General features: G+C 44.7%; 1 protein-coding gene and 1 long non-coding RNA gene across 4 annotated transcripts; one reads left to right on the forward strand and one right to left on the reverse strand.

Moving 5' to 3' along the window:
* Positions 1-22,902: 22,902 nt before the first annotated feature.
* Positions 22,903-27,486, reverse strand: LOC150008343 (uncharacterized). 2 transcript variants are annotated; one of them, XR_016511111.1, is made up of 5 exons: positions 26,965-27,485; positions 26,000-26,125; positions 25,731-25,838; positions 25,465-25,562; positions 22,903-23,293 (listed from the first exon to the last, which is right to left on the reverse strand). It is a non-coding gene; the product is annotated as an uncharacterized LOC150008343 (long non-coding RNA). The 2 variants fall into 2 exon arrangements; XR_016511110.1 differs by having other exon boundaries at positions 25,731-26,125; positions 26,965-27,486.
* IRX2 (iroquois homeobox 2) lies at positions 26,538-31,483 on the forward strand. 2 transcript variants are annotated; one of them, XM_090276244.1, is made up of 5 exons: positions 26,538-27,069; positions 28,474-28,876; positions 29,176-29,916; positions 30,687-30,762; positions 31,417-31,483. In XM_090276244.1, the coding sequence occupies exons 1-4, from the start codon at positions 26,821-26,823 to the stop codon at positions 30,737-30,739; spliced, it is 1,446 nt and encodes a 481-aa protein (XP_090132370.1). In that variant the 5' UTR covers positions 26,538-26,820; the 3' UTR covers positions 30,740-30,762; positions 31,417-31,483. The 2 variants fall into 2 exon arrangements, with proteins under 2 accessions (XP_090132370.1, XP_090132371.1); XM_090276245.1 differs by having other exon boundaries at positions 26,540-27,069; positions 29,197-29,916.
* Positions 31,484-71,850: the final 40,367 nt, after the last annotated feature.

The raw sequence follows: 71,850 nt of genomic DNA on the forward strand, positions 1-71,850 counted from the left end.
CTTCTCCTGACAATTAATGAAAGCCAGAAGACAATGGAAAAAATCTATAAAGTGCTCAGATGGGAAAAAGAGTTGACCAATTTCTGTGTCCAGAGAAATATTTTTCAAAAGTAAGGTTAAAATAAAGATTTTGCCAGATAAATACAAGCTAAAGCAATTTATCATCAGTAGATATTTACCACAAGCAATGTTAGTTAAAAATCTTCTTCAGGTTGCGGTTAAACAACAATAAGTGGGAACCTGGATCTACAAAAAGAAATAAAAATACCCAGAAACTGTAAATATGTAGACATACATTAAGGTACATTTTTTCAATTTTAAAATATTTAAAGGAAAAGTGATTGTTCAAAGCAAAAATGTAACGATGTGTTATGAAATTTATAGCATATATTTAAATAAAATGTATGACATTGGAAATGGAAGCACATGCTTATATGGGTCCTACTTTATGTATGTAGAGATATAATATTTAAAGGTATGTTTTATTGAATTAAAGTTGCATATTGCAAATGTTAAAAAGCACTAAAATATGTAATTAAAAGAGGTATAATGAATAAGCCAATAATAGAGATAAAATGAAAAACATTTTCAAATGATTCTCAATCTAAAAAAGGCAGAAAAATATAAACAAAGAAATAAAAAAGGGGGGGCAACTAGCAATATGATAGACTTAGTCAAACCATAACAATATTTATAGTGTATATAAAAGATCTAAAATCATCAGTTAAAAGGCAGAGATTGTTGCCCCTGATATAAAAAGCAAGATCTAACTATATACTGCTTGTAAGAAACAAGCTTCAAATATAAAAACAGAGCTGGGTTAAAATAAAAGAGTGGAAAAGGGTATAAAGCACAAACACTAACATAAGAAAGGTGAAATGACTTAGTATCAGACTATGTAGACTTTAGGACTAGAAATATCACTAAATATATAGAAAGATAATTCATAATAATATATTTGTCTATTGATCAATAACATATAACAATCATAAATTTGTATGCTCTTAATAATAGGTAGTGAATTATGTAAAGCAAAATATCTGACATGGTGGTATTAAATTGGAAATAAACAGTAAGAATACATGTATGATTTTCCCAAGTATTTGGAATGTATGAAAAATATGCTTAAATAATCCAATGAGTTAAAGAAGAAGAAATAAAAACATAGAAAAAATTGAAATATTTTAAACAAAATAAAATACAGTATATAAAATTTTACAGACTACAGCAAAAACAGTGCTTAGAAGAAAATTTAAAACATTAAATGCCTGTGTTGGGAAGGAAGAAAAGTCTAAAAATCAATAGTTTAAGACTCTACTCTTAAAAGCATAAAAAAAGTAATGGAATATCAAAGCAAACCCAAAATAAGGGAAGGAAGAAAATAATTAAGATCAGAACTGAAGTCAATTGTAAGGTGGAAGGGTGAGCCTAACAATAGGGAAAATGAATAAATCCAAATGCTCATTTTTTAAAATAACAAAATTTATGAATATTTAGTTAACTGAACAAGAAAAAAGAGAAGAATAAATTGCCAATATCAAGAATGAAAGAGGGAACATTATTACAGATTCCATGGACATTAAAATATATGATAAGGAAGTATTATAAAAAGCATTATGTCAACATATTCAACCACTTAGATAAAATGAGACATTTCTCAAAATGTATAAAACAAAAGAAAGATTTAAAATTTTGAATAGGCCTGTATCTGTCTAAAAATTAAATTTTAATTTATATTTTTCCCACAAAGAAAATTCCAGGCTCATATGACATTAGTTAAAAATTTTATCAACATTTTGAGAAATTAATAATAATAAAATAATGCAATGATAATACACAAAACCTGTCAGAAAATAGAGAAAGAAAATGGTATGCAATTCATTTTATGAGACCAGAATTACCTTGATATCAAGATACCAAAACCAGACAAAAACATCATAAGAAAATTACCAAAATTCATCATAAAAATGAATGCAAATTTCCTTACAAAATACCAGCAAATTAAATTCAGCAAAAAAAAAAAAAAAGAAAGAAAGAAAGAAAGAAAGAAAATATAGTGACCAAATGGCGTTCATTTCAAAAATTCAAGATTAAGGTAACATTTGAAAATTAATCAACATATTATCAAAATGAAGAAAAAGCACATAATTATCTCAATAGATGGAGAAAAGCATTTGACAAAATTCAACACCCATTCTTGACTAATACTCTCAACAAACTAAAGGAAGCAGGGAACATTCCCAAACTAATAAAGACCATCTGCAGTTAACCTACAATTACATCATATTTAATGGGGAAGGACTGCATGTTTTTCCCTGGAGATCAGGAACAGGCTAGGATGTCTGTTTTCACCACTTCTAGTCCGCATTGTACAAGAAGTTCTATCTAAGGCAATACAGAAAGAAAAAAAAGCAACCCCAATACAGATTGGAAGAGAATAAGTACAATATTCTTTATTTGTGGATAACATAATCTTGTATGTAGTAAATCCTAAGGAATCTACAAAAGTTTCTAGAATTAAAGAAATGAATTTAGCAAGGTCATATAATGAAAAGCCAATATACAACTAATAATTAATTACATTTATATATGTTAGCAATAAGCCAATGAAATATGAGATCTTTACAATATCCATTATCAATAGCTTCAGAAACATTATGTAGGAATAGAAATATAAAAATACATGGAAAAGTACAGAATATTGTTGAGGAAAATTAAAGAAACCTAAATAAATGGCAAGATATATTCATTGATTGGAATACTTGATATTATTACAGTAGCAATTTACCTCCAATTATTTGATACATTTATTGCAATATAAATGAGAATTCCAACTTCCCTTTTGGTGGAAAATTACAGGCTGATTCTAAAACTTATATGAAATTGTAAAGGACCTGAAATAGCCAAAACTGTTTTAAAATAGAGCAGAGATGGAGGACTTAGTCGTATCTTGAAGCTTGTTACAATAATAAAGTCCATTTGGTATCAGCATTAAAATAGACACATAGATCAATGAAACAAAATAAATAATATAGAAGTAGATGCACACTCAAGTGGTCAATTGATTTCTTACAGAGATGATAAGCCAAGTTAATGGGGAAATGACAGTATTTTTAATAAGTAATCCTAGGACAACCGGACATCAATTTTTAAAAACCACACATACATGCTAAACACAAAAATTAACTTGAAATGGATTACAGGCTTACATATAAAACCATAAAACTTATCAAAGAAATAATAGAAAATCTTTGTAACATTGAGGCAGGAAAATATTTCTTAAAATGCAAAGCATAAACCCCATAAAATAAAAGCTGATAAATTGAATTTCAACACTAAAAACTTCTGGTCTTGTAAAGATATCAAAAATTGAAAAGGCATGTCATAGACTGGGAAAAATATTCAAATATTTATATCATAATTATAGAAAGAATTCTTATAACTCTGGTCCACACACACTGAGAGGGAGGAGGGAAAATGGGGCTGAGGTAGTGATTTGCAGTGGGTTGAATGGTAGCCCCCTGGAAGATATGCTCATGTCCTAACCCCAGATCCTGTGAATGGAACCCTATTTGTAAAAAAAAAAAAAAGGTTGAGGGGTGGGTCTTTGCAGATGTAATTAAGTGAAAGATCTCTAAATGAAGTCTTCCTGGATTATCTGTGTGGGCCCTAAATCTAATTACAGCTGTCCCCTGAGAGACAGAAGAGATGACACACAAAGCGTAATGGTCATGTAAAGATGGAGGCCAATGATGGTTATATAAAGATGGAGGCTAAAAGTGGGGAATCACAGCCACAAGCTAAGGAGGCCTTAGACTGCAAGAAAACACCAGACAGAAGGCAAAAGAGGAGGCTGAAACAGATCCTCCCCTGGAGCCTCCAGAGGGAGCATGGACCTGCTTGCACCTTGATCTGATATTTCCAGCCTCCAGAACTGTTGTGTTAAACTGCCCATTTGGTAGTAATTTGTTACGGAAGCCACAGGCATCTTAACTTTACCAATAATCTTACTTGTTAATAGAAACATGTATTCATGGGTGTAAACAAAATATGAAGTCCCACTTGTTTTAGTTTGGATTTGGTTCATCTGATAAAGTCAGAAAACCAAAGCAGCAGCAGCTGAAGGTAAGTCAGGATGTGTTTCAGTCCACCCCAGCAGGTACAAGGGTCTCATGGGCCCTTTCCTGGTACTTTCAGCTGTGAGCACAGGGTCTCCTCAGCTCCAGCCAGGAGAAAGGGACAAGGGATCGAAGAGGGTATGCCTTCCATCTCTAAAACCTGCTGGAAGTCAACACTTCTCTTCTGCTTACATCCATTTGGCCTGTACTTGGTCATGTGACCATACTTAACTGCAGCTGGGAAATGTAGTCCTTATTCCAGGTGACCATATACTTAGCTAAAAGCCAGGGTTTATTAATATAAAACAGTATTTCAGATTTCCATTCAAGATGGAGGCGTAAGTGACGCAATTCGCCTCCTCACACAACCATCTCAAAACTAATAACATCCAGAACCATCAGAAAATTGAGCTGTATGAAAGTCCGACAACCAAGGATTTAAAGAAGACACATTCATCCAGACAGGTAGGAGGGGTGAATTCGCAGAGATGGGCAGAGAGGTGGCGTGTCACAAAAAGACTGCGATGTCAACAGTGGTGACAAAACTGATGGGAGAGATACCTTGGGGGTGAGTGATCCCATCCTCAGGCCACACTGCACAGCCCAGGGTTCCAGCACTGGTAAGAAAGACCCCATTATCTCTGGCTGTAGAAACCAGTGGGGGTAAGGCAAGTGGAAGAAACTGCTGGGTTTTACTGCTTAAAGGGCCAGCATAGTCTTAGAATGTACGCAAACCCACCCATTCCTGGATTCACCACTGAGGCAGCAGTTGGAAGGGCACCAGTCACACAAGGGAAGGAGATGAAATGACCGGAAATGGAGTGAGCATGGGGCAAAATGCCGGAAGCCAGGCAACAGCATTGTCCCCTCTCTGAGCCCTCCCCACATAGCTGCAAAGCAGAAAAGTGAGTTGCCCTGCTTTGGCATTACCTAAGGCTCCACCCCACACAATGTACAAGTGCCTTTTCTACAGAAGCCACACTACGTAGACAGGGAGTAAAAGCAGCTCTACCTAATACATAGAAATAAACACAGAGAGGCTGCTAAATTGAGGAGACAAGGATATATGGTCCAAATGAAAGAACAGAACAGAACCCCAGAAAAAGAACTAAGCAAAATAGAGATAGCCAACCTGTCAGATGCAGTTTAAAAAACTGGTTATCAGGGTGCTCAGAAAACTCCTTGAGTACAGCAAAAAAATAAAGGAAGAAATAAAAGTTACACTAAGTGAAATAAAAAATAATCCACAGGAAACCTACAGAGAAGGGAAAGAAGCTGGGGTTCAGACCAATGAGTTGGAACATAAGGAAGAAATAAACATTCAATCAGAACAAAAAAAGAAACAAGAATTCAAAAAACGAGGTTAGTCTTAGTAACCTCTAGGACATCTCCAAATGTGCCAACGTTCGAATCATAGAGATGCCAGAAGGAAAGGGGGAAAAGCAAGAAATTGAAAACTTATTTGAAAAAATAATGAAAGAAAACTTTCCTAATTTGGCAAAGGAAAGCACAGAGCCACCCAAAGAAGGTGGATCCAAAGAGGACCACACCAATACACATCATAATTAAAATGCCAAAGGTTAAAGATAAAGAGAGAATCTTAAAAGCAGCAAAAGGAAAGCAAAGAGTTACCTACAAAGGAGTTCCCATAAGACTACCAGTGGATTTTTCAAAAGAAATTTCGCAGGCAAGAAGGGACTACCAAGAAGGATTCAAAGTGATGAAAAGCAAGGACCTACAACCTAGACTACTTTACCCAACAAAGCTATCATTTAGAATGGAAGGGCACATAAAGTGCTTCCTAGACAAGGTAAAGCCAAAGGAACTCATCACCACCAAGCCATTATTTCAGGAAGTGTTAAAGGGATTTAAGAAAAGGAAGATCAAAACCATGAACATTAAAAAGGCAACAAATTCACAACTATCTACAATGGAATCTAAAACAAACAAACAAACAAACAAAGCACACAACCAAAACAAGAGCAGAATCATAGATATGGAGATCATTTGGAGGGTTATCAGCTGGGAGGGGAAAGGAAGAGAATGGGGAAATGGTGCAGGGATTAAGAAGTATAATTGGTAGGAACAAAATAGACAGGGGGATGTTAAGAATAATGTAGGAAATAGAAAAGCCAAAGAACTTATACGCACATTCCCATGGACATGAACTAAGGGAGGATTGCTGGAGGAAAGGGGGTACCAGGCAGAAGGGGGCAAAGGGAGAAAAACTGGGACAATTGTAATAGCGTAATCAATAAAATGTGCTTAAAAAAGAAAAATACTTAAAAATAAAACAAAAAAACTATTTCTACGGTGGGGGTGATTTCTTGTGCAGAAGGGCTTTGAGCTATACAGTTTTCCAGTCATGACAACTCAAAGTCATCTCCTGCTCTAAAAGAAGCAGGAAATAACTAATGAGAGACAAAAAGTTTTTACCAGATCAGTCCGAAGCAGTCCATTATTGAAATCATTCAATTAATCCACAAATAATCAAGAAGGTCTCCCATACCTACTTACAACTAAGTAAAAGAAGCAGTTGTCATTTTATTTCCCATGGTTTTACTACTACATATATGTGCAAGTCACACTTGCCTTATCAAACATATAACCTAACCAGTTGTACTGACCAACTTTCCATTTCATTACTCATATCTCTCGCCCTGGCTGGTTTAGCTCAGTGGATTGAGCGTCGGCCTGCGAGCTAAGTGTCGCTGGTTCGATCTTCCAGTCAGGGTACATCAGAGAAGGAAAACTCTGACTCCAAAAAACCTCCGCTGCCTTGCGGCATACCTCTTCAGGGGAAAGGCTAAGGGAGTAAACCCCGACAGAAAATCCGGAGCCGGAGTCCCTAAGGCGGTTTGACGTTGTAGTCAACACCGGCAACTCCTGCGGCGCACCTGAAGCCAAGCTGTATTGACTCCGTCTTTCCCTTGGACCCTTCAGCTGCGAAGAGAGGGGGGGTCTGCTGCATGGGCAACAGCAGACCCTCCATATTACCCTGCCCAGGCTCTGTAGCTTCAGCATCATCACAAGATGTCCATTCAACACGGGAGGAGACAGATACCATGTCACTCCCGAGTTGGACTGCACAGCCATTCTCGGCGGTGCAGATAGACTCTTAAGAAGCTACACCATCGTCTCTCGAGACGGACGGCTGCCGACGACGACTCATATCTCTGCTTCATTCTTTTTTAGTGTCTACTTAATATTCCAGTCCATGAATGTATCCTAATTGATTTGACTGCATCATAATCTATTCTTTGTTTTCTCATTTTTTTAACTGTAAAAAGCTACATATTTATGTTAAAAATTAAAACAGTATGAAATTACCAAATACACATACTTATTTAGGTCTCTTTATTCTATTTGTCAGAAGTGAAACACTTTTAATAATGGAATGTGAATCTTAACAAATATTTCAGTGTGTTGTATAACCTGTATGAAATGCTGATTTTAAGAGCTGCTGGATACTCTATTCATTGATGTACCATTACTTATTGAACCTCTTTTCCAGTGGACATCTGTTTCCGATTTTAGACTATTACAAATGTGCAATAATAAATGCCCTCATACAGGGGCCTTTCCATAGTTTAAATTTTTAGAAAAAATGATATAGCAAAGATTACAAACATTTTAAATTTTGATAAATGTTTAAAAATAGTCTTTAAAAAACCTTAATTTGCACCAAAAATCTGATTTCTGTTTCCTTTCCACCTTCATGAATACATTCTCACATTCACTTGTCAAATAGTCTGAGGTTTTTGTCATTGGTGTTGATAATCTGTTTAATTTCTAAGTAGGTGTTTTTGGAGGTGGTGGTCATTTTGTTGTTAATTTGTAGTATTAATGTTACCTGGGTATTTTTTTTATTTTTGGAATTATGAAAGATTTTGCAACCTAAAACATGCATCTTTTTTATGAACGTTCTGGGTACTTTATAAACATTCATTTTTCTTTGTTGAAAATTTGCCTACTTATTACATATATTCACATAAAATACATTGACAGCTGGTACAAAAATTCCTACTAGAAAACTATGTTTGTTAGCACTACCCTTTCTTAAGAAACAAGATTGACACTTCGGCTGTTGGCAGAAGCCCATTCATAAAAATCAGGGCTACGCTGCTGCTTTTATCAGGCAGAACCAGCGATCACGTGTTTCCTCTGCTGGGAAAGGGCAGTTCATAAGGGCAGGTTTGGGACAGAGGTGCAGGAGTATGAAGGGAGGCACCTCTGGGAAACCTGGCTGGACAGGGAGTGAGGGTATCCCAGGAGAGCAGGTGTGGAGCTGCCCCCCACACGCTGCATCTGCTACCTCTGCACAAGGCTGCATGTGGGACTAGAATACAGGACCTGGGCGGGGCTCAGGAACAGCTGGTTGCTGGAATGGCTGAGGTTCCATCCTGTGCAGAGTCTGGTCTGGAAACAGTTGTACTCCCAGAGCCTCTCACTTGCATCTGAGGTGTGTGGGACTGGAGGACACATTTCAGCAACATTAGAGGCGGGGTGGGGGTGATGCATGAAGAGAAGTCACAGCCAGTGGACCACCTAGGTCAGCACATCAGGCAGAAGCAACCCAAACACACCAAAAGTGTGCCCTACTGTAGATGTCAGTACAGCCCTCTAGAAATGACTGAAGGGACACGTTCCACCCTCCTGCCAGCTGGGCCATGCCTGTGGGCCAGGACACTGGGAAGAGGGAGAGAGAAGGAGCATTTCCTCAGCTGGAGGCATAGTGAGGGCAGGGCCATGAGAGGTGAGGTTTGAGTCTGGCAGCCACAGGACATCATGGGGACCCTTGGAAGAGAAGGTGGGAGAATAAGATCACCAGAGATCTGAGAAAAGTAAATATTGGGAAGTCAGAGAGGACCACAGACCAGTATGCCTGGTGGCCAAGTGCCCCTCCCAGCAGTACTCCCTGCCCTGTCCCTTGAGAGAATAAACTGCTTTGCTCTTGGTGTGAATGTCTGGTCCCAGATGTTCCACCTGAGTCTACCTGCCTGGGGGCAGCAGCTCTCCCCAATTTTGGAAAGCAGCCAAATAACTATTTTCTTCTAGGGTGGCATATTAATTCTGCATTCCTCCTAAAATCTATATTTTCTACATATGTAGTTCATTGAATAGTACCCCTCCTACAACAACAACAGCAAAAATTTCTCTACCCAGAACCTGTGAATGTGACCTCATTTAGAAATAAGGGTCTCTGCAGATATAATTAAGGTAAGGATCAGCCTAGATTAAGGAGGCCTACATTAAAGGATGGGTGCCCTTGTAAGAAGAGGACCCACAAGAAGAGGTGGGAGCCATGGGAACACAGAGGCAGAGACTGGAGAGAGGCAGCCATGAGCCCAGTACAGGACACCTGGGGCACCAGAAGCTGGAGAAGACAGGAAGGACCCTCCCCTAGAGCCTCAGGAGCAGCCTTTACAAGAGCCTGATTTCAGACATCCCCTGCACAGTTATGAGACAATAAGTTCCTGTTGTTTTAAGCCACCTCATTTATGATTATTTTTTTCATCAGGCACCTGAAATGAATACAGTATGAATCCATGTACTGCTCCCTGTGATTTTGGAAGTCTGTGCCCACATCTCTGGATAAACCCTCACCACCTCTCAACACTTTCAAAAAGCTGTCTCTCTCTCACTGCATCCGGTTTCTACTCAAATGTCACCTCTTCAATGTGACTTTCCTTTTATCATGGCCACTGATAAAATAGACTTCCAATGGCATGTCCTGTTTCTCATTCTCCCCAGCCATTCTCACTACTTAAAAAAATGATATATTTGGCAGATTCTCCTGCCAAAGTCACCTCAGATATGTGTCTTCTTAACACCAGACACCTCTCATGGCCTCAGTCCAGCCTGGCTGACATTGACCCTATACCTGGCCCTTCTCTAGCCCATCACTTTCCTGGTCTGCACCTGTCCCTGCCATAACAACGAGTGGGTGGGACTTGACTGCAAAGACAAGCCTTTGCTTTTCACTGACTGGATTCCAGGATGCCCTTCACACAGCAACACCAACAGGGAATTCTTAACATAGAGACCCAGGTCCTCAGGCTACTCCTCAAGCACAAGCTTGAAAATCCAAATTGGCTAAGAAGACCCATTCCCACTGAAATGTTATCTGATCCAACAGCAAAGGAGATTGAGGTACCGTTGAGGAACCATGATTACGTAGTCAGAGAAGACTCTGTGAGACTTTCAAAAATAAAAAGTATACTATACACCCTAGAAAGACGTGAGAGATTATAAGAGGAAATAGCTGGGTCATCAGCGATTAGCAATGGAATATGAAGGCCAGCATTCACTTGAATGCACGAAAATGCATCCAGAGAAAGCTGATTGCTGCATGTGATTCCGCATAGACTAGCCAGATCACTGTGGACAGTGGCTACAGATTTGGAACTCCAGTTTTGAAATTCCAACACTCTCTGTGCCACCTCATTTAATATATTATATAACTTGGTAAAGCTTGGCATGTGTGCCTGTCCATTTGTCTAATGGGTAGAGGGTGAATGCTTTATGATCACTGCTCCACAATGCTGAGTTCTGGTGTACAAAGTGAGTGCATGAAAGCTGTGCAAGTAAATAGACAAAACATTCCAGGGCCAACACTTATTCCAGCCTCAATTTCCTCTGCTATGACCACAAAAACAAATTCCCAAAGGACTTAGCAGTATGTCTCATTGACAGCCCCTTTGGAGAAGGCGGTGACTCTCAGTGTCTGCAGAGTTGCCCACAGAATGTGTTGGCTTAGACTACTTGCCTTCACCTCCTGCCCTCAGAGAGTCTGCCCATAACCTGCCAATGTTATACTCTTACCTATATTTTGAGCACTGTCTCCCTAGACAAAACAGCTTGGAAGTGTTAAGTGGCATATCATATGTCCTCTTAAGTTGATTATGGGATCAAGCGTAGGGTCAGGAGACTGCTGCAAACCTGGCAGAAGATGAGGGTCACCATCAGGCAAGAGCTCAGGCTGGGCTTCATGGGTAATTTGCTAACTAGTGAAAGCCCATCCTCACCTCCAGGTGAGAATAAACCCCATGAGACCAAACCTCTCTCTCTCTCTCTCTGTCTTTTCTCTCTCTCTCTCTCTCTCTCTCTCTCTCTCTCTCTCTCTCTCTCTCTCTCTCTCTCTCTCTCTCTCTCTCTCTCTCTCTCTCTCTCTCTCTCTCCTCTATCTTTACTCATAATGATATTCATGGTGGCAGGCTTAGTGGTTATTACTTTGCAGATGCTTATATGCTTATATACCCTGGCTGGTTTGGCTCAGTGGATTGAGCGTCGGCCTGCGAGCTAAGTGTCGCTGGTTCGATCTTCCAGTCAGGGCACATCAGAGAAGGAAAACTCTGATTCCAAAAAACCTCTGCTGCCTTGCGGCATACCTCTTCAGGGGGAAAGGCTAAGGGAGTAAACCCCGACAGAAAATCCGGAGCCGGAGTCCCTAAGGCGGTTTGACGTTGTAGTCAACACCGGCAACTCCTGCGGCGCACCTGAAGCCAAGCTGTATTGACTCCGTCTTTCCCTTGGATCCTTCAGCTGCGAAGAGAGGGGGCGTCTGCTGCATGGGCAACAGCAGACCCTCCATATCACCCTGCCCAGGCTCTGTAGCTTCAGCTTCACTGGAGAGGACACTCCAGCGTCATCGCAAGATGTCGATTCAACACGGGAGGAGACAGATACCGTGTCACTCCCGAGTCGGACTGCACAGCCATTCTCGGCGGTGCAGATAGACTCTTAGGAAGCTACACCATCGTCTCTCGAGACTGACGGCTGCCGATATGCTTATATGAGTTTGCTCTGGTGGCTATAACAAAGTACAAAGACTGGGTGGCTTAAACAACAGACAGTTCTGGAGGTCAGAGGTCTGAGATCAAGATATCATAGTGTTGGTTTCTTCTGAGGCCTCCTTCCTTGACATGTAGATGGCCCTCTTATCTCTGTGTCTTCACATGGTCAACCCTCTATGTGTGTCTGTGTCCTGATCATCTTTTCTTGCAATAACACTAGTTATATGAGACCAGGGCCCACCTACCTTAATGACCCCATTTTATCTTAATCACTTCTTAAAATACTGGATCTCCAAATACAGTCATAGTCTAAGGTACTGGGGTTTGGGACATCAACATATAAATTTGATGGTGACACAGTTCTCCTCATAACACTTCTCAAACTTTATTGGCATATTTGACTAATTAACTAACAGGTCAAAAAATGAAAGATGAGTTAAACATGATGTCAGATTCTCTGAGGCCTTCAGTCCTGAGAACAGAAGGTATATTGGTGGGTGTGGTATTATTCTGGTGAGGATGAAGCAAAAGATAGAGCCTTAACACCTGAAGACAAGTGCTGCAGAGCTGCCCAAGGTTGACCATGGTTAGAAAGTCACACATGCACAGTAGATGCTGTTCATAGCTTTACATGGTCACTGTGCTGGAGTTTAGCCCAGACTTTACTGTCCCTTTCCCAGAATTTCATAAACTGAAACATCACTGCAAAGATATGTCACATAACAATATTCCATTTCCTCTGAACTCCCCACATCAAAGCCTTTATGTTTATTTTCCCTGTGTGCTTACTTTCCCAGATTCCCCACACCTGGCTGCCAGCTCATCACTGAGCCTTCTCCAGTTAAACCAGGCAAGCAAACACTTCCCTTTGTTGAGACTTCGTATTCCTTTCACCTCCACTTCGCCCATGAGGAATGTTTTGTATTCCATTGACCTTCTGCCCTCTTGCTCTAGAGTGTCCATATAAGAGACTGTGTCCTCTTCATTTCTGAAAGACTTCCATCTTTCTTTCTTGGGGAGAAATCATTTTTCCTGAGAATGTCACCAAGCATTTGTTCTTACCTCTGTTGTTTCCTAATGGCCATGGCCATTTTTTACCAGAGACCACACTATGATAACAACTTTTTGTCATAGTTGCTGAAAAGCCAACCTTCTGAAATGTACTCCTTGTTCTTGAAGAAGTCACATTAAGTCTGTGGCAGATTCTAAACAGCTATATATTTAATGGCTAAGTGCCTCAGTTTTAATAACTCTGTTGATTCAACTGAAAACTTGCTTTTAAATAACAGCAAACCCATAGCACCTTCTCCTGTTGGAAGGGACTGAATGAGTCCTGTGAACTTTCTCTAGTAGAACGTGTCCATCATTCCTAAGTAAAGCTACATCCAGGCTGAGCATGGACAGTCCCAGGGTGACTACAGGTACAGTAATGAAAACATAAGCTATTTGGGAGTTTTTTTTTAATTAATTAATAATTTTAGTAAAAATATACTTTTAATTGTTTTATCAATTGAGGCATAATTTAAATACAACAAATACCCAGGCATTAAATATAAAATTTGGTAGTTTTCACAAATATGTATATCCCTGTAATTATGATGTCAGTCAGCATATAAAATATTTTCATCACCCTATAAAGTTCTCTCTAGTCCCCTCTTAGTGCTCCATCACCCTATGTCACAGGCAACCTCTATTACTCTTGATTAGTACCTGTCAGTAGTTCTGGAATGCATATAATGCAGTAATATGCAATACACTTTCTGTATCTGTTTTCTTGGTTCAGTGGAATGTATTTGATATTCAACCATATTATGTGTGGCAGTCCATTCCTTTTCATTGCTCCATATATTCCATTAAATTAATAGGCCACAACTTAACTCTCCACCTGTTGATGAATATTTGGGTTGTTTCCAGTTAGAAGTAATTACCAACAATGCCTTAACAAACATCAGGGCCAAATAGTGTGCAAGACAGGTGTTGTCTTCTCTCTTGGGTAAATTCCCAAGAGTAAAATTCCTTGGAGGAGTGGAAACTATAGGTTTAACTTTGTATCAGACTGCTCAGTATCAAAGCACTGGTACAACTTCCCACCAACAATGTCTAAGACTCTTAGTTACTCTGCATCATTGCTAGCACTTAATACTAACAGGTTCTTTTTAAGTCTGTATTTCTCTTGTGATTGATGCTGTTGATTAGTTTTGAAATGCTTATTGGTCATTTATATATCTTCTTTTGACAAGTGTCTGTTCAACACATTTACTCATTTTTATTAGGCTGCTGTCTTCTTATTAAAATGTAAGATGTGTTTATAAGAATTTTGTCAAATTATACACTATATGCAATATGTCATAAATCACAAATTAAACACTGTGGCTTGCCTTTTCAGTTTGTTGTCTGTGTATAAATTTAAGAGAGACCTTTTTGAAGTCCAATTTATCTTTACTTTACTTTTAAGGATATTCTTGTGTGTATCCTACCCAAGGAATAGTTGCATAGACCAAAATTATAAAGATTTGTTCTTACCTTTTTTCTATATGTTTCAGTTTCTGCATTGAGGTTTATGATTTGTTTCAAAACAATTCATATATGGTGTAATTAGGAGACACAATTAAATTTTCATGTGGACATTGAATTGTTCTTAAACCACAAAATGTATGTCAGATTAAGTGATTATATCCATGTAGATCAATATCTGGGTGCTCTATTCTGTTTTGTTGACCTATGTTTTCATCTTTTTATCACCATCGAACTTTCTTAATTACTATAACTTTACAGTAAACTTGAGGGGAATCAAGTAGCAAAATTTCTCCAGGTTGGTTCTTCTTCAAAATCCTCTGACTCTTCTTGCCCTTTGTAATTCTACATAAACTTTAGAATCAACTTATCAGTTTCTACAGAAAACTGTTAGGAGATTTTGATTGGCATTGCACTGAATCTACAAATCAGTACGGGGAAAATGTATATCTTAGCAATGTGGAAATTTCTTTTCCATGACTATGTAAAGTCGTCCATTTATTTGTATCTCCTTTAATTACTCTCACCACTGTCTTACAGTTTCCTTGTAGAGATTTTGTATATTGTATTTGATTTAATGTATTCCTGTTTGTTTAATATTTAAAAAATATTATATATGGAATTTTAAGTATTAAATTCCCTGTCATTTGTTGTCACTTTGCAGAAATACAGTTGTTTTAATAAGGACTTCATATCCTGTAACCTTACTAAATTTACATATTAATTCTAATATGTATTTTGTTTTTCTAATGTTGAATGGATAGTATGTTGCTTAGGTAAACTTTCCTGATTTTGTCTTATTTGTTTGCTTGTTGTCCTATTACACTGGCTGAAACCTCTAGTACACTGCTAGAGAGAAGTGGGCACACTTATCTTGCTCCCAATCTTGAAAAGAATTCAATATTTCATAATTAACAATGGCATCAACCTTGGGTATATGTTAAAGTATTTTATCAGGTTGGAAAATTTTATTCTCCTCAAGTAGTTTTCTGAGTGTTCTTAATAAAAGTTGTAAATTTTGTCAAAAGTTTTTCTGCATTATGGAAATGATCATGAGTTTTCTCCATTATTTTGTTAATATGATGGATTACATTGATTGATATGCCCAAATTGCATCAGTCTTGAATTCCTGAAACAAACTGCATCTGTGTGTAATGTGTTACCCTTGCTGGATTTGATTCACTAATACAGTTGAGGATTTCTGTTACTTTGTCCCTGAGACATGGAGGCATGTAAAGTGATGATCTAACCATGACCAAGTAGAGTTAATCCCAATAATTCAAGGTGAGTTTAGCATTTGAAAATCAATTAATGTAACATACCATATTAATAAAATTAAAAAATTTAACTATGCTTATCTCAATAGATACAGAAAAATAATTTCCAAATAACAGTGCAGCCTCATTCATGATAAAAACTGTTAGCAACCTAGGAATAGGGAAATTTTCTCACCTTGATTAAGAACGGTCCTGCCCTGGCTGCTGTAGCTCAGTGGGTTGAGCATTGGCCTGCAAGCCAAGTGTTGCTGGTTCGATTCTCAGTCAGGGCACATTACTAGGTTGCACATCAGGTCCCCAGTTGGGGGCATGAATGAGAGGCAACCATACAGTGATGTTTCTCTCCTTATCTTTCTCCTTTCCCCTCTCTCTAAAAATAAATAAACAAACAAATAAATTATTTTAAAAAAGAAAAAGAAGAATGGTCCTGGCCAAACCGCTGCCATAAGAACTGAGCAGCCCTGGGAGGGCATCACTTTGATAGACCTCCCTTAGAATAAAAGAACAATGCAGAAATGTTCCCTATTAGCCTTGGTCAGTGTGGCTCAATTGGTTGGAGCATCGTTCCCGGAACCAAAATGTTGTGAGTTCGATCCCAGTCTGCATGCCTGTGGGAGGCATCCGATCAGTGTTTCTCTCTCACCTTGATATTTTCTCTCTCCCTACCTCTCTCCCTTCCTCTTTCTCTAAAAGCAGTGGAAAAGTGTCCTCCAGTGAGGATAAAAGAAGAAAGAAAGAAAGAAAGAAAGAAAAAAAGAAAGAAAGAAAGAAAGAAAGAAAGAAAGAAAGAAAGAAAGAAAGAAAGAAAGAAAGAAAGGGAGAGAGAAAGAAAGAGAGAGAGAAAGAAAGAGAGAGAGAGGAAGAGAAAGAAAGAGAGAGAGAAAGAAAGGTTCCTTATTAGAGCTGCCAGTACATCACTGTGTCTGACTTGAACTTGTGCAGCTTCTTCCCATTTACACCACAGTCCCCTTAGAGCACAAATACTGAGATAGCTCCTGGCTTTGCATCTTCAGAGGTTTCATCTCTACTGTTACCTTGTCATGTGCCCTCTCTTCATGTGCTCAGAGGGGTATCACATATTGTATATTATAGACCTCACATATTTTCCAGCCTTCATTTCCTATTACTCTCCTGAAAATCTCTGAAAACACAAGAGGTCAATGTCCTGAACACTCACATTAGCACAAGGACTCCTCCTGCTGCCTTTATAAATAGGTCCACCTCTCTCCTGCCACCTACAACTCCCACACCTTTGTTTTTAAGCCCTGGTAAACACAAAATTATTTTCCATTTTTTAAATTTCATCATTTCAAAAATGTTCTATGAGCAGAATCATACAGGATTGGTTTTATCCTTTAGCCTCACTCTCTGGAGATCCATTCAAGTTGTGTGGACCAATAGCTCACTCCTGTGCACAGCTGAGCAGCTGGAAGACATTTGGGTTGGTTCCTGTCTGTGTATATTTCAGATAAAGCTGCTATGTATAGGCCATGTATGCATTCTTTCAGACCAATGTCCAAGAATGCAGTCACCAGATTGCAGTTGCAAGTTTTATAAGAAACTGCCAAACTGCTTTCCAGAGTGAATGTACCATTTTATATTCACACCAGCAATGTATATAAATGATCTAATTTCCTTGAATTTTCACCAGCATTTGATGTTGTCACTTTTTTTTTTCTTTTTTAGCCAATCTGATAGTAGCATACATCTCACTGTGGTTTCAGTTTGCATTTTCTTGATGTCTAATGATGTTAAGCATCATTTCATTTGCTTATTTGCCATCTCTATATCCTCTTTGGTGAAATGTCTTTTGCCCAAATTCTAATTGGAATTGTTTTTGTTGTTTTGTTTTACTGTTGAAATGTGAATATTCTTTATATATTCTAGATACTAGTCTTTTGTTGAATACATGGTTTGTAAGTATTTCCTTGCAGTCTGACACTTGTTTTATCATTCTCTTAGCAGGATCTTTCACGGAACAAAAGTTTTAAATTTGAATGAAGTCCAATTCATCAAACTTCCCTTTTATGAATTGTGCTTTTTGTGTCTGGTATTAAGAATTATTTGTCTAGTCCTAGATTTTGAAGATTTTCTCCTTGTTTTTCTAAAAGTTTTTTTTTTTTTAATTTTACATTTAAGTAAGTCTGTCATCCATTTTTAGTTATTGTATAAGGTGAAATTTGAGTTGAGGTTTATTGTTTGTTGGCTGGTTTTTATTTTTGCTTATTAAAGTCCAATTGCTCCAGAACCATTTGTCAAGAAAACTAACTTTCCTTCATTGAGTTGTTTCTTGGTCAAAATAAGCCAGTAATATTTGTATGGGTGTGTTCTGGGTTCTCTTCTGTTCCAGTGCTCTACATACCCAACCCTCCACCAACATCACATTTTCTTGATTCCTGGAGCCATGTAATATCTTGAAATAGGGTAGATAGGTTCTTCACACTTTATTCTTCTTTGTCAAAACTGTTTTAGCTATTCTAAGGGCCATGCTTTAAAAAATAAAATTTAGAATGATCTTTTCTATGCCCACAAAAACCTTGCTAAAATCTAACTATGTTTTAAATATTATAACTTGCACTCTGAATTTTCTTCTGAAAATATTATCAGTTTGGGTTTGTTCAAGTTTCCTTTTTTCCAAATGCTAACATGCATTCATTTATTCACTGCGCTAATTGTGTTGAGCATCTGTGATGTGCTGGGAACTGGGCAGGTCATTTGAGATGTAAACCAAAAAAAAAAAAAAATGCATGCTCTCTTTCTTCAAGGAATGCAAGGTTTTGAGCAGACTGCTAACTCAAAAATTTATTTTAAAAACTAATTTTTTTAAAATGTGCATATCTATTGAACCTTAAAATTTAACATAAAGAATAGATGGTGCTTTATACAGGAAAGCCAAGGATCTTGGGGAGAGATCTAATTTGCCTGGATTATGTGTGGTCCATGCTGCTCAGGTGCAGAGCTATCTCCAGGGGAGAAGCAGGGCTGAAATGTAAGCAAATGTCCTCATTGATTTTTGCTTCTATCCCGCAACATACTGCTGTGCCTTTTACAAGTAAAGGCCAGCAACCAAGAGCAAGCCATTCATTCATTCACTCACTTAATATTTGTCAAGTGCCCAGGACTTGCCAGGCTTAGAACCAGGGGTAGGACTGAGGTGAGAGAATCATCACAGACTAACACTGGCACCTCTGGGCTCCAAGGAGAAAGGGTGAATGAGAACTATGGAGAAGGAGCTGATGGTGGGAAGCAACCTGTAGAGGTCAAGAGTGAGAGAAAGTGTGGCTATAGTTGGAAGGGCAGGTGGGCCAGGGTACCCTGAGCAGAGAGTAGGGTGCAGCCACCCCGACAGCTGGAAGATGCAAGCCCCAGAGGCTTTTGGCCATGTAGGAATCTTTGGAAGCTTGGTGGTTCCCAGAAAATAGTGCTCTTCTTTCAGCCTGGCTCTGAACAGGTTGAAGAATAGAATGACACACGTGTAATCATGTAATGAGGTCTGGCTGCAGGACTGAGCCTCAAGGACTCTTTCTCTGTGCAAAGTCTCTAAGTAGATTTGTATTTGAAGATCCGGATTTCTCAGGCTTCAGTGGGGAGAATGAGGGCAGGGAGTGAATTGCTTTTAGAAAGAGCTAAGGGGCCAAAAATGCATGGCCTTTTATTCTGAGAGAGAGGAGGTGTGAGCCAGAGGGCCTGCCACAAGCCTGGATTCCTCCTCCCTCCCTGCTGCCTATGCTGCCTCTTCTCTTTTCCCTTCCAGGCTGTGTTCTGCCCCTCTCCTCAGCCTTTTATTTCTGTCTTCTCACAGCCCCTCTCTGTGATTTTGATTTGAATGTGTAAAATATGTTCACTGTGATATAAAGAGAAGGTACAGGCTTCCACACAGAGTTAAGGAATATCATGCCCTGACAGAGATATTCAGGTGGCCCATTGGAAGCCAGGCCGCATCCAGGCCCACCCTTCACTTCCAGAGGGATATGCCATCATGAACAGAGCCAGTGGCCAGGCCCCTGCACCCTGCCTAGGAAATTGTCTTTCCTGCCATGCTTTGGGTAAATGGCATAAGAATGCACACAAGCAACTATCAGTTTAAAGCTCTAGATTGCAGATCCAGGACACTTTTATATTTTTTGAAGGGTGGGGTAATAGAGAGAGGAAGAAAGGAATGAAAAGTGTAAATGTTAAAGGATTTTTTTAAAAAGAAAGAACTTACACTTCTGCCCTTTTAAACACGAGTACTTATTTTTTATTTTAATTTTCAAGACACAAAATATTTTCACACCATAGAAATATGGATAAAAAATATAACCCTAGGTAACTATCATTCAAAGTTACTAGCAATTACATTTTTGTCATTTATTTCAGATGTATTTCTCAGAAATAAAATATTGCTAACACAGTTGACCCCACTCTTCCCACACCACTTCTCAGGGGCTCTTAGTATGCTGAAAGGGGAGAGGATCCTTTTACATCTTACTGCAGCCCCTCCCCCTGCCTGTAAATAGCTCACTGTTGTTTATAAAATTCTATCATCAGCACCATCATCTCTGCATCCTTCTTTTTAATTATTACTTTTCCCCCCTAACTTTACACTCTCAGGACTTATTCATGTTGATACAAGTGGAGCTACTTCTCTCACTTTCAGCCCCAGGGAACATTCTGTTCCATGAAATATGCCCCATTCTTTACCCAGGCCTCTCCTGATTGCCATTCAGGAGGTGTCCAGTCTTGCACTTTGCAAACAATGCTGCACACGCTGTGCTTGGCATTTTCTCTGTGGTGGACAATGAGCCCAGGAGTTGCAGGGTGACAGGATGTGGGCATCTCCTGCTCTTTCATTTGTTGCCACATCTCCCTAACTTCTTTATAGCCATTTAAGCTTTATAGCTTAGCAGAGAGAGGGAGCTGCCGGGCTCTGCACACCCCGGGCCTGGTGGGTGTCATCCAGGGGGTGTAAAGTGGCAATTTTACAACTGTCTGGAAGTTCTCCCATCACTAGTGAGGGTGTGCAGCTCTGGTACAAGGCATTTTAGTTCTCAGTGCAGAGGGCCTGTGCCTGTCCCTGACCCATTTTCCACTGGGTGTCATGTCCTCACACACTGTTAGAATTCTTCTGGATTCGCACAGCAGTATCTGTCACTTATAAATACTGCATATTCTCTTCTCTCAGGGTCAGTGTCTGAAATTCATTTTCTGTTCAACTTAAGTTTTTACTTTTAATACAATCACATTTGTCAAATTTTTCTTTCTGCTTTCCTCTAGTTTTTAAAAGGGAAAAACAAAATAAAATACCCTCCCTTTCCTTACCTACACAATCCCTGGTGTGTCAGAATGTGCCAGAGTGTCCTGGAAGGGCAGGGCGGCAAGTGGGCGTGACGAAAATGCTGCCGAATTGGTGATCTGGGGGACAGAAAGCAAATTAATGTTAGCCAAAGGTTGTGAAACAGGGCCCCAGACAAACGCGCTGGAGAGCCTCACTTGTTATATAAAAGTAATATTCAAAAAACTGGAGAAAATTTTTCTTTAATGTTTTCTTGTGGGCGAGAAGTCCTACCTGTTCCCGCCGGATCAGAGCGGCCTCCTGCGGTCTCTGAGCCCTTCTGGGCGCTCACACCCGAAAATGCCGTGACCACCTCGAAGGTGCGCTCCGGTGTTTAAAACAGTGAGCACAGAGCGATGGAGCAGCTGCCAGCGGGGCGAGAGACGGGGGTGAGCTAACTTCTTCCAAAGACAGTCTTGCAGAAACATTAAACACACACACACACAAACCTGACAACTCTTCATCTGTTTCCACTCGCCCCGAATGGCTGCAACGGCGCGGCGCGGACCTCTCTGTGAAGCATGCGCGCGCGCCTGTGTCAGCGTAGTTCTGTTTGAGGGTTGGCGCCTGCCCGCGTGTGCGGGTGTAAAGGTGAAAAGCCGCAGCCTTCCAACTTTCCTTTTTCCAAACAAGCGCAGATGAAGAACGGGGCTCTCAGGTCTTCGCTGCTGTGGAAACGGGTCTCCTGTGACTCCAACCCGTAAAGGAACTCTGACCTGTCCAGTCCCCGGCCGGTCCCTCTTTCTTCTTCTTCTCGCGCTCCCCTGCCCCGCACCGCGCACCCTCCCAGTTCAGGGCCGCGGAAGCCGGCTGGGCACACGCGGACCCGAAGCACGGGGCCAGAGCACGCGGAGCCTGTTCGGACCGGGGAACCTGGCCAAGGGGCGACGAGAGGAGGGACGGGAGGAGAGGTGAAAGGACGGAGCGTCCTCGTGATGCCGAGAAAGGCGAGATGAGGATTCTCTGGGCGCAGAAGGGAGAGAAACTTCAGGATGCACGTTGGACGCGGGTCATTGCTGGGGAGGATGGGAGTCGTGCTGCCCACTAAAGAAAATTCGTTGAGGGGGTGGAGGCGGAAATCAGCAAGGAAGATACCTCGCCGTAATTAAGACCTATAGAGTCAGTTAGACGAGGAGGAGCCCAGGAAGTGAGAAGTCGGGTTTTAGAATGTGAAGAGGGAGCGCGACCGCCGTCTGGGAACCTCCCCAGTCTCAGTCCCCTCCGAGTGGCCCGAGGCGCTCCCAGAACCGCCCAGGCCTCGGAGTATAAAAACTTCGAGCTGCATTTCCGCTCAGAGCTTCAGGACAGGAACGGCGGGGACCCCTCAGACTGTGCAGTGTCCCCTCTGCACGTGTTTTCCAGGCGCACGTGGCAGCATCTGAAGCTTCTTGGGGGACTCTGGGAACACCGATGCATTCGAAACCCTACAAAACATGCTCATCAAATGCCTAGAGGGCGGGCCGACACCACGCCTGAAAGATACTTTTCATTTTGACTTAAATTTTATACAACTTATAGAGACATATTTCGGAGATTGAGAGAGAAAGAGAGAGAGAAAAAGAAGAAAGAAAGAAAAGAAAAAAATGCAGTACCACACTCCTCACTGTCCTTGCATTTTTTCTTCTTTGCTGTCATTCCCTCTACAAACAGCCAGGAGGTCCTGGAACAGGAGGGACCTTCATTAGGAATGCAGTAGGAATATGCTTTGATACACTGAAACTTCTCACGTATTAAATAGTCCCCATTAAGGAGAACCCATGTAAAATTTATATATTAATCCTAATTGACAAAAAAATTACACACACCAAAATATTCACCCCAAGATCTTACAAAGTCCAGCGAAGCCCAGGGTAATAAGACAATGAGAAAAAGGTCGTGTGCTGAGTAGGTTTTATTGCAATGTCTGATAAAATTGTTCTTCTTCCCCGAATTAAACCTACATGGGAAGAGGTAAGTCGAGCCCGGGCAGGAGCGCGTCACTACCCGTTGGTGGCTGGGGCCATCTTTGCAGGGATGAGGCCGCAGCGGCGGGCCACAGCGCCCCCTCGCCGCCCGAGAGCGTGACTTCGGGCCTGCGCCTCGCCGGCCTCCCCGCGGCTGAAGGAGTCAGGTCGTGCCGCCTGTGCAGAGTGCCTGGGCCCGTGGCTGCCGCTCTCCAGGAGAGCCCTGGGGTCCTGGACGCGTTTCTGGCGTTTCTCACGGCTTGGCCTCTCGGGGAACTCGGCTCCTTGAAACGCCCACGTCCGGGCCACCTCGTTCTATGTGCAGCGGCCACTGTGGGGGCAAGAAACAAAAATGGGACTGTGTTAAACTGCTTTTTTAAAAGTGCACACACAGGGGAGGGAAGGGGGCACTGTCAATCTGCAAGTGCACATGGCCCACTCAGTTGCTGCAAGTGCACGCCCTGTCGAGGCAGTTCCTCGGTTTGCCTCGAATGCCTGCCGGTTTCCTATCATTCTAGCCCGGACAGTAACTGGAAAGAAGCAGAAGCAAAGTACCAGACCCTCCCTGGCGCTCCGCCCGCCCGAATGCCTCTCTGCGCCCGTAAGCCGCGCATCCAGGTCCCTGCTCCCCCGGAACGGCGTTCCCCGCAGGGCCGGGACAAGCCGTGCGAGCAAGTCCAGGCCACCCTCGCAGGCGGCCGTGCACGGAGCCACTACGTTTGGCCACGACCCTTGCCGCGTGTCTTTTCGATTGATTTTTCAAAAAGAAGGCCAAGCCAACTTTAATCTAAGAAAAGGAAAAGTGATTTTACAAAATCAGGGAGCTTTAAATCGAAACGGAGTTATATATTCCAGTAACAATGCAGACCGTGAGTTTTAATGTCTCTGCGTAGGCATTTTAATTTGCTACAGTCACTACCAATAAAAACGGCATGTAGTGCGATTCGACTGTTTAATAGTGCAAGGTAGACGGTTTTTATTAGTAGCAGGCAGCAGAATGGAAAATTTAGATTTCGGTGGAGGAGTGTAATTGCTGGGGGGAAAAATACACTCAGGAAGAGGCTGTCTTTAGAATCAGCAGCACTGAGCAGAGAGGGAGCAGGCAGTGTTTCTGGATACGCACCCTGGGCAACGGGGAGACCCTCCAAAGCCACGTGCACTTGTCTGGTTAGACACTTAATTGATGTCAAAATCGAGTGTATTCTGAGCATACTCTCTTGCTCCAAACTGGGGATGTTTTTGTAATAATTCGCTGTTTTCTTTTCTGCCCTTGGCAGAGCTCAGTAGGGGGAGAGGGAGGGAGGGCAAGGGGCCGAGCCCCAAATGCTAATGAACCACAGCAGGAACTGGTCTTTAGAAATGGAAATTATCGAGGCCAGTCCTTCTTGGAGATAAAAAATTAGACCTGATTTTCTTCACTTAAACTATTTAAATGGAAGAGAACCAAAAGGCTGCAATCTGATCTGTTGCTGCCTGTGCTTGACATCCAAGTGTGCACGACTCATTTACAGCTTCTTCCTGGTCAAATTCCCTCCAGAAAGACCAAATGTCATAGATCCTGTCACTGGCATGCTCCACAGGGTGGCTGAGGCCTCTCTCCCACTCTCTTTCTTTTTCCTTTTTCTCCGTACAATAATTGATTTAAAATATCGGCCCTGCACTTAATTCGGACGTCCCACTTGGGATGGAAGCATTGTTGGACCGCCTCTGCTGGATCTTTGCAGAGGCCCAAAGTGCGTGGGAAGTGGTGTGTTCGAGGGGAGTGGTGGTGGTGGGGTGCTGTGCTAGGGGGCGAAGTGAAGATTGATGGATAGAGGGGGCAGGGCAGTGGTCTGTAGGAATAGTGGGGGGGGGAAGGGGCCCCCCCGGAATGTGAAGGCTGGTGAAGGACGGACGGGTTGGTGGCTAGCAGAGGAAGATGGCTAGTGTAACTGCCTGGACCGCACCAACCAGGAGTGACACGCCTGCGGGTCAAGGAGTACAATTTGCCACTGGTTCCCTTGGATCCAGGCACGATCAAACTGCCTGTGACTTGAACGTTCCGCGTGAGACCAGGCTGATAGCTGGAGCCTCACGATCCTGCGCTGCAGCCTCGCCTAGCTACCCAAAGAATACTCCATGAACGAGTCCGTTAAGAGAGTTGCAGAGCCAACAGGGCTGGGGAATGGGTGTTGGTTAGGGGACGGGAGAGGTGTGGGGGAATGAGAGCTGTAGGGCGGGACTCCCACCTAAGGTGTTCTCTTCCTACAGGTCACCCACCCGAGATGGCCTCCGAGGAAGAGGCACCTGTTGGGTGGGCGCCCCCACTCATGCCGGCACACACCAGACTCCCTGTGGAGCGAGAGTTCCCCTTGGTGATTCTTGGCCTCCTCTTCCGCGGGACCCCGATGTGCGAGAGGTGGAGGAGGAATGAGGATTGGGGGGGTGGGGGGGTTCCGGGTTTCCATAGCTAAGCATCTCGATCCCTAGGCCCCGCGAGGCACCTCCCGAGCCGCGTGTTACCTGAGCTACCTGCGCTGCCGACTGCTCCCGAGCCACCGGTCCTTAGCTTCACGTCCTGTCACAGGCGGTCTGTCTGTCTGTCCATGGCAGTCATTCTCCTGAGTGTTTTACAACACAAATCCGAAAGAGAACTCAAGTTTTTAAGACAAAACCCTTTGGGGGAGGGTGAAACACTGGCAACGTGTGCTAAAACATTCCCAACGTCGGAAAATGCTAACACCCATGGACCCGAGTCTCCATCACGGACTTCCGGGCAGAAGGCTCACCTCAGGCCTCTCCTGGCAGTTCGCAGCGAAGGCGCCCGGGATCCGGGTCCCGCGGGGACAGGCTGGGAGCGCGGGGCAGGCGACCAGACGTGAGGCCACGCGGGGCGCCTCCCACAGTGAAGCAGGGTAGACCCGGGAAGGTGAAAGTAAGAGCCACGTACGCCACCCCCAGGTTGACTCAAGCTGCCAGTGCTTTCATTTCCACCCCCGCCCCCTGCAATCATCCCGTAAACTGTCGGCAGGGACACTGGGGTCCGGCGCGCAGTCACCTGGGCGGGCCTGTTCCGAGTGAAGAGAGGGGCTCGGAGTGCTCATCCACCAAGCCTACCAGCCTGGCCAGACTGCCGGAGGCCTCTGTCTAGTCCTCGCGTGCCGAGCTGGGGGCGGGCCAGTGGCTGCATTGGGACGGGGTGGCAGGGGTGGGTGGGGGAGGTGAGAATGTGGCTACGGCGGGAGTGGGGGACCCGGCTGGGAGTACAAACGAGTGGCAGGGGGTTCGCGCCGGGCACGCTGCTCGGCCCCTCCAGGTTGTGCGGCCAAGGGCCTCGGGGACGGGGCTGCGCGCGAGGCGGCTGCGCCACAAAAGCCTGTGCGTCCCTCCCTCCTCTTTCCTCCCCCGCTCCGGCCCCCCCTCAGCTCGGCTTTCTCCTCTCCTCCTCTCCTGGCTCCGGGCTCCTCCCCCAGCTGCGGCTGGGCAACTGGATCTGGTGGAGCAGGCGGAGCCAGGGATGGGGCGGGCACCAGAATATGCAGATGAGCGCATGACGGACAGCTTGGCGTTCCAATGTCCCTCGGAAACTCGAGCGCTCCTTCCTCAACTCCTCACTCCAGACTCCAGACTCCCCCAAACCCCGACCGCCGGCCTGGCGCGCGGCTGCGCCCACTGGCTCCACGCTGCCGCCGCCACTGCTGCCACTGCCGCCGTCCCACCGCTCCCCCGGCCCGCGGGCCGCCCGGGCTAGTGCGCGGGTCGGCCTGCCTCGGCCCGCCGCCCCCGTGCCCACCGCCGCGCCGCGCCCCGGTCGGGCGTGGATGGAGGGCGCCGCGAACCTTGCCCGCTGCTCGGCGTGACGCGGGCCCCGCGCCCACCATGTCCTACCCGCAGGGCTACCTGTACCAGGCGCCCGGCTCGCTGGCGCTTTACTCGTGCCCGGCGTACGGCGCTTCGGCACTGGCGGCGCCGCGCAGCGAGGAGCTGGCGCGCTCGGCGTCGGGCTCTGCGTTTAGCCCTTACCCGGGCTCGGCGGCCTTCACGGCGCAGGCGGCTACTGGCTTCGGCAGCCCGCTGCAGTACTCGGCCGACGCCGCCGCCGCCGCCGCTGGCTTCCCGTCCTACATGGTAACCGCGCGGGCGGGCGGGGACGCGGGACACCCGGGCGTGGGCACCCTGATTGGGGCGCAGACGGAGAGGGCCTGGGATCAGCGATCGGGGGGCGCGGGGAACGTGCCGTGGGCGGTGGCTCCCGAGTAGCCGACTCAGGCCGCCGCGCCGCTGGCTGGATCAGAGTCCAGGGCGAGAGGCAGCGCGGCCGGCAGGCGATGTGCTTGAACCCTGACCGGAACCCTCGCCGCTTCCCTTAGGCTCTCGGGGTAATTTTCCCAAAGAGCCTGGAAAGTGAGACTACGCTGGTATCGGGTTCTGTTGTGGGTTGTCCTTAGTTCACGCACCGAAGCTTAGCGAGGGGTCCAGAGCGGGCTCGGGACTGGCTTCTGTCTGCGCAGGGCGCGAGGGTCGGCGCCACTGGGACCTCCGGGGCGTCTGCCGGGCGCTTAGCAGTTACTTGCGGGGCTTGGGGATCACCGGGTTGGGGGAGGGAGGAAGCATAAGTCAGGGGGCTCCGGGGCCTGGCCCAGCCGGTCTCGGTCTGGTTCTTAATCTGCACCGCAGGCTGTGCTTTCGAAAAACGTGTCGGCGGGCATGTGGCCCGTCAAGTGCCCTCTCGGTCCCCTGGGCACCGAAAGCTGCTCCTGCTCCCGGGTCTCGGGGTCGGCCCATGCGCCTCGGGTTTGCTGCTGGGTCCGGCGGCGGTGTCCGCAGAGCGCGTTTCGGGCGATTTGAGGCTGTTAAGGGGTTGTCGACACTGCCCGCCCTCGGCGGAATTCCAGGGCAGCAACTGAGTAGCAGGGGCCTTGGTGAAGGCTGCAAATGCCTCGAATTTAAACGTTAAAGGCTGAATTAAAATGCTAATTACCGCGTATTTGAAGAATTCGAAACGGTGACTGGCTTCTGAGTTGCAAATTGGATTTGCGGAGCTTTGGAGCTGTGAATAGCGGAGTGGGGACTTGGGGTGGTTTTTTAACCATGTAAGGGCGGGGTAGGGGGAGGGGGGAGGCCGCAGCGCTTGAGAATCCAGAGAAATTTAGATATCAAGGAACTATCTTCGGGCCTCTGTGTGCCAGCGTGTTTGCGTGCGTCTGTACTCGCGGCCTAGGGATTTTGCAGGAGAAGATATGCCATTTTAGGAAAGTAAAATAGTTAAATTTTTTTGCAAATAGAACTGCAGCGCCCTTTTTTTTTTTTTTTTTTTTTTTTTTGGCGATCAACAGCTGGCCTTAATAACCGACTGCGTTTTTTTTTTTTTTTTTTTTTTTTTCCCCCTGCTCTGATGCTGCGGGAAGCGCGGCTCCGCCGCGGGCGTTTCGCCGGGGGAAAGGCGGCCGCGGACGGCCCAAGCAGTCGCCTTCGGGCAGTTGCCTGCCAGGTACCTGCGCACCCCAATCACCAGGCTCTTGTCGGTTCTAGGGCACGCCCTACGACGCGCACACTACTGGGATGACGGGTGCTATCAGCTACCATCCGTACGGCAGTGCGGCCTACCCCTACCAGCTCAACGACCCGGCGTACCGCAAGAATGCCACTCGGGATGCCACGGCAACGCTCAAGGCCTGGCTCAATGAGCACCGCAAGAACCCCTACCCCACCAAGGGCGAGAAGATCATGCTGGCCATCATCACCAAGATGACCCTCACGCAGGTCTCCACCTGGTTCGCCAATGCGCGCCGGCGCCTCAAGAAGGAGAACAAGATGACGTGGGCCCCGAGGAACAAAAGCGAGGACGAGGACGAGGAGGAGAGTGATGCGACACGGAGCAAGGAGAGTCCGGATAAGGCGCAGGAGGGCACCGAGACATCGGCGGAAGACGAAGGTGAGCGAGGCCTCAGCTGGCTCTAGGTCTTCGGGAGTGAGTTTTCTTCTCAGGCAGGGTGCAGAGCTGAGGGAGGGGAGGGGAGGACGCTCCCGGCGACAGCCCAGGTTCCAGCCTGGAGCCCCTGCCTCCTGGCAGCGAGTGGGCCTAGCGACCCATCGGGCTGCTTCCGGGAAGGCCGTGCTCCCCCTAGGCTGTGGAGGTTCTGGGTGGAGGTGAGGAATGTAATGGGAGGGCCTGGTATGCCTGGACGTGGGGCAGAGGGGCCCTGGGTGCCTGCGCTGTTCCACGTGCCACAGATGGTGTCCGCGCCCCTGCAGGGATCAGCCTCCACGTCGACTCGCTCACTGATCACTCCTGCTCGGCCGAGTCGGACGGGGAGAAGCTGCCGTGTCGTGCCGGGGACCCCTTGTGCGAATCGGGCTCCGAGTGCAAGGATAAGTACGACGACCTGGAGGACGACGAGGACGATGAAGAGGAGGGCGAGCGGGACCTGGCACCATCGAAGGCCGTGACCTCGTCTCCGCTCACTGGCGTGGAGGCGCCGTTGCTGAGCCCCCAGCCCGAGGCCGCGCCCCGCGGTGGGGGTGGCGGAGGCGGCAAGACGCCCCTGGGCAGCCGGACGTCCCCGGGCGCGCCTCAGCCCGCCAGCAAACCCAAGCTGTGGTCTCTGGCCGAGATCGCCACGTCGGACCTCAAGCAACCTAGCATGGGCCCGGGCTCCCTTCCGCCCGGGCTGCCCGCGGTCGCAGCTCCCGCTTCGTCCGGGGCGCCGCCCGGCGGCTCGCCCTATCCCGCGTCCCCGCTGCTCGGCCGCCACCTTTACTACACGTCGCCCTTCTATGGCAACTACACAAACTACGGGAACTTGAATGCGGCGCTGCAGGGCCAGGGGCTCCTGCGATACAACGCGGCGGCCTCAGGTCCGGGAGAGGCGCTGCACTCGGCGCCCAAGGCGGGCAGCGATGCCGGCAAGGCAGGCGCGCATCCACTGGAGCCCCACTACCGGCCTCCGGGCAGCGGCTATGAGCCCAAGAAAGGTAGGCTGCTGCGGCTGCGGGCCCTCTGGGAGGGACAGCCAGCGGGCCCCGGTCAGTCAGCACTCCCAAGAAACCTGGGGAAGGGGCCTGGAGACCTGACCCGTGACTGTACAGGGGGAACGTTTGTCACTTAAAGGAGAAAGGAAAAAAGTGAGTGCACCACCCTTTGACTAAAAGTTAGAAGTGAAGGGAATGATGACTCCTAAAAGAGATGGGGTGAGCAAGGCAATCCTTGCCTTGCAATGAGGCCTACTCATTATTATTTACTGTTTGTTTATTTATTCATTTATGTATTGTGATGGCCATAATCAACATGGCAATTTTAGTTTGGCAAAGATAAACTGCCACCAAATGCAAATTACGGCTTGTCTCCCCACTGACTGAGCTTCAGCTTCGTGTGTTTTGTTGTTAACAATCTCTCCTTCTTCCCTGGATTGGAAGGAAACAAAACGTTCCAGTGATTCCCAGAGCCTTTTTCCTTTCCCTTCCTTTCTCTGTATCACCTCTGTTGCTCATAATTCGGCCTTGAGCTGATAAGACCTATAAAAGGAGATCAAGGGGGGTAAGGAAATGAGAACTAAGAAATGTGAGCAAAATGTGTCTCAGGACAGTGCAGCATAGTAGACAGTCAGGTTCCCCTAACTATTTGCCCCATACAGGGAGTGTTCCTGGGTGTACATTCCTGGGTGTGCGGGCTGGTGGCTGTGTTGCTGTCTGGCAGACACATGGCTGTGGTGTTGGTTCTGACTAACTGCCCCCTCCCCTGACAGATGCCAGTGAGGGCTGCACCGTGGTTGGTGGGGGCGTCCAGCCCTACCTATAGAAGGGCCGAGCACAGCAATGCAAGTAAGTGGGCACTTTGGTGTTTCTGCCCACCCTGGGGGAGCCTCCCTGCATCAATTGCTCTGTAAACTTACTTACTGTTTCTTGCTTCTTGTCATGGGATCTGAGGACAGCATTGCAATCTTCTTGGTCTTTTTCCTTTAAGTGGGAGAGGATTTTGTTCCCTTTTATAGAATCTACTTTTCTCCCTCCTCAAGTTCTGCTTTGAAGAATCACTTCTTTAACTGGAATGGATTGAATAAATATATATATACTGTTTTCTCAACCTGAGAATTTGTGTGCAATATGGAGTTTCTTTACTCTGCTAGATACAGAATAGACATTTGCTTTGATGAGCTAGTGTTACTGAAACTTGGAATCAGAAGCCTTTCTAGATGTTTGCAGAGTAAGACTGATAGACAAGAAGCACTCATCTTTTAGCAGGCCCATCCTCCTGTGACCAGATGGACTAGATAGGACCCTACAGATCATCTGGCTCACAGCAGTTATTGAAAAAAAAAAAAAATAGCTGTTTTACAAATAGGCAAAATTACTTATTACATAAGTTGAAGGTGGGAAAGAGGCTGAACCCTTTCAGATGAATCCTTTTTATAATGTGATGATGTAGATGTGGAACTGAAGGATTTGGGATGATTTGGTTTTTTCCTTGGTCCACAGGTAGGTGTCACAATTGCTTTGGAAAAAAAAAAAAAAGTCAGCAGGCCATTCTCTCTTCCCAAGTTAATAAATACACAGATATAAAAAGCCGCTCTCTCACCGGGACCGCATCTTGTGCCACTGTAAAAGAAGGAGCCACAGAGCGCTGTCAACCCAGACTAACGAATGGAACAGACTTTTGTTGGATATACGTGAATTTTGTTGGCATAGTATAGCTTCCCCAATGTATGTGTGACTTTTGAAAACAATCTTTTTTCTCAGGATATCTTGAATTGATCACTTCATTGCCACGGTATATATGCTATAGGTGTGATAGGATTTACTGTACAATTTATTTGTAAAAGATGTACACAGTAGAAATAAAACGTGATTGAAGAACTTGAGTACTTAAAAAGTGGAAACAAATTTGATATTTATTTTTATAATGATATAAAGCTTCTAGTAATTTATGCAAGTTGTATTGCAATGGAATCTAAACTTTTTGTAAATAAATTCTGCCTGGTTTTTATTTGAACATTGCTGGTTATACAATCTTTGTTGGTTGTTTAACAATAATTCTTTACTAATTTATATCTTAAATTGTAAATAAAAACAGACTAGACTACAGCAATATGGTGTTTGGGGCTCCTTTTTCTTAGAAGAGTGATTGGGTAGAGAGCCCCAGTGATATAGTCCCTCCCCCAGGTGATCTGACCTCAAACAGGCTTTTTAATGATAATGTGTAAAATAATTTCCCTCTTCTCATATAAAAAAGATGAAAGAGAAATAAGCAATAGGGAGATACCTATGATTTTAGATTAGTTATATACATATGTATTACAACAAAATTAAATTTTTGTGCTCTAAATATGCAAAATACTTGTTAGTGTAATTTAAAAAAAAATACTTGACAAAATAAAATAATCTGACACTCCTGTGCTTTAGGATCCATTTAATTAATATTTATTTCTGATCTTGACTTATTGAACCTTCTCAGTAAACTAGAAAATTGTGGTAACATGGATAATAGAGAGTTACACCTCCACCATAAATTACTGATGGAAGTAATTGTTTATTTTAAAGCCTGAATTATCCAAATTGGCATAGATTATTCAGATTTATTGAATGACTTCTTAACTCTCCTTTTTATATAACTCACATTAAACACAAGGCAAAAACTGGGAGGAGAGATTTATTTTCCTCTCAGTGGCTTTCACCTTTACCCTGGGGGAAAAGAAAAGCTTAAACATCCTTAGACTATTGCCTTGTTATTGTGTTACTCACTATCTAATTATAGGACAAGTCTAGAATTTGTAGTCAAGTAACATATTTCCTTTGATTAGTATCATAAAAGCAGGAAACCTGTCACTTTAATTTTCAGCAAAATTATATGGATATCCATATAATATAATTTCAGAAAAGAAATGAACAATCATTTATTTCCTCTGCAAAGATAAATTGAGTGAATATAACTTACGGTTATAAAACAAGAATAATAGCTCCTGAGATTGCCCTTTAATCAATCATACACTTATTTTTCAAGAGGTTCATCTATTTTATTCCATGATTAATAATGCTGCAGCATGAGCACATTATTGCATCCCAGCGGGGGGCGTCCCGGGTGCTTTTAGCTGCTTTGGAATGGTCAGTTGGGGTTCATTATGGGCTGATATTGAACAATTTATAAAATCTTGTCTAAACATCTGCCAGCTCAGATAGGCCCATGTGTCTGAGGATGGGAAATTGCTGGACCAGTTGATATTGACAAACGGATCTCTCTCCAGTGGCTTTTTGTGCAGTAGAAATTAGTGGCCTCTTGCTGGGGTCTTGTTAGAAAGGGTATTTGAAAGTAATCTTAGGTACCTGAAGCAAAGCCATGGGACTGTGAACTGGACACAGGGTGGGACGGTGGGAAGGAGCGGTTGTGGTGAAAAGGAGCAGATGCAGTTTTTAATTTTCTATGACTCGACTTCTTAGGCATTTTGTTGGTTTTGGATATGTAACCATTTGGATGTCAGACTTAAAGTGAATCTTTGGGGTAGAAAACTATTTTTCTCTCCTTCCTGCCTTCCCTAGCAATACACACGGAAAGGTTTGGAGCTGAGCTCTGTCTCATGGGAGCCTGGACACTGGGCTGTGAGTCTGGAGGAAAGCAAATGCCAGTCTGGAAGTAAAAGGGAGCTGGGAACTTCTTTGCTTGTTTTTGTTGCAGACATAGAACCTCATAGAATTTCTGTGAAGATAATGATTTTTCACTTGCAGATAGCGTTTTAGATAACAATATGAAGCTGATGGTTTGCTTTTATTAATATTAGCCACATTTCCTAAATCAGCAGGGAATACAACACACATGGCAGCAATATCTGTTACATGTAATATTTTAATTTCAGTATTTTGAAGACTTCAGTGAAAAGGACAAAAGTTAACAATATTTAACAAATTAAACCCTGAAAGACCATACACCCTAATTAAGATAAAACACTGAAGACACTCCATCTCTTAAAGTGTAAAATATGCCAGTAGAAAATCCAAGCAAAAATTGATCTCCGTGCATATGTTCAGAAATTGAAGCCTGGATAAAAGCTGCCTCCCTTTGGAACAGAAGATTGTGTTACCTGGACATGTGATACATCCCCCCACACAGGCACACACCCCAGACAGACCCCGGTCTCAGGGACAACGTGCACCTTTCAATTGGTGAAAACTCAAAGCAGCTCAGGAGATTAGCCTGGGCTAACGAATCTTCTTTGATGTTTATATGCCCAACAAATTATCAAAGATTTCCATAACTTACCCACCCTGCCTCCTGACCTGGATTTCTTTCTGGAGAACTTGATTTTTAAATGTACGCTAAGAACATAAAACCTGCAGGTGTTTAGAGGGGTCTTTCTAAAGAAATGCAGAGTGATTTATGAGTTCTTCATCCTGCAGATCGTTAGTTAAGATGAAGGAAGGGAGGTATCTTTCATTGGGGAAGGTATTAATGGGGTATAATTTTATTTTTTATTTAAAAGTAAAGTCACCAGCCACAACAGATATGTGCAGTTGTTCCCGGAGGGGGCACATGAAGTACCCCGGAGCCGCTCGAGTGGCTCGGTGCTGGACTGGGCGCGCTCCGGCCTCCGCGGCCCCTATGCCCACCGCGGCCCGGGGTTCATTAGAGCCGATTTATCGGAATTCGCGCTTTAATCTCAGGTAGGCCCAGAGGCCCGGCGCTGCTGAGAGCACCGGGAGCGCTTGCCCGGCGGCCGGGCCTCCCGCGCCCGTCAAATGTCAACATTTGTTCCCAATAAAAGAGTTATTGTTTCTGCGAAGCTGCCCGGCCACTGCCTTTGAAACTTGAAAAGAACTTCATCCACCTTTGTCTGATGTGAGGCAGGAGGGGCCGAGCGGAGGGAGAGGACAGGGGCCGGGGCCGCGTTGCCTGGGTTTGCGGGGGCGCCTCCCGGCACCCCTCTCGGGCCACCAGAGCTTATTCCGGAGGTGAGAGGGGCAAGGTCTGCACCGGGCTGCGCTCTGCACTCGCTTATCTCGTATCTTCAGACTCTGCGTGGTTGAAACTAATGCAAAAAACAAACAAATAAAAACAAAACAAAACAAACAAACAAACAAAAAAACACAAGAATTCAGTTCAGTAGCCGCGCGCAAAACCCGCGTACCTTTTAGGGTCATTTAAAAATCGCTTTAAATTACTTATTGAAGAGGCTAAGAGTAAAGTGGACCTTTCGTTTTTTTAACGTTACGTTTAAATGTACTCTAAACTTCCATTGCTAGAGTTGAGGTAAACAGGCAACAGCTGGGAAAAAATAATTCAAAACCAATTTCTCTTTTTAGAGTCAACCCTTTTCAAATTTAAATATATTGAATTTTTACGCAGCTTCTTCCAAGTAACAGTATACAATGATCATCCACCATATAGTTTTTCTTTAGTTATCCAATGCATTGAAATATCAATGGAAACATTCATTTTAACTTCAAATTAAAGATATAAGTAGATCTTTTAAATGTTTTAACTACTTTTACAAAAACCTCAACATTTTAAACATTTTAAAATGTGTCAACCCAAGAGGCAATCTTGGGAACAATACATGTCTGTGATACTGGGTATTACGATTAACATCATTTGAATTTCTACAAATCGCAAAGGGGACATGTCCCTTTGATGTATTTTCAAACCTTTATGTAAGTGACAAATCCCTACTGATATTTTAAAGGCTTATTATAAGGATAAGTAATCTATGACAATATAATTTTCCAGTTGCTGAAAATTACTTTCTATTGGCCATAGTGAAAGCGCATGCCAGCCCTCCCCTTTGGTTTGGCTGGAGCTCTAGGGAACTGGTATCCGATGATATACACTTGGACTTCAGCCACTGGTGGGAGAGGGAGAAGAAACTTCTGACCCCAGTTTTACTGTGCAAAAAAACCCATTTGCATGTTTCACCTGCAGCTCCTGCAGAGCACTTTTAACCCCCCCCCCCACACACACACAGAGTAAACTTGTGTTCCCTCTCTAGAGGACAAAGAGGTCTCCCACTTTCTAAGAAAGATAGAAATTGAAGGTGTTATGAAAGAAGGCCGTACTGGTAATATAATAAAAATGGAATGAGTTATGAAATCTCTGTCATCTGTTCCTTGCAATCCCAGGTACAAGGAAAGAGGAAGAACGTTTTTGTTTGTTTAAGTCTGGCCCCAAGATAATAAGGAAAAGTTGTTGGTTTTTTTTTTTTTAAGGTGTCTTAAAATAACTTTGTTCTATAGAGAACTGAAGACAAATTAAACCTAATACTCTATAAAAAGCGACTATGAGGTTTGGGGCTGCCACCCAATGGGAACAGAGTCCATCTCCATAGGAAATGCCCACAGGGAAGAAACAAAACAATGCTATACAAGCACGTACATCTTTGTGGGGAGATAAATTGACAATTTATCGTGTGTAACTCCTCATCAATTATTAATCCTTAGTGTCAACAACAGGGTTATAATTACCTTTGGTTATTTTAATATTTATTTTTCATTTCTCTGATCCGATAATTAGTTAATGCTCTCGAGTAATGAACCCGAGACCAGGCCCTCTCAGCCCCTCCTTTTTAGTGACCTTTAGGGGAAACACTTACATTCACCCTCCTGTTGTCAGACATCCTTTGCCTGCCTCCATTCTACCACAGGGCACCCCTCCTCCCCCCGCCATAAATAATGATTTCAGAGGAAAAGGGGAAAATGACAAACAAATAGGGCGCAGCTGGAATTAATAAGCCTGATCAAAGTTAGAGGGGCTGGGGTGCTTGCAGCAGCTCAGGTCTGAGGCCCAGAAAGGTGCCGGCAGTTCTTGCCTTCCTTTCTAAGATCAAGAGAAAGGGCAAAGCGGACATTTAACCCCTGACTTGTTCTAACAGGAGAGAGGTGGGTCGGGCAGAACCCTGTTTTCAGGCCGTGCTCACATCGGCGGGGCAGCGGGTCTGGCCGGGGAATGGAAAGGCGCTACACCTTCGCCTAGCGCGGGTGCGAGTCCCGAGCGCACTCCGCTTCCAACCCCACCTGCCACCCTGGGAGGAGGGGAGGGGCTTCCTTGGCCCTGAAAGGTTGGGAGGTGAGTTAGGAGGTTAGATGGGGTCGAGAAGGTGGCCCTGGAAGCGAGGCAGCCGCTCGGTGCCCAAGAAGTGTGGAGAGGAAAGGCAGTGTCCGCCCGGGAAGCCGCTGCGCAGCACGAAAGGAGGACCGAGGTTGTCACCGCTATCGCCTTGCGCCTTTCGAACGCCAGCGGCACTGGGCGAAGGTGCGCAAGCCAGGGGACCCCGCCGACCCCGGTGGGCCTGCTCCCCTTCCGCCTTCTCCCGGAGATCCCTGGGGCCCGAAGCTCCTTAATGCAATTAAAAGCCCCGCCAGTCTTGGTTCTGAGCACGCGTATTTTGCTCCGGCACAACTATAATCATTTCTATGGGAAACTGTTTTTACCCGCGCTCTCCACGTTCCTGGGTCGGCCGATTTGGGGACATCCTTCAGCGGACACCCCCAGACCCATTTCTGTCCTGCGTCCCCAGCGCAGCGCCGCCACTTGTGCTCTTCCTTAGTCAAATCTAGGCCCTAAAAGGCAGCAACCTGGACTTAGGCGGGTAACCAGAGCTGCAGCAGGTCAAGGGATAGTGGACCACCTGGCTCTCGGCGCCCCAAGGTGAGAGCTGGGAACGCTTGGCTAGGTGAGGTGGGGCGCGGAGGAGAAGGCAGAGCCAGACCCGCGGAATCTCCTAACTGGAGGCTGCTCCCCATATTCCCACGGACCGGGAGGCCCAGGTCCAGCTGCCTGCTAATGTTCTCTAGCCACCTTCGGGCCTCCTTCCCTTCGAAAAGGACAGAGTCGCAGGTCCCCAAGCTCCCTCCACCGACTAGCCTTCAGGACCCAGCAACAAGCCGGCAGCTCCTGGAGGGGGCCCCATTCTGGGCTCCCTCACTCCCACATCAGGTTGCACTGAGGTGGCCCCTATCCTGCCCCTACTCCGGTTCCCTCACCCCAGCTCCTGGCCCCAGGCAGGCTCCTTTTAATGTTCCTATCTCTCGGGTCCCACTCCGGAGCCCTCCCTTCAGTAATTCTCCCCGGTTCCCCCACTTCTCGCCTGGCTCTCCGGCTTCCAGGGTCAGGGGGCAGGCTCTGGGTGTCTACACCCCCTCCCCTGAGTGCTATTGAGTGGGGTGCGCGGCGCGGGAACCCTGCGGGGTCGCATCCGTGAACAAAAAGCGCGGACTAGTAGTTTGGGAAATGGAGGGTCATGCAGGTGGGAGGGGCAGCTCTCCTCCGCAGCTTCGTAAGCGTCCAGGAGTAGAACGCTTGGCCTCCCATCTTCCCCTTGAGCCCTTCTTTTCCGGATCCCCCTCTGCATACACCTCTTTTCGTGGAGCTGGTGGCACAACACACCCGTGCAGCTGCGGGTCGCACTTGCCCCGCCCAGGACGCAGCCCTTGCTGAACGTGCCCGATGGTCCCATGTGCGCGTGGAGACCACCGGGATCCCGCGCCTCAGCCGCCGCCCCCAGGACCTGCGAGGAACCCGTCGTTTGGGGCTGGCTTCGCGAATGGCATCAGCGGGGACGCCCTTGGACAAACAGAACGATAGTCCCGGGGGCGTGAGAGTAAGGCGGTGGTGTCTCCGTACTACGCACCGCAGGCGAGTTGCCTGCGGTTTCTCTTTTTCAGGAAATTTTGCAGACTTGTCAGGGCTCGACATCGCAGTTAGTCACCTCCACACACTCTCCCCTCCCCCATAACCCTTCTAATAAAACCGGCAGGAAGGCTGCCTGGAGGTGGTGACTGAGCCAACGTGGACGCAACGCAGTCCGCGGCCCGGATGGGGGCTCCCGCGAGCGTTCAAGGTTGCCAGACCCGGTTGTAGCCCTTGTCCTCTGAGGGCCACTGGTGGTTTTGACCTGGGCAGTCAGGTCTCATAGCTCATGTGCATGACCCTAGATTCCACTGCCTTCCATACCTCAGAGAGGATCCTTGATAACAGGAACTATAGGAGGCACAGGGGAGGCCCTGGGGTGGGATTGGGGGCAGGAGAGGGTCGCATTTGGAGTGTTGGTGTGCTTTGTAACCTTGGGGGTTGGAGCTCTGTTGTTGATCTGTGGGAAGTTTTGGCCCTGAGGCAACTCAGCTCTATCCTTCCTCCAAACAATACCTGGGGGCAACAAATCCCTGAAGGTGCATACAGCCAAGATGGAAGCATGGGGGACAGATGGATGCTCTGGAACCAACTTCCCAAGGCCTGCTGGCTGGGCTGCTCAGCCCATATGAAGGGGCAGATCAGTTTCCTGGCCTACCAAGTGATGACATTAGTTTATTTAAACAGGAGGCCCAAGCCAGTTCCAGGTTTATTCTTCCTGGCTCTCAAGCAGTGGAAAAACAATTTGTTTCATAATGATTATGTGATACTCAGGCCCTCAAATAAAAGTGCCCTTAGTGGTAATGGACCCAGATATAAACAGGGGTTACTGGAAGGGCCCAACTGTGTGTATTTACCTCCTCCAGAAGGACTTATCTGGCTGGAGGTGAGGGGCTTAAGGTTGAACCCAAGCCCTGAGGAGAGATACAGTTTACCATTTCTGTAGGGCTGGACATTATATAAAGGAAGGGGCTGGGTTAGAGACAGACCCACACAGGAGTTATACTGTAAACAACTTTCTACTGATTTTATGATCTTCAAGTGTTCAGTCAGATACATGGAGCAAACCAGTCACAGTGAGCAAGGGTAGCTCCTGGGGCTGGGGCTGCAAGGACGGTGCCCCCAGGCCAGGGGCACTCAGCCTCTTACTCTGAGGTTGAAAATGCTACCGGTAGACAATCAGCGATGGTCGGAAATCATCTGGTGTTAGGATGCTCCAGAGAAGCATGACCCTCTGGCACTGGCAGCCTGTGGCAGGATGCTTGGGGGCAGATGCTGGTTTCTATGGAGGGGTAATCACCAGGAGTGTGTCCCAGTGAAATGAACTGTGAGGTCTGTACAGGCTGGGTGGCTTCCTTGGCTTGGCCTCACCCCTGGTCCTGGGCAGTGATCCTGCAGAAAGGGCAGTACATGCATTCTGAAGGTGGTTACTGCTGGGCAAAGGAGCCTCAGATAATGGGATGCATGACAGCAACCTCCATGACCTTGGAAGTGGAGGCAGCAGCACTCGAGACTGTCTTTGTGTGGTCCTTTGAGTGGCCCAAGTGACCCTTCCAACAAACCCACCTCCTCTCACACAACCCAGGAGGATCTGCAAAGAGGTTCCTTCTTGGGTCAGGAGGCCCAAGCATCCTTGCCCACTGGCCCTGTAGTTCCTCTCACAGACCTCACTCTACCTGAACCCCAGAGCTATCCAGTTGGGGCCAGGCCAAGAGGATAAATGAGTACCACACCGTGTGTCTGAAGAGTGAACATTTGTAAATCAGGCTTATAAACTGCTCAATATTATGTACTTTAACTTCTCACCTTGTAAGATCACCTTTTAATGACAATATTACAAAATATATGCAAAGCATGATTTTCATGGAAGTCATTGACATACAGAAGAGGACAGAATGTGATGATCACTGTGCATGTCTGAATTCTTTGTCCTTGGAGGGTGTCAATGTTTGGATTTGTAATAAAATAAAGACAGCATAATTCATAAATTATATGTTTAGTCCATTGATTTTTTCTTGTTGTCTTTATTTTGTAGTAATCAAGTTTTTCATATAATTTGTCTTTCACTGAAATAATGAATCAAAAATTCAAAAGCAATTTTATTGAACATGTACACTAAAATATTTGCAACAGTAACCGTATAGGAAACCATATATACCAATAAGAAATAAAAATAACCAGCTTGCTTTTGTTTTCCAAAAAGTATCATTTCTTCTAAAATATTCTAAGCTATCTATTAAAAGTTCAAGGCAAAGTAGACATTATAATCTATAAATATCAAGTTTTTAAATAAAAACATTAAAAATAAAGATGCATTGTTTAAATATTTAAAATTTGATTCCTGACAAGGAAAGGTCTGAGGAACCCCACTGAGGGAGGGATGGTAGTGGAGAAGGAATGGACGGAAGGTGCTGGGTCTGGCCATCAGTTCTATGGTGGTGTTCCACTAGGGCCCAGCAGAGAGCAAGTTTATCATTATCTCTGCTGAGCCTCCTTCTGCCCTTCTGCATATGGGAATCCAGGTCACTGGGGCTGTGGGGAAGATTGAATGCCAAGGTGTAGTGGGGGTATTGGGGGCAACACTGGGAAAGTAGTTTCAAGGACACCAGGGGTTGGCCATCAATGGGTTGTGGGTTGGGTGGGTTTGAGCCCCCTTCTCTTACAGTGACCAAGCACCACTGATTTTGCAGGAGCACCTGTCACCAGCTTACCAGGGGTGTGATTTGAAAGGCAGGCTCCATTAGCTGAATTTTCAGTTTCCTGCTAACTTCACACACAGGAAGCTGGACCCTGCTCACACGTTGTGCTGCAAAACAACAATATAGCATGTATACATCTTGTATGCTTGATTTTTAAAATAGATTCTATATTTTGGAGTAGTTTTAGGGTTACAAGAAACTGCACAGCAAGTGCAGAGAGTTTCCATTCTCCCCACACCCAGTATCCCCTCTTATTTACACCTTGCATTAGTGTGGTGCATTTGTTACAACTGATGATCCAAGATTGATCCATTACTATTAACTCAAGTCCTTAGTTTACATTAGGGTTCACTTTTTTGTTGCTCATTCTATTAGTTTTGACAAATGCACAATGTCATGATATTTGACCTTATATAGCACAAAAATAGACCTCTTCCTGACCTCAGAGGTGTCTCTTAGATCTCTGAAAGAAATAATTGATCCAATAAATCAATAAGTACAATAAAAATATAATAGAGTGAGCACATGGATATATAAATATGTTAAATAACATGGTTCCCAAAATAAAAAAAAAAAGACATCTAGTTATATTTGAATTTTTAAATAAACTGGTATTTTTGTAGAATAAGTATGTCCCCTGAAGTGTTTAGGATGTAGTTACTCTAAAATGTGTTGTTGGTTATCTGAAATTTAAATGTAACTGGGCTTTCTTTATTTTTCTTTGCTAAATCTGGCAACCCCAATATTGATAAGACACATTACAGAAACATTTGTCAAATGAAACTTTTCTCATCTATGGCTTGGAACAAAAGAGTGAGAGGGAGACATTGAGGCTAAATTCACACAACTCAATTTAGTGACTATTCATGCATGGAGTCATGTGTGTAAGGTGGCTTTTGTGCAAGCCAGCACAAAGGGAGTAGGTGAACCTTGTCTTTGAACAGAGACCCCAACAATCCTTTCAAAATCTCTCTTCTGCCTTGACCCACTCTCCAAACCTTCCCATCTCTCCTTTCTCCCATAAAAACCTATTCTCAAATTACACACTTGTCTCATAAGTAAATGCTCATTTTACCACCAGGCAGATGGTTCAACGAGAGAAGTGATGTAGGCTGAGACACGGGGACAGAGGAAGCAGTAAGCTGCAGAGGGACAGATGCATAGAGAGAGGAAGGTGATATAGGGAACATTCACATGGAGTCTATAAGAGAATTGACTGATTTTATGTCCAAATCAACATTAAAGTCATATATATATATATATCCGTCGGCAGCCGTCCGTCTCGAAAGACGATGGTGTAGCTTCTTAAGAGTCTATCTGCACCGCCGAGAATGGCTGTGCAGTCAGACTCGGGAGTGACATGGTATCTGTCTCCTCCCATGTTGAATCGACATCTTGCGATGACGCTGAAGCTACAGAGCCTGGGCAGGGTAATATGGAGGGTCTGCTGTTGCCCATGCAGCAGACCCCCCCTCTCTTCGCAGCTGAAGGGTCCAAGGGAAAGACGGAGTCGATACAGCTTGGGTTCAGGTGCGCCGCAGGAGTTGCCGGTGTTGACTACAACGTCAAACCGCCTTAGGGACTCCGGCTCCGGATTTTCTGTCGGGGTTTACTCCCTTAGCCTTTCCCCTGAAGAGGTATGCCGCAAGGCAGCGGAGGTTTTTTGGAGTCAGAGTTTTCCTTCTCTGATGTACCCTGACTGGAAGATCGAACCAGCGACACTTAGCTCGCAGGCCGACGCTCAATCCACTGAGCTAAACCAGCCAGGGCAATATATATATATATATATATATATATATATATATATATATATATATATATATATATATGTATGTATCGTCGTCGTCGGCAGCCGTCCGTCTCGAGAGACGATGGCGTAGCTTCTTGAGAGTCTATCTGCACCACCGAGAATGGCTGTGCAGTCCGACTCGGGAGTGACAATCCCTGCCGCACTTGTTACAGGTGAAGGCAGATGGCTGTTGTTGCTGCTGTTGACGCTGCTTCCGCCTCGATCTTTTCTGGACCGCCTCCTCGTTGCGCGCAGCCTCTGCCCGTGACGTACCTTGCCTGACCGCGAGCCTCCAGGCTAGGCGGTCGTCTGCTTGAACTTCCCATGTGTTGAGATTGATGGAGCATTGTGTCATGTCCTTTTTGCAGATGTCTTTGAATCGCAGTTTTGGGCGCCCTGTCCTCCTCTGGCCTTCTGCTAGCTCACCATAGAGGAGGTCTTTGGGAATACGGCCTGCATCCATTCTTTTGACATGGCCGAGCCACCTGAGGCGTCTCTCACTAAGAACTGCATGCAAACTGCTCATGTTGGCTCGCTTCAGCACCTCGGTGTTGGGGACCTTATCCTGCCAGGCGACATGCAGGACGCGTCGCAGGCACCTCATGTGGAAGCTGTTGAGTTTCCTTTCGTGCCTTGTGTAGGTGGTCCACGTCTCGCTGTCATAGAGGAGAGTGCTGAGTACGCAGGCTTGGTAGATGCGCAGTCTGGTTTTCTCAATGAGGCTGGAATTGTTCCACGCTCGCCGGTTCAGTCTGGCCATAACTGTGGCTGCCCTGCCGATTCTCCGGTTGACCTCCAAGTCGACTGACAGAGAGCTCGAGATGGTGGACCCGAGGTAAGTGAAATCGTTGACAACCTCCAGGGTGTATCCGTCGATGATGATGCATGGGGGAGTCCCTGTGCCTTGAGCCATAACGTTCGTCTTCGTCAGGCTGATGGCTATTCCGAACTCCTTGCATGCGTGGGAAAGGCAAGTGACTAACTGCTGGAGTCCCTCTTCGGAGTGTGATGTCAAGGCTGCGTCGTCGGCGAAGAGCATCTCACGGATGAGCACCTCTTTGACTTTGGTCTTGGCTCGTAGACGGGCCAGGTTGTAGAGCTTGCCATCGGATCTGGTGTGAATGAAGACACCCTCGCTGCAGTCCTTAAAGGCGTATTGGAGGAGCATGGAGAAGAAGATTCCGAACAGCGTAGGCGCGAGGACGCAGCCCTGCTTTACTCCGCTGCTGACTGGGAAGGCCTCAGAGGTTGCGCCGTTGTAGGACACCGTGCTGTGCATGTTGTCGTGAAAGGACATGACCACAGCAAGCAGATGTGGTGGACAGCCAATCTTCCGTAGCAAGCTGAAGAGTCCGCTTCGACTGACCAGATCAAACGCCTTCGTGAGGTCGATAAAGACGAGGTAGAGTGGTTTATGCTGCTCGTGACACTTCTCCTGCAGCTGGCATAGGGAGAAGATCATGTCCACTGTTGATCGGCCAGCTCTGAAGCCACGCTGGGACTCTGGGTAGACGCGGGAAGCAAGGGTCTGCAGGCGGGCAAGAGCGACCCGGGCGAATACTTTGCCGACGACGCTGAGGAGAGAGATGCCCCGGTAGTTGTTGCAGTCGCTGCGGTCTCCTTTGTTCTTGTACATGGTGATAATGTTGGCGTCTCTCATATCCTGAGGGATGTAACCCTCCTTCCAGCAGAGACAGAGTAAATGGTGGAGCGGCTGTAGCAGGACTGGTTTCCCACTCTTTAGGATTTCTGGAAGGATTCCGTCGCTTCCTGGTGTTTTCCCGCAAGCGAGGTGGTCGATGGCTTTGCTGAGCTCTGCCGCAGTAGGTGGGGTGTCTAGCTCCTCCATGACTGGTAGGTCTGGGATGGCGTTAAGAGCAGTGTCTGTTACGGTGTTCCTCGTCGCATACAGCTCGAGGTAGTGCTTGGTCCACCGCCGCATTTGCTGTTCCTGGTCAGTGATGACCTCACCTGTCTTGGACTTAAAGGGGGGCGATCTTGGAGGGGATTGGGCCTGTTGCCTTCTTGATACCCTCATACATTCCTCATGCGTTGCCTGTATCGGCGGCTTCCTGGATGCTTCTGCACAGGTTTAGCCAATAGGTGTTGGCACAGTGGCGGGCGGTCTTCTGGACTTTGTTCCTGGCAGCCCGTAGAGCTTGAAGTATACTGGGAGTGGGCGTGGCCTTGTAAGCCAGTAGGGCCTTCCTCTTAGCCTCGATCACGGGTTCCATTTCTTCCCAGTGAGCCTCGCACCAGTCAGCGTTCTTCCGCTCTTTCTTCCCGTAAGCAATAATGGCGGAGTTGTATATGGCATCGCGGAGACGTGACCAATTGGATTCGATAATGTCATCTGCCGCCATTCCCTTGCTGAGTGCATCTTCCATCCTGTTGATGAATTGCTGGGTCTTAACTGGGTTGCTGGCACAACTGGTGTTGATGCGTGGGCGACCCTTCATCTTGGAGTGGTGCAACCTCTTCGACGTTATGCGCACCTTGCTTACCACGAGGGCATGGTCCATGTCGCAGTCTGCACTGTGGTAGCTGCGGGTGAGGAGGGTGCTGCCAATATCCATTCTTCTGGTGATGACGAGGTCAAGCTGGTGCCAGTGGCGGGAGCGAGGGTGCCTCCATGACACCTGGTGGATCTCTTTGCACTTGAAGAATGTGTTTGTCACGCACAGGCCGTGGTGACACGAAAGCTCAAGCAGTCGCTGACCATTCTCATTGATCTTTCCTCTCCCAAAGTTTCCGAGGCAGGTGGGCCAGGCCATGTGGTCGGCTCCTACTCTTGCGTTGAAGTCTCCAAGGAGATAAAGAGCGTTACTTCTGGGGATCTTGGATAACGCTTCGTCCAGTGCATGGTAGAATTGTTCTTTCTCTTCGATATATATATATATATAATTTAAATAACTATAATAGAGATTCACTTGGGGCAGTTCCACAATTCTATTTTTAAAGCAGTTTGACAATAAATACAAATAAGATCCTGAATATTTGGAAGAGAAAACTCTTTGTTTTAAATAAGTGATCTGCATGTTGATTATTTTGAGGTACATGATTTTGGGTTTGAGGATTAATAGATGATCTGAGCAAAGGGAAGTTGAAGCAGGAATTGAGCCCCATTGACATTAAGGGCACTATAATAAAGCTGAATAAAATTACATTGATTAGACTACAAAACACGACCAAATAATAATTTGAACAAAAGTTACAACTCCAAAACTTACTTATCGGAAAGAAAGAAAAACAAAATGGTCACTTTAATTCAGCATGAATTTATTGACAGTCACTCATGTTCATGGCATTTATATTCCACATTAAGTGACTTTATGATTTAATCCAATGGTCCTTAAGTCAGGATGGCATTGGGCTCACCTGGAGAGGGGTTTGGGGTCAGTTGGTCTAGCAGGGCTCAGGCATTGGTATTTTTTTAAAAAGGTGATGGGCTGAGACTGAGAAAATAAGAACTAAAATGCCTGCAATGGAAATTCAGTCAGCGTTCAGGTGGTGGAACCAAGTGGATTAGACATGAGACCTTCACAGCAATGGTAATATAACCTCTCGGGTGGGTCTGGAATTTGATGACCTGGACACTCTAGAAAGAGCCAGAAGTCTCCAGATAGCACTGAAGTCCTGCCAATAGAAGTGTCCAGTGACAGTTGGGGCTAAAGTGGTTTAGTTTGACCATCACTAGTTGTCAGAAAGCCCTTTGGTTTCCACCAGAAGCAGGAGAAGTGTCTCCATGTTGCAGGCTGTGATTCCTGGGACTGGACACATCCTTAGCCCTGACTCAGCCGTGGGCTCACAGCCACCCTTTCCCACACTCAGCTGGAAGAAAGGATGACAGCATCCAAATCTGGTCTCTGGCCTCTTTTCAGAAGCTGTATTGATTTACCAGCCTGTGTGTCCCAGTGACAGGGACACTGCTGGATATGTCTGAGCTCAAGTGTTTACAGATGGGGAATCCAGGAAACAATATAATGCAATCAAAGTCACAGTTTTGCTCATGAGGTTTCCCTTGAGATGTGTAGTCTTGATGTGTAGTCACCTACATAGGCTATATTCAAATCCATTTGTGTGAAATTGTCAGGTGTTGGTAATGGGTTAGAGTTCTTATAGATGTCTGCTTTTCAGTTCAACAGTAACTGAAAGCTGATGATGCTAATTGGGGTTTTCAATAATTTCTTCCTCGAATTCCATTGTGATGTTGTGCAACCCCACTCATGAATCCAGGTGGTTATCAATGAGCTCCTTAACATCCTACAGTAGACACAGCCTTCTTAGGAGATCCCTGTTGGCTTCAGCAGATTTGAATCACTATGTATTCTTCTGGTTGCATATTTGGAAGAGAACTGAACTTTGGTCTTTTGTCCACCATCCAGCACACTGCTTTGCTCGCTCCTCATTTACTGTGCCTGCACTGTGGTCTATAGAAATATACCAGTTTGTTCATTGAGAATGTTACTTTTAAGTAGCAATTTATGTCCTAAGCAGAAACTCATACTGAGAAGAAACAAGAGATGTACTAAGCCATGAACTCACATGAAATTGAATGTTTTCATTTTAACTGTTCTGAAGGGAAGACACATGATAATTAAAAAAGCAATGCCTAGATGTTCGTTTTCTCTGTCCTCTTTTCTTGATTTTCCAATCTCCTGCTAGGCCCTCCCTTCGGCCCTCATTCTGCCACCTGTCCACTACAGCCTCCAAACACAGACCTCCTGCCTCAAAGCCTTTCCCTTACCAAACCGTTCCACACCAAGACTCCAAAACGATCTTCCTCAAGCAGATTTCAGGCCTGACACTGGCCCAATCAAGGGGCTTCAGGGATTCCCCTGAATATAGAATCAGAGACTTTCAGTCTTCAGCAGAAAGATATAAGTCTTGCCAACCTCCTGCATAATTGCCCTCATCTTCCCTGGCTGGTTCTTATTCAAAAACACATCTTTGTGATGGGGCACTGTGTAGACTGCTAGCAGCAGGTACCCAGTATAGACAGCTGTCTTCTGGGGCCTTGTGTAGAGAGTCAGCTGCAAGAGGCTTGTGTGGACAACAACCTGCAGTGGCTTTGTGTAGACAGTCAGGTGCCAGAGGCTGGACCTTCAAATGCATGATCCTTGTCCTCTTTTCTTCTCAAGAAACCTATGAAACCTCTTAAATGTGATTGGATCATGTTCACATGAAACTGCCTCAACTGCTCTTCAGTGCAACTTAAATTAGCTTCAGATGATTAGACTATATTCTAAGTGTGTGTTCTTATTAATACATGTTAAATAATCATGACCTTTTGAAACAGCATACACTGGTTAAAATATATGTGGGGTGAGAAGCAGAAGAGGGCACAACCAGGGAGCAGCAGGAAAGGAGAAACAGCAGCCAGGGTTCGATTCCCAGTCCCTCCACTTGCTGACAGCTCCTCACAGTTAATTAACTTGCCATCATGGTGGTGCCTCCAGCTCTTTGTTATGCATGAAGGAACAGAAAACTTGCTTCCTTAACTGAAGTCTCTTCTAGTAAAATTCTCTGTGAGAAGTGCTGAATCCCTGTTAGATACAAATGCAAAGGGAACTTAAATTGGTAGAACACGTTTAATTACTACTTCATGGAATTTATGGGCTTTTAACTGCCACAGAATAAGGGATGGCTTCTTAGCAATGACATCAATTAAGCTGACAACTGTGCTTATGTATATGTTATAGTAAAAAATTTTAAATGGCTGGGAAGAGTGTGTATGTTTCTGTGTGCACATTTATGTGCAAGTGTGAGCCTGCCTGCCTATGCAGACACTGTGAGCTCCCTTTTAAAGATGGTATTATTTTCCAGACCCTCTTTCCAGGTCATAAGACTCAGCACAGAGACTTTATGATTGGGTAGGAGACTCAAAGATGGTAAAGAAACTCACAAGATTTAAAACCATTTTTATTAACAGTAACTGCTATTCACTTTAATGAATGGCCTTGAAAGAGAAGTTCAATAGGTAAATGCATGTGAAAATTTTTTTATCAATCTAATATTTTATTTGTTTCATTAGTGGCTACTAACATCATTTGCATCATAACTGAGCCAGCGTTCTGTGGGCTGAGAAAGAAATACATTATACTTATGTTTAATTTTTGGTTTCCAGGAATATTTTGTTTTGGGATGGTGATGGTGTCATGGTCATGTTAGGGATGTGGGAAGTCATAATTATGATGGAACTAAGTTGTGCTTCTGCTAACAGGCTGTCCCCAGGCTTCTTTGACTTAGCAGGTGTGGTGGGTGGAGTCCCCAAGGATGGAGATTGGGTCGATTGACAGCTGTCTGTGAAGCAGGAAAGTGTTCATTCAGCATCCATAGTCACATCACAGCTGTGCACAGCCATGCCATCATTTGTTATGCCATGGTTTCTGTGACCCAAATAGGTTACTCTATTTACACACACACACACACACACACACACACACACACACACACACACCTTTTATGGTTAATGTCGAAACCCAAGTTAATTCCAGTGATCAGAATGAAGTTAAGAAGCTTGGGCATAGTTCAGCATTTTGGAAGAACAGTCGGGGTCTCTCATGTAACTTGTGCTGGAAAGGGGGCTTTCGGCTTGAGATGCTTTACAACAGTATTGATTCGAGGGAGAATTGATGCAAATTGTGGGATCAGCCAAGATATAGCAGTAGCTTGTTTACCTAGCACCTCACATCCATATCTCATTTAAACTTCATACAAACCCGTTAGGTGTCTGGGTTGATGTTACTTCACTGTCACACAGAAGAGTGCTGAAGCTCTGAGTGAGTAAGGACATGTAGCTAATTATAAAGGCAGTAACTGACAGCATTCACTGAGTGCTTACTGTGTACACTTAGTATGGATTACCTCATATGATCAACAACAATGCTACAACACAGTGATCGCCATTCTACAAGTTAGAAAACTGAGGCTTGGAACTTGCCCAGAAAAACCCAGGACAAGAAATATGCTCTGGATTCTGCTACAGGCCAAGCATAGGCTCCATGCTCCCTAAAGGGCCAGCCAAGCCTCCACCCAAAGGCTGCTGCTCCTCCAGGGTAATTTCTCCTTCCTTCTACCACACCCCTCATGGCCCTATCCTCAGCTGTCCCTGCTGCTAACTGGTCTTTGGGCAGATGAATGTCGTGAATGATATGAAGACAATGAGTCAGGCCCAGCCTATGGTTGTACAGAGGAGGAATTCCCAATCTCCCATCATCAATGGAAATTATCTCAGTAAATACCCACCTATAAATTTGTGTGAACATACAGCAAAGGAAAGTGAACCAGATTCAATCCTACGTGCAACAGATGGAGAACAGTGGAAAGTCCTTTCTGATTTCAGTTGAATAGCTAGCTGCTAACATCAGTTCTCCTTAAATTACACTACAGAAAATTCACAGAAAGGCTTTAGTACTTGAAAAACTTAGACAAACTGAATAATCCAAAACCATTGCTAGGCCACAATGTAGCAATGATGGTTGTCTCAGTTCTTAGGCTGAGGTGGTCACCACTTCTGCCCATTAGGGGTGCTCGTTGGGGCACAGACATTACTGGGAGTGACCCCATGCTCCTCGGCCAGAGCTCAGCAAATGAAGATTAAGGAAGTGCTCTAGCCTTTGTTCTTCTGGAATCTGAAACTAAAATCTCGGCCCTCGGTTTCTTTTCTGAGATCTTCCCTTTTCTGACTTTATAAACGTCTCTATTTCTGTCATCTCTCTATCTCTCTTTGCTTTCCCCTATAGAGTTTAAATTTCTGAGAATAACTCAAAATCTGAAAGGGAGATGAATTGTAGGGCTGTGGTTTATGCCAACCTTTCTTTTAATTTACTCTCTTGTAAAGAGTGCACTGTTGGCTCTTCTCACTGCCTTGAATTCCGTAAGACATCAGCCAGGCTCTTGTATTTATACTAAATTGAGGGAACACCCCATATAAGCACATCCTGTCTCTCACATTTTCCCTTTTTTCTACTGAGCTCACTTGGCTCAAATATTAGTTTAAGTTGCTTAAATTTTTAATATCATGCACAATACTTTTGCTTTTGTTTTTTTTTTTTCTCTGTGTGTGTCTCTCTCTCTCCACACACACACACACACACACACACACACGAGTTCCTGGAGGAGACCCCAGTACTCCCCCTAATTGCACACTGAGGCTCATCTCCTGTGATTCCTGCTTTGCCGGCACAATCTAATTTTGGAGCCGGAGTTATGCCTACGTTATTTCACATGGATTAACAACCCTTAAGCAAGATGTATCAAGTTGACCGCGTATTTCAGGAATATTTTGGGACTGTCACTCATCACCAGTCAGCAAGTTGGCACATTCTGTCTAACACCAGCTGCCTAGAGAAAATTGCAAGGCACAATGGAGCCTCTCTTTTTTTCCCATTAGGCCATCTCTCTCAAATATATCGAGAGCTGGGCAAATGGTGTCCACCTGCCGGGTTTCAGTGGGTGCACATCTCCAGGTTTTGAAAAATAAATATCTCAAGTTTAGGATGAAGAGCAAAGGCACTTCTTGAGGGTCAACAAGCAAGTTGCTTCTAGTAGAGTGACAAGCAATATGGGAGGTTCTTCTTGAGCACACCCTCCTGTTAATGTGTGCCCACCACTGGCTGTGTGACTTCACTGTCCCCTTCATGGGCCTCTTGTGTGGCCCACCCTCACCGAGCCAGACCCTTGGTGCACTGCCTGGCCTGCGTGAGAGCCCCGTTGGTGGCCACCAGATAATAGTGAGCTTCTCTGCTGGTCTTTCCTTCTGACTGGACTATTAAATGTCCAGGAGGGGCCACCCATGACTCAGCCACGTGGCTCCACTCTCTGCACAGGGCCAGGCATGTGTGTTTTGAAAGAATAATTGTTAAGAGTGAAGATTTTGAACACTGCATTTTAAATGTATATTCATTGGTGTCTTGTAAGCTAAGAAGCTGTGGAAAGAGCAAATTGGGCTTAGAGCCAGATCGCCCGCCTTTCAGCTCCAGTGGCCACGTCCTTCAACCTCCCTGGCCTCACCTGCTTCACCTGTGCCCAGAGAGGAATGTACAGAACTGTTCCTAAAGTTGCGTGCATGAAGAAACTCTATGACTCCATTTCTTTCTCCAAGTAGGCTGCTCTATAATTCTACGAAACTTTGAAATTATCAGACGGTGTAGCAATTAATTTGTTATCTAAATGAAATGTTTTCATTGTAGACTTTCTTAGCAGAGAAGTAAACATTGTCATAACAAATTTGGGATTATTTTCTTTAGGAAAGATTGTGTTTAAAATGAAGTAATTGTGAAACACAAAGAAATCAGAATATTTTATAATACTTCAATAATCATTTAATATATTATTCAAGCATTGAATATTATTAACTATATTGCACTACATACAGACTTTTTTTTATTAGAGAAACAACTTAGAATGGTTCACAAAGCTTCTAGACTACAAAGGGAAGTTGGCTATACTGTTCACAAATGTGATTCCAAACCTAAAAGGGAATATTTAAAAAAGAAAGAAATGCAACCCTTCAACAGTGGTGTGTTCTCTGTAGAATAGGAAGAAAGAGAGGAATTGCAGAAGATGCTATAATGATGGAAGGAAAGCTAGTGTGAGCTCCATTGGCTTCAAGCCTTTGTTGCTGGAACAGTGGAAATGTAATATGGGCAGGTTGTTAGCTTTGATATCCCAGGTGGGCCCATGAACTTCCGTGTCTCTGTTTTAGGCAGGACATCTGGACGTGCTGGGCTCAAGGGAGAAAGTGAAACAGCAGGGGTTTGTAACTCCCAACCTAAGGATGACACGTTAGCCAGATTTGTGTCTGCGTGTCTCTTCTTCATGTGTTCACAGTCGGAGAAGAGGAATGGGATTCCTGTCCTCTGAGACCCTCACAAATGGGAGGTTCTTCCAGAAGCTGTGTCCCAGAGAGGATGTGATTTCTTTGAGGCCATAGGCACCTCTCACAGAGCTGGGGAGTAGCTGTGACCACAGTCCCTGGCAGCACATAGGGTCGGTCACAGGATGTACTGTGCAGTCTGAGCCAGAGTCCTACTTTTGTTTCTCATTCAGAACTGTCCCCTTTTTTGCATATTGCAACATGTTCACAAAACGGTTTTGAAGAAAAAAGGCAAAAATGATCAGATGATAGCTTGCCACCTCTAAAATGCTCACTGGCTTTGAGTCAGGTTAGAGGGGGGAGCATTTCACCCATGGACAGATCGTTTCTACTGCACATGGAAGTAATGAAACAGAAAGATGTTTAAAAATACCTTTCCTGGATGGCAGGGCAATGGCAGGTAGGTAAGGAAGAGTTTAGTATGCTCAGAGTGAAAGTTCTTTGTTCGAAAAGCTGACAGGTGCTCCCTTTATATGAGGAAAAGCAGCTATTGTTATCCAGACCTCTCAGAATCCTTAACATGGCACTTGTCATAGGCATATAGATCATGATACTGTTTGAGCAGTGTTGTTCAAAATTTCTATTAATAGTTCTTCACAAGCACGTCACCGATGACTAGGATGACCTTGGATATTACAAATAAAAAATTGTCCCAACCACATCTAGAGGTGAGTGAGAAGTAAGCAGAAGGGTTCTGGTGGGCTGAAACCCTTTTATGTCATTTGCATGACCCTTCTTAGGAGATTTTAATTTCAAAATATTATTTTAACTTTCCTTGGGGATGCCATTTCATGGATGTGAACTGAGATTTTTTTTAAAACTTTGTTTCTTGTTTTTGTTTTTGATTTTTCCAATCTGGCTTCATTAAAACATAAAGCTAATGAGATTGGGTTTGTGGGTTTGAATTCTCTATAAGTTTAGAACAAGATTAAATCATTTTGATAGCCATGACCCCTGTTTTATCTCTCAACACAGAGGTCTGGAGACCATGCAAGAATTTTCAGATAGTCCAGGATGGCCATGATTATGCTGACTCCATTGGGAGTGCCTCTGACCATGGGTGAACAGCTCCTCTCCAGGAGTGAAGGCATGCTTGGACCGTGGACAACCAGAGTACGAACACAGAACTTCCTAGATGCACAACCTCAGATCAGAAGTATGGACATCAGTTTTGTGCCCACGGTGTGGCCTGGGTCTTGCCCATATCAGCATGTTCATTAATTCAACTCACATTATTTCATATACTGTATTTCAGATGCTGGATTCCAATTTAGCCCTTTAATAGGTGTTTCCCCTTTAAATCTATTAAACAAGAACTGGGAAGGAGGGTCAATGCAATCCCTTCTAGGTCTAAGAATTTATAATCTCAAGGTTCTCTGAGTTGATGTGTGATTTTTTTCAAGGTAGTATGAGGTCCTTGAACAAAGAAGGTTCTGTATGAAGTTCACCAATAACACCTATTTGTCTTATTAAGTTGTTTAAATTACCTTGGATAAAAGGCCAAGTCATAGCTTTCATTACATGGCAACTCAATCAGTGTGTCCTCTTGACATAAGACAGGGTATAGCTATAAAAACAGAATTATCTCGTCCCCTTGTAGAAACTAATACATGGACTACCTGATCTGTAGTGTTCATAGATGTGTGAGATAGACTCAGTAATTTAGTTTTATTTTCAAATTGTGGGTTGAGATCCATAGTGTGTTATAAGATCAACTAGCAGTCTTTCTTAGATAGAACAGGATACAATAGGAAATATAACCGGGCAGGTAAGAGTGTTTGCAAACTTGTATTTTAGTTGCGTGTGTAGGTGAACTTGTATTTCAGCTATGTGTGTGTATGTGTGTAGCTATAAAGTGTGTTTCTTTCTGAGGGCTGTGGTGGATGGTTTGAAGCTACTGCTGGATCTGTCAGTAACCAATTATTTGTGCTTCCCTACAGATAGTCAGGATGCTGTTGTACTCTACATGGGACCCTCCCTTCTGTGGGACTCAGTGCAGCAAATCCAGCTTCCCTGGCTCCAGGGTCAACAAGTTGAAAGCCAAGTCTGACCTCTGCCATTGTCTATATGTGGTGGGAAGCCTGTCCACCCCTACTGGTCTCCGGCTCTGCCTTTATAGACAGGAGGTGGAAATAGTGCCTAACTACCAATAAAAAGAGTAAATATTTCCAAAAAGATGAGTGAAACAAGCTAAACAGGGGGAAAAGCTGGGGCCGTGATTGGTCCTTGGTCTCATTAGACAGTTAAGTGCACAAACTACTAAAAATAACCCATGATTGTCATGTTTTTTCTTGCTATGGAAAGAAGGCATCTGGTGCCCAAACTGTGTTTAACAGGGCCCAGAAATGTCTTGATGATGCCCTTGTGGGAGTCCTTGCTTCTGGAAGCTTCCAGACTGCCTATTTCTGTCTCAAGCACTCTGGATTCACTTCATCATTCCACAGGTGCCACAGTGGAATCCATCATACAAATCTCTGGCATTGTGTTCTGAGGACAGAAATACCTACAAGTAAAATATTCCAGACCTCTTAGTTGAGTCTAAGAAACATGCTCAAAATACATGGGGAAAAAAAAAAAGACACTGACAAAGACCAAGTGATATGAGACTTAATTTCCAAGTGTGATTTCTCCCCACTGCCTTAGGGACCCAGGATCCATGTGGAGACTCAACTATCTTACTGGGCAAGTTTCTTTCAGGAAACCACCAAGGAATATTAGTCTTATTCAATTTAATCAGCAGATGCAAGCAAGGAAGAACCCTCTTCATTAAGGACATTCAGAAATTCCTGCCAGCTGTTTCCTGCCACTTGGTGGAGGACAAGGTGGAGACGGAGAAGCCAGCCAGGCTCGGGACTCTCCATGGTCTTAGTGCAACTCTACTGTGTAATCACACTTTCATCATTTCATTCTGAAACCTGCATCCGAATCCAGGAGCAGGTCTGTGACTTATGGGCTTAACTGTGACACGCTTTAATGCATATCATGCACACTGAGTTTCTGAAGATTGTGCAAATCATTTTCAGTTAACTCTTTGTTTTGTCAAGCACATTAAAAGTCCATTGAACTTGAAGTCCTGGGATGGTTGGAGAGAGAAGCCATAGCAACCAGCATGCTAAGTACACATGTAACTGATGACTCATTCACATGTCCAGTGTCTGTGAAATGCTGCGGAATATTCTCTTTCACATTTTAGAATGTGAAAAATACTTTCCCTCAAAAAATGTTGCTCTGATGTTCGCTTTGCAATGGGACTTTAGGTTGACACCTGAATTCTCTGACTACTGTTACAGAATGGCTGAACAAGATGTGCCCGATCATCTAAACCAGTAAATGGATAGCTCGTTGCACTGGTGCAGGGTGCTGCAGGTGTATTTGTGAACACAGAGGTAACTAGGGTATAAGAGAGGCATGTCCACCAGGGCAGGGACCTGTCCCAGAGTGACAGGACTCAAGTCTCATTGCCTACAGATGTCCATCTTATTTTCCAGAGGTGAATTCCATTTACCCTTTTCTAATGTCAGTGGTCTCTATGGATTATCACAAAAGGAAATAACCTTAGTGCAGGGGAACTTGGCTCCCTGTTTCTGTTTTAATGGGGAATGAGCTAGCCAGGATGTGCTGCTGTGGTAGAGGCCACTTCCCTTTAGCTTGGCTATTTCCTCTTAATTAGAGGCTCAGTATTAAGTAAATAAGGGTCTTCTGTCTGACTTGTGATGCTCTAGTGAAGATAGGGGCAGACAAGACTCTTCTCACTCTGAGTGAAAGAGGAGCAGGCTGTAATTACTTATAATTACCCACAACTAAAAACCCAATAAATGTCCTAATAGTAACCACTGGATGGAGAATGAGGTTTCTTGGGCCTTCAGCACCTGGTGGGTTAAGGCAGGGCACTCATTTAGGACAGGATGGTGGGCACTGCATGAGGCTCTGACTACAGGGTGTCTTGTTGAGGACGAGTTGTTGATGGACCTAAACAAGTTGTTGATGGCTCCTGGATGAGGTATAAGCCCAGCTTCCCACTGCTCAAGTGGCAGCTCCCTTTTCTGTTGCAGTCCCTTAGCACCCAGTACTGGTCCCTCCAGCAGGAGGGAAGGACATTTATGAGATGCGTCTGTCTTCTAGTCTGCACAAGAAGCATGTGCATGGTCTACTTGTCCTTGATGTTTTAAATAGAAATGGCGTAAGGGGTAGGGTGAGGGGTGGTGGAGAGGAGGAAGGCTGAAGCAGCCATCCCAGCTGTGGCCACTAACCGGGCTGTCACTGGGGATGCTCAACCCTGGACAATCAGTGTGGCCATCGAGAGATCGAGTTGTGCTGATTGCCAAGCCTGTGCCTTGTACCCAGCCCCAAACCAGCCCCTGAACAAGGGATTCTTTCAGTGTGTCACTCCTGGCTCAGGCTCAGCCCCACCTGAACTGCAAAAGTGATAGAGCATGTGTATGGAAAGGGGTGGCTATTCAGGGCCCAGAAAAGCAGTACCAACAACGCCCAGCTCACCTCACCTGCCATGCTTGTCCCCAACACCCCAACACCCACTGTCACAGGTGTAGTCACAGAATTACTCAGAGTAATTCTGCCTCTACTGTGACCACAGGAGTCTAACTAGCCAATGAATCTGAACATGTAGAAAGAAATGATTAATGTAATTATAACAATCCTCTGTTTTTTTCCTGAATAATACAGACTAGTGCGAGCATGTGGCTTTCCGACTTGAGTATTTTGGTATCAGAATAATTCATAAAATTTTATTTTCTGGGATTTTACATTGAGCTGTGGAGCATACAGCCTTCAGTTTCCCCAAGATTCTGCCCAGGAGGGAGACGTCCTCTCTCTGTGTAAGAGTGTTAATGTGTACAGTGATTCTTGGGCCACCCCAAGGCGGCCCCCTTCAGGCCTGGGCAGGGAGATACAGTAGGTAACTGACTTAAATATGGTTGAGGGTTTTTTTGTTTGTTTGCTTCAACCAGATACCTTTAGGAGCTGGGCACCACTGGCTTTTCTCAAAGATACTTGAGAATGCATGGATGATGCTGATCCAGGTGTCTGTCTACCTGAGTGAGGTCAGAGCACTCCCTGTGCCTACCTGAGGCTAGATGCTCCGTCCTGGACCAGAGGGTGCTCCCCTGCACTGTGCATGCCTCAGGGTGATGGCCGCATGATAACTCTCTGATACTTGTTGGGGTTGAGAATATTCTAGGAGCTGAGTCAGCACTGACTCATCACAGTCACCCTTCACTCTACTCACTTATTTGCAATTTGACAAAAGTTACAAAATGTAATGGCTTCTATTTTTAACTGCGCAAGCAGGGATATTCTACCCAGAATCATTAAGGTCCTGTATCTCTCTATAGCCTTTGGGTACTAAGAAGATTCAAAAGTACAAAATTAAGTTTGTAATCATTTCATAAATATGTATACCTGAATTCTGATACATAGAAAAATAGACATTCCTTTAAAAATAGATATAGTTTTGAATCGACAATGATAGCTAAATATGTATAATCACACAGTAACTTTATCTAAATTAATCAGGGGAAAGTTAGCAAAATGCAATATTTTAGGCAAACTATCTCATCCTGAAGTTATTTTCACTTCTGAGTCTATGTTGGGGACTGCAGAGCCAAGAGGCAGACAAAGCACATTCTGGAATTTCTTTCCTGGTTTTTCAGGTCACAAATCTTTATTTTCTACCCAAAAGTGACTGATTTTGTATAGAAATTGAACATCTTTTCACATGGATTCTTCTATCCTACTACAATTTTTTTTAAAGACCCATTTTGGATTAATTTAAAAATATTTTTAGAATAAAATTTCTAATCATTTATAAAAATAATGGGACAATCAAAATAAAGCACTTGAAATGGTTACCACTGAAAACTCTGTTGGATCAGCAGCTGCTCTTTTGGCTGGGCAGCCATCTAGAATAGTGTTGAAAACATTATGGAACTTGAGAACCAAAAATCTGCCTTATGGCCACCAGCACCCACCCCTTCCATTTTGGAGATGAAATCATGGATGATGCTAACTGTAACAATGGCCTCAATAACTTATCAGCAGGAGGAGACATTCTTAAGTAGTCTGGAGAACAAGGATTAAAATACAAGCCACTCTGCACAATATCTCCAAAAAAGGGTCAGGCTTTCATTATCAGGGAGGCCGTATCTGTGACCCAGGGAGACACACAGTGTCAGGCCTGTTGGGGTAGTGGTTGGACCCTAAACATGCACCTGCGGTGGCTACTTAGTCTGGCACATTTACAGGGCCATGCACAGCTTGCAAGAGGATTGCAGCTGATGTCATCAGATGCCTCCTCAACCCTAGTTCCCTGTTTCCTTCTTTCCATAGAGTCTGCAAAAGCTGAGTCCCACGTCCCTACCTAGAGTGTTGATGAGAACAGTTAGCGGATGCTGCATATTCCACATATGATTAATTGAAACATGGTCTGCAGCTGTGTTTGTCACCTACATGCATTTCTTTGCCCAGGGTGTTCAGGAAATACTTTTGGGCAAACGAATAAACTTAGCTCTACATCTTTTTCCTACTGTCTTTGAAATATCTCTATTTGCAGTTGGTGAGGAGGCTCCCAGAGAAGAAATTTTTCCCTCAAAGATGACACCAGGACATTAGGGCACACAGATGTGCACGCGTACACCAATGTGTTGTGTAAAAATGGGTTGCTGGGCATCATAATACAAGTGCAAAGAAATGTTTGAGTATGAGGGTACCTTTTCATTCTCTTTCACTCTGATCTCCACCTGTACCCTGACATTACAGCAGCGAGGGCTTCTGAGAAGGATGAGACAAAAAGCAAGGGGCCATCTCCTTTTTACATTTTAGCTTTTTCGTTAAAATTAGCGGTCACTGTCCCATTGTACAGGATAGTGAGTGAGCTTCATTCTCTGTATCATATCAATTCCTTAGAAGCTGTTTCTGTTGCTGGTGGTCAAATATGGGTGGGTAGGTGGGAGGGTAACTTTTTAGTGTGGGCTGTATTCAGTCATTACCAGTTTGACCCAGACTCCAGACTCTTCTAGGACGCAGAGTCTCTTAAAGGGTCTGTCTCTTCCTCACTCTCCTCCCTTTCTCTGCCTCTGCCTTGGAAGCCTCTGCAGCTGGCATGTGTGATTTCACACCTCGTCCCCTGCACCTGACCCAAGACTCCACCCCTCCTGGCTCAGGTTGCTGTTCTGTTTGGCTGAGCTCTGAGCACCCTGGATTCCTGACTTCAAGGCCCATCCCAGTACAGGTGAGCTAGCCAACTAGGGCTCTTAGCTCTCTCCAGGGCACTCTGGGTCCACGGAACTCCAGACCCAACCCCTCCTGTCTGCAGGTCTGGGGAGATCTCTGGTGGCTAAGGCAGGGGCTGTGCAGGGCCACTAACTCCAGATCTCTCTTCCCTCTGTTGGTGGCAAAGATGCTTTGCTTGGTGTCCACCTCTGGGGTGCCCTTTCTGTCCTGTGCCACCAGACTTGGGTCTTTGGTGTTTCATGGGAAGCTTTAGAGTTCAAATCTTTTCCTTTCTCAAGGACTTAAAAAACAAACAAACAAAAAGCTGTTTTGAGAGTCACAGCTGAGCAATGGCTTCTTGACTTTCAATTTTATCTGTCCTGACCCTAAAGCTGTGGCTGCCTTGGTTTAGGGAGAAATAGGTCATTAGTTAGATATAAATGCACAGGAATTAAAAATACACTGGGCTAAAGAAAATCACAGCACATTAAGCATATTTTATAGGATGTGATCCCACCCCAGGAGCTTTTGAAAATCTCCAGTAAAGACAACAGACTGAAAAGTCATAACTCTCAGTTCTAGGAAACAAATGCTGAGAGAAAATCCTTCCCTGAAGTCTCAGAGCTTTGATGGAAGCATCTAGAGACACAGGATAAAGGGCTTATTGCAGAGATGGTCAGCTATTTCTCTATATTGATATAGAATCAATATACATTACTAATAATCACTTTAGGGAGACAGTTTGTGTCCTTTTGTAATGAGGCTTGTAAACTCTTATACCAAGAAGTATTCTAGTGAGCAGACAAGATGCTGTTTCTTGGAAACAGTTGCAGAGACTAGCTAACTAATCAATTAATTAATCATTTCTTTCATTCATTTAACTCCCATGCATTCAACACCAATGACAAGTGAATTTCTGAGTAAGGCAATTTTGTCCCTGTGATCAAGATCTATAAGTAGAAAAGTCAAGGTGAAATATTACCGAACGTCAACATCAAACATAAAAACTTTAAAATGACTAATTGTTAATTTTAAACCAGGAGATCTTTTGAAGAGTGGTCTAAGGGAGCTATTGGATTTCATAGTATAAAGTAATGGGTAAAGCAAGAAGCACCCTGAAGAAATGTTTTCAGAGTTCAAGACTTAAACCCTTTAAAATCATTTTTTAAAGATAAAATTTTATTTTATGGAAATCATAAGCCATGTTGCTACAAATCCAGTTCACCCTACTGCATATAAAATGGCATCACCTTGCCTCAAGGTAAGAAAATAAAGTTTACTGCTATTGAATCACACTAAAATATTCATCTGTCAGGACTTTGTCAACCATGGTTTTGATGGCATTTAAATTGAATTTAATATAAATTTAAAGGCATCTCCATTTGATGTAATGAATAATGTGAGGTCACCATCGACTTCAATTTTAATACCTTAAATATAGTCAGTTCCAGCTGCCTTAATGCATTTATGGTTGGGAGTTAGTTGTTATGATATATATTTTTAACACATTGTTATTTTAAATCTGCAAATGACACTGAAGGCAGAGGTAGAATCTCAACTTTAATATCATGCTCTTGAATAAGGTCTGTAAGCAACTACCAAGCGACTCTGCTGTCAGCAGTCCTTTAGTGCCCGTGGAGGAGAGGAGGGCCCCTGGCCGAGTTGACACCTCTGAAAAAGCATGTTTTAAATGTGGTAATGTCACTGCCTTCCATGCACAGGCCTTCTCTAAATATTTTGTACATGCACAATAGGAAAGAATTGTGCTTCTTCTTTTTGCATTAATATTTTCTTTTCTTTGTTTTGCTATTCAAAAAACAGCTGATAAAATACGCTTTTTAGAAGGAGGAGCATGAGTTGTTTCTTAGTGTAAAGTGTAAGTTATAGAGATTGTTTTTGGTGTTTGGTGTCTGTGCCTATATGTCTATTGCTTTTAAAGACAACTCCATTCATCAACATGACCTTGAGATCTGAGTAAGTTATTTAAATAATTAAAAATTGTCTTTAGAAACATATAGAAGGATATAAAAGTGACACACAAAAGATCAATCATCTTTCTAAGCACCCATAACAACCACTTAGAAGATATAAGAAAAAAGAAAATCTCAGTTAAAATAGCAATTAAGAACATAAAATTTGTATAAATAAACTTGATAAGTAATTGAAAAATCTATGTAGAGAAACTTCCAAATACCTTTAAAAGCCTACAGGGTAGACTTGAACCAAAGAGAAGGTGTTCTTTGATCTTGGACAGGAAGATTCAATTCTATCTGAGGTAACACATGAATTGAGCACCAATTCAATACACATGTCAGTAAATATTTGTCACATCAGTTGATTCCAAAGTTTATACAGATGAATAATTGCAAAGAATATCTAGAAAACCTCTATAAAAGATGAGCAAGGAGGAAGGGGAGTGCCAGGCCTATGAGTTACGAAAGCATGCCATAAAGTCTCTCTCACTAAATGGTTCTAGAGCATGGTGGGACAAAAGGGCCAGTGAGACAGAGGGGGCAGAAACAGATCAAGGGAACAAAGGACTTTTGTTTATGATAAAGGTGGCATTTCATATTATCAAGGCAAAAATAAGTGACATCAAGGGAGCTAAATAGGCATTTGGAAAATGACAAAACTGGACCCATATCTCACTCCAGACAACAACATCAAGTCCAAATGGGTAAGAAATTCATAAAAATATTAAAATAAGACTATAAGTGTATTGGAAGAACACTTAGATACTTTTCTTTAACCTGAGTGGTGAAAACCTTTCAACCAAGACTCAATTAAAGATGCAATTAAATAAAGAAAATGTAATAAAATCAACAATAATAAATGTTTCCTTGCTGCCCTCTCAGAACACCATGATTAAAAGCAGTAGCAAACTGAGGAAAATATTAACACTCCTTACCCTAGCGTAAGAGCTAAAAACCCTAATTTGAACAAGGTACTGATAAAAACCCTAATTTATAAGATGTTTTAAACAATCAAGGGAAAAAAAGACCAAAACATTCAACGGAAAAATGCACAATCAACAAGAAAAGACACTTTATTGAGAACACATGCAAATTGCTTTTAAAAACATACATAGATGTCCAATGCCATTTGTGTTAAGAGAAATATCACTCTGTGGAGAGGATCAGGTACTCCCCTGCAAAACTTCACAGGCAGTTACTCTTTACCTCTGAACACTCTATACATATGAAGTACTACATACACAAGACACAGCTTGCTATGTCAAGAAACTGAAAATCACCAACTGTCATGAGTTGGATGGTAGCCTCCAAAAGATTGTCCACATCTGCACCCCCAGAACCAGTGATGGGACCCAATGTGGAAAGAGAGACTTTGAAAAGGTAATTAAGTTAAGGGTCTTGTGATAAGGAGTTTATCTTGGATTACCTGGGTGAGCCCTAAATCCAATGACAGGCATCCTTCTGAGAGTGTGGCAGAGGGAGATTAGACAGAAAGGGGAGAAGATGGCCACGTGAAGCCAGAGACAGAGGTTGGAGTGATGAGACCACAAGCCCAGGAACACCTGGGGCCACCAGAATCTGGAAGAGGCAGGAAGGACCTTCCTCTGGAGCCTTTGGAGGGAGCACAGCCCTGCTCTCGCCTTGATTTGTATTGTTTCTAGCCAGCCAGCTTGTGGTGCTTTGTCATGGGAAAATCAGCATAGCCTGTTGTTCCCGCCTGTTGGAGTAGGGCCTTCTGTTACTGTAGCCAGAAACTTACCATTGACACAGACATGCCACCTGGAACACACAGCTCACACAACATGCTACTTGGTAGCCTCAATCGAAAAACAAAACTCTTGAGCATGAGGGTGCCTAAGAGTGGGTATTGGAGTGAGCTGGAATGGGGTGGAGAGGTCAAGACTTCTAGTCCTGCCTTGAGGATGGGAAGATCCAGGGCCAGGGAGGAGGCCCACATCGACGCCCACTACAAAACAGCCTGCAACAAGCTGGCCAACAGGTGATGCAGCAGAGTTTAGGGGATAGTGTCACAGTAATGGTAGTGCAGATGGGACAAAGAGGACACTGCTGGGCACGGTATTGACTTCAAAGTTTCATTTGTGTGTGCACACGTTATGTGTCCTTCATGTACTCCTGTAGGACTCTTCCATGGTTATAAATAAGGTTAATTTCTTTTCTAAAAATAAAATAAAATTTTATATTTTATTAAGAGATAAAATAATTTTAATTTTTGACTTTAATAATACAAATATGAACTAAGAATTTTCTAAACTTAATCATGTGAAGAACTGAAGGCAGAATAAATATATCCTGCAGATTCCCAGAAAAAAAGAAGTAAACTAAAAATAATTCAGATAGCAAAAGATAGCAAATTTCAGATTTTTTTTAGTCAAAAATGATTGGCTGAAGGCCAAACATATAATTTTTTTTTTTATGAGTAAGTAAAAGAAACAAGACATGAAATCATACACATCCCAACTTAATTTTATTAAAAATGTACAAATATAGAAAAAAGACTAAAGTCGAATATCTAAACCAGCAATTTTTAATCACTGTGCCACAAGAATTTTTAAAACATTCAATACCTAACTCTTTAGTCAGGATCACTGATCCCTTTTCCTTTAGATTGTCAAATAAAAAAATGACAACAGTCAACACAACAATAGCCGTCCAGCATGAATGAATCAAAATTATACCTATTTTTTTGGTCAGATAGGCAAAAATATATTTTGTGGTGTGCCACAGAGTTTTAGTAATTAGTTTATGTCTGCCATGAGATAAAAAAGGTTGAAAGTTGCTGATCTAAACCATTAAAATTAAGGGCTAGTCAAATCACACAGGCGATCTGATTTGATTTTTCAATTATTTTGTAATAAATGACTTCATTTATAACCATGAAAATAACCAAACTTGAATATATATTGAGACATACTTACTTATTATGTATTTATTTATACATATTTATTAATTACATATATTTTACATATGTGTGTGTGCATATATATGTATCGGCGCGGCGGCGGCAGCCGTCCGTCTCGAGAGACGATGGTGTAGCTTCTTAAGAGTCTATCTGCACCGCCGAGAATGGCTGTGCAGTCCGACTCGGGAGTGACACAGTATCTGTCTCCTCCCGTGTTGAATCGACATCTTGCGATGACGCTGGAGTGTCCTCTCCAGTGAAGCTGAAGCTACAGAGCCTGGGCAGGGTGATATGGAGGGTCTGCTGTTGCCCATGCAGCAGACCCCCCCTCTCTTCGCAGCTGAAGGGTCCAAGGGAAAGACGGAGTCAATACAGCTTGGCTTCAGGTGCGCCGCAGGAGTTGCCGGTGTTGACTACAACGTCAAACCGCCTTAGGGACTCCGGCTCCGGATTTTCTGTCGGGGTTTACTCCCTTAGCCTTTCCCCTGAAGTGGTATTCCGCAAGGCAGCGGAGGTTTTTTGGAGTCAGAGTTTTCCTTCTCTGATGTGCCCTGACTGGAAGATCGAACCAGCGACACTTAGCTCGCAGGCCGACGCTCAATCCACTGAGCCAAACCAGCCAGATATATATGTATATACATATATATATATATACACTTAAGAAAACTGTGGAAATATGTTTTTGGTTGTATTTTGTCATAGATTTTCTTTCACTTATTTTATGAGTGACAGAGTTTGCTGGTGCCCTAACTTCTTGGCCAAGGGGTCTACGTGTCGTAATAACCCAACTCAGGCACTGCAGTGCCCCATAAGCATCTGCTGAGGTGACACTAATATGACCCCCAGAGCACTCCTCACCTTCTTGGACCAGTAGGTCCCCAGTAAAGAAAGCTCTGTGTGAGCAATGACAAAGGCCTTAGAGGCGCTGCGCTTCTGTTGCGGATCCCAGCTGGTCTCATCTGAGGGGGGAAGGTCCCGTGCTCCCACAGTCACTCATCAAACAGCCACTGAGCACCCTGGGAAAGGTGCCATGGTTGCAGGGTGGATGTTGGGGTGCCCTGTCCTGCAGGGGTTCTTCACTTCTGACTTTCACAACAGTGCGACCCAGTCATCAGCAGTGACCACATATGTTGGTCCTTCTTTTTTCAAAGGGATAAGTCACCCAAAAGAGTTGGGTTTCTAAGAAAAAATATGGCAAATCCATCTACGCCTGATGGAGGAGATCAGTGTTCGTGACCAAAAGTGATAAATCTAGGCAAAGTCATCAGCAGATCCAGAAATGCAGTCAGGTCTTACACATGCTGGGGACAGCTGCCGGCAGGACAGAGGAATGTTGCTGCCACCAGAAAGGAGACACAGGAACAGGGCTCAGATTTCCTGCCACGTGCCCGCACCACTTGTGGATCAGTTCTAGAGGGAAAATGTCACACCAGTGGTTACTTAGAAAATGTGAGAATGTGGACTGGTTTCCAAAATAAGCTGTTGGTAATTCTCACTGTATTTAATGTCCAGCTGTTATTATCCTGTGGTTTTTGTTTCCCATTAAACATCTGGAGGAGCTCATTAAGTTGGGGAATGATGTGAAGGTTGAGAGTGTCTTCTAATTAAAACACACACACACACACACACACACACACACACACACACACAAACTAATTAGGAATATGTCCAGAGAGAGAGGAAACAGTGATTGTTTTTCTTCACATGTAGGGTGATTGAATGGAAGAAAAGGTGTGTTACTCACTAATCAAAGTGTCTGGATGGCATAAAAGGGTTGCATGTCCTGAATTTGGGCTAATCCAAGCTCCTTCCTTATTACTAATTAGATCATGTTTTTGTAATCTTGACTACTGCAATAGCATTTCTCATATCTTCTTTTCTTCATCATCATTATTATAATTCTTTAAATGTCACAAAGAGGCATTTTCTAAGATCCATATCCCCACTCTGTTCCCACCTCTTCCTATTGCTCTGACTCCCCCCCCTGAAGCCATCCCCAAATTCCTTAGAGAAAGACCCCACATTTTCCCCACTCTTTGTCTATACTGTCAGTACTGACCTTTTTGGTTTTCTCCCAAGAGGTGTTTTAGTAACAATTCCCACAAATGCCCTCATCTATGCCTTAAAATCTTATACTAGGATGCCCCAAAGTAGGTTGAGTAGAGTGTGGAGGTGGGAAGCTTGTCTAGGGTGTGACCCCAGAGGCCAGGTCAAGAGTGCAAGTAGGGTTGTCCTGGAGATGTGCCTCAGTGGGGCCCACAGTGGGTGAGCAAGCTGAGGTATTTATCCAAGGATGCCCACCCCTCCCCCCTGGTTTAAGGCACCTCGTGGGCAGAAAGATAAGGGCCTGAAGCCCTCAGCAAGAACAAAGCCTCCTGCATAGGTGGCCTCCAAGGAAGACTGAGGGGTGCAAGTTGTGAGGCATCTGCTCCAGCATAACCCTTGCTGAAGGTCCCCTGCCCCCAGGATTCCAATTAGACCTGTCCCCCTGTGCCACCTTCCGTCACATGCTACTGTCCTTACCTTACAACAGGGCCAGCTATGCTCAACCTCCTCCTGGTCCTGTGTGTCCCAGACTCCCACCTATTTTATTTTCTCTCCTTTCTCTTCCATGTCCTAGAAGGAGTGGCCTGCGCTAGTGTCCACACCTTCATTCTCCCATGATGCTTTAGTCCTCCCAAGTCAGTCCTGCCCCCCTGCCCTGCTTCTCTATCTGAAACATCCACAGGGTGTCCCACCATTTGCAGTGTACCTGCAGGGTGTCCCACTGTGGGCTGCCCACAGGCAGCTCCAGGATCCTTCTCCTCTTCACACCTCTGCCTGTTCCCTTCCTGCTCTGCACTCCTTCCATCCTTGTCTGCCAGGCTTCTTCCGCCTTCTCCCTCACATGCAGACAGTCCCTGGAGGTGCCCATACTTCATATCATCAAAAGATTTGCCTTAGAATCGCTGAATGTGTGCACTGGACCCATGCCCCCTGAAAGAATATGGTTCTGTACATACTATCTGGTCCTCTGGCTACTTGTGAGGCATGTCCTTCCAGTGAAGAAGCTGAGACCTGTGTGTTATCTTCCCGTGCTGGCCAAGAGCTGGCTGGGGACATCTGTGGTGTGGGGGCCACCTCATGTCCTGCAAGACATTGCTCATCTCAGTGGGGGAGCAGGCTGCAGAGCCTGTTTGGAAACTTTAACCATGGCTGTGGGGACATCTCAGGCAGGGACCAGTTATTTGTTTACAAAATTCAGAACTATTTTCCTTCTGTGTAATCAAAACTTATACTTTAAAAAATAAGTTTTACGTGTTGTCATACCGCAAGGCTCCACCTACAAGGTGCCTGGCCTGCATCACCCTCCCCCCACCCACTGCCTCATGTGACACCAGGACGTTATTTTACTGTGTAAAGAAGCAAATGTTCCCCAGGAACTCTGGCATTTCTAAACCCATCAGTGATAAACACACACAACCCAGATTATCCTGGCAAAACACGCACTCCTCCTGTTAACCCTGTTTAATAGGAACATTTTCTTGTTAGTGCATGATTGTCTGTCTTGGAGGTTCCCAATGGGAGGGTGTAGAACCATCACTAGGGTGAGGGAAACTTCCAGAAGCCGTCTTTGTATGGTACTAGCGGGTTGAGACCTTCTTAACGCATTTCACTTGTGATCTTTTAAAGCTGTCAGACCAGAATGATTTTCAGTCACTTTGCTCTGCAGTGGATTTAAAATCATGTCCCAAAGGTGGTAGATTAATAGATTAAAAAGGCAAAGTACTAATCTAGCCCATCGTCCTGTCTCCTTACCCATAAGATACAGTATCACTGTCATGCAGCAGTGGCAGGTCTTCGATGAGGCATCACCAGGCCTAGAGCTGGCTTCACGGCGACACACCCACTGATGTTGGCACCTAACTGCTCCCTGGTGTGGCTGGACATGGGGGAGGGGGGAGGCATGTCCACCATCTGCAAAGTGATTGGCTTTACTGTTTGTTCCTCTGGACACAGGGAAGTACTGTTCACTTGTCCACTCTCAGAGTACAGTGACCTGCTGTGTATTCATATTTGCTATATTCTTGAAAGAATTAAGAAGTATTTTTCTTTATCATTTAATGTTGTTTTCCAAGGAAGTACAAGGGCGATGTTAAAGACATTATTCCTTTGAACATTTTGCTGCAAAGGATGTGTGGGTAGAAATTAGAATTTGAATCAACAGCCCTCGGAAACCCCACCAGCTGACAGTGGTGATTGAACTGAATTTTCTGAACTTCTGCTGTATTCGGGGAGGCTGAGGTTCCGGGGGCTCCTCTTACATTTTGTAGCTTTGTGGTCAATTTGCGAGGAAAGAGCAGCTTTCATTTCTGCCTCAGACTAGACAAAACTCTTCTGATCCAAGCAGAACTCAAGCATCATTGCCTCAGGTGGTGTGGGGACGAAGGAGTTGCCTGTGTCCCTGCTGTGTCCCCCCACATGTGCTGGCCACACCTGTCCACTGTCCAGGGCAGGACTGTGTGTGTCTCCATTGAGTGGACAAGGTGTTCCAGGACAGAGCCTCCACCCCATCCTCTTCATCCCTGAAGACTAGTTTGTACCAGGCAAACAGTAGGTGCTCAATAACTGCTCCATGTACAGAGCATGCTTGGGTGAGCCTGTGCTGTACCTAGAGTCTGCACATGCATCCAGAAACCACTTCATATACCCCAAAGAAATGCTTTGTGATTCATGCACATGGTTGGTTCTAGAATATTTTCTTCTGTGCTTTACAGAAATCTTATAAGACTTTGTACTTCAGACATTGCCTTTAGATTGACTTCCCTTTAGGATGAGAGAGACTACAGAGAGCCAGACCGTCACGGCAAATAACTTCCTTCATATTTGGAATAAACACTGGCCAAACAAAGCTCATGTGAAATTTTGAATGCTGACAATACAGGCTCAGCTCAAAGGTGTGCTTTTTCTTCTGAAATGTCAGAAACAAAAAATTCTTCCAGAAACCCCTTAGCGATCTCGCCCCCTAAATCATGAAGATGTCTGAAGTTCTGTGTCACCGGGACCATATTTTCTATGGTGTTCTTTCACAGCATGTTCCTGGAAAAGTACTTTGGGGCCAGAATCCAAAAGTCTTAGAAATTATTATTATTTTCATTTCACCACGAGGCAATGGGGCAGAACGGTGCTGGGGGCCACATGCCAAGTATGGTCTCTGCAGCAGCTCCGGGATGTCTTGTATGGAAAGACCCCCAGCTGCAAAGGCCTTTTGAGGCTCGGTCACCAGATGTTTTGGGGCTTCTTCCTTTCCAAAGTCAGGCTCTGAGGATCCACCAGACAATGCCACTTTACCTTCCTAAGATCCCTGTATGCGTGCCACACATACACTCCCATAGCAGTTATTTGTGTGATGGATAGAATACTAAGTTAGGAGGGCGCCCAGCAGTGTGACCAGCTCAGTCCTGCTCCTCTGGCCATGAGGCCAGCCTGGTTCCCTGAGACTCTGGGACATGAGGAGACCAGGGAGGGTGCTGGGCAAAGGGGCTAACCTCTCCTCCAAGGAGCCAGGCTGGCCTGGTTGAGGCCCTGAGTAGACGGGGCAGTTGTCAAGTACTTGAGGTCACCTCACACAGTGACAGAAAGAGAAGGCACAGATGATCATTTCTTAGGACACTGCCCACTGGAAAAGGCCCTCTGCAAACATTAGCTGATAACGGTCAAGATCATTTGGGAAGGTGGGCGAACAGCTTAGAGGTATAAACATGGGTGGAATATGTGCATGTGTATAATTGCATGGTAGGAACACAGTACTTATGCATGTTGCTAATACAGAAAAGACATTTTCTGTGTTTAATACCTGTGAGATCAAAATTATGTAATAATTTTCCTTCTTTTCAAAAGTATGCTGTTATGAGCTAGTCATCTTATGTTAGAGCTGGGGCATTTCCCAGCAGCATGTGCATGAATTTCATCACTGGACAAACTTGGGGGTCAGCTTCCCTGCCTTAGGGGAGCTCCAGGGGAGATACCTCATCTGTCCCCTCGCCGCTCCTTCTTAAGCCCAGAGCAGGAGCTGGTGTGCCACTAAAGCCCATCCAAGTGGATGAATGAGTGACTGAGTGAATGGATGAATGAATGAGTAAGTGGGGAAGTGACTGCTGAAAGGCAAATACAGACGCCATGTATTCTTTCTCTCAAGGGGCTTGTGGGCGGAGAGAACAATGCTACACCCAGGTGCAGTGCTGTGGACGAGAGAAAGGATTGCTCAGGTCTGCCAGGCATGAGGAAGCAAGAAGGCTTCCTGGAGGAGGGGAGAATAGAGGAAGAATTCATGTTCCTTGTCCCAAATGAGTGTTGCAGAGGCTTTTTGAGGAGCTGTAGCTTGTTCCGTGTGATCACTTGGGTATGTACATGGCACCTCTCTGCCCAGGGAAGGCACACTGGGATTCTGAAGGGAAGTCATGAGGACAGCTTCTTGGCATCCTGGGCAGTGCCAGTGTGGGACTGCAGGTTTAATTACAGATGGGAGGACAGACTTTCCTCCATTACTGTCACAGGCACGGTTCCCAGCTCATGCTGATTGAAAAACCATCAACGCTGGGGAGTGTACCTGGGGTAGGGTGAGGATGGAGAGGAGGAAAGCAGAAGAGATAAGGAGCACTGAATGTGAGAAGTGGCAATGGGTCCAATTTAGAGCTGAATGAGTTCCTGTGAGTTTTCATTCTGCCCACTCCCTGGGCTGCAGGGCTGTCGCTGGGACGGCTTCCGCCTCTGTAGGGCCAGACACATCAAGTCATTACTAAGTTTTATTCCAGCTAAAATGTAGGTATGGCAA

The sequence above is a fragment of the Furipterus horrens genome, unplaced genomic scaffold (genome assembly GCF_987537825.1).
Source record: "Furipterus horrens unplaced genomic scaffold, mFurHor1.1.pri manual_scaffold_5, whole genome shotgun sequence".
NCBI lineage: Eukaryota > Metazoa > Chordata > Mammalia > Chiroptera > Furipteridae > Furipterus > Furipterus horrens.

Coding starts and splice junctions, on each gene's coding strand:
- IRX2 (XM_090276244.1), top strand. CDS start 26,821: ATGTCCTACCCGCAGGGCTACCTGTACCAGGCGCCCGGCTCGCTGGCG. Junction 28,877..29,175: donor GACATCGGCGGAAGACGAAG/GTGAGCGAGGCC, acceptor CACGTGCCACAG/ATGGTGTCCGCGCCCCTGCA. Junction 29,917..30,686: donor CGGCTATGAGCCCAAGAAAG/GTAGGCTGCTGC, acceptor CTCCCCTGACAG/ATGCCAGTGAGGGCTGCACC.